Source organism: Cygnus atratus, chromosome 9 (assembly GCF_013377495.2).
Source record: "Cygnus atratus isolate AKBS03 ecotype Queensland, Australia chromosome 9, CAtr_DNAZoo_HiC_assembly, whole genome shotgun sequence".
In the NCBI taxonomy this organism is placed as follows: Eukaryota; Metazoa; Chordata; class Aves; order Anseriformes; family Anatidae; genus Cygnus; species Cygnus atratus.
Genome location: NC_066370.1, coordinates 24359639 through 24430100, shown reverse-complemented (window position 1 = coordinate 24430100; position 70462 = coordinate 24359639). Strand labels below are relative to the sequence as shown.

General features: G+C 40.1%; 4 protein-coding genes and 1 non-coding gene across 12 annotated transcripts in view; 2 read left to right on the top strand and 3 right to left on the bottom strand.

Annotated features, from left to right (window-relative positions):
- Window positions 1–22259, top strand: part of SMC4 (structural maintenance of chromosomes 4) — a 37591-nt gene extending 15332 nt beyond the window's left edge. For all 6 annotated transcript variants that reach the window (XM_035557131.2, XM_035557132.2, XM_035557130.2 and 3 more), the window contains exons 6-24: window positions 4237–4401; window positions 5436–5563; window positions 6057–6197; window positions 7018–7168; window positions 8399–8563; window positions 8784–9017; window positions 9592–9777; window positions 10634–10795; window positions 11454–11679; window positions 11778–11857; window positions 12929–13081; window positions 13229–13355; window positions 14805–14994; window positions 15324–15468; window positions 16143–16316; window positions 17513–17695; window positions 18806–19038; window positions 19712–19895; window positions 21272–22259. In XM_035557131.2, the coding sequence (XP_035413024.1) occupies window positions 4237–4401; window positions 5436–5563; window positions 6057–6197; window positions 7018–7168; window positions 8399–8563; window positions 8784–9017; window positions 9592–9777; window positions 10634–10795; window positions 11454–11679; window positions 11778–11857; window positions 12929–13081; window positions 13229–13355; window positions 14805–14994; window positions 15324–15468; window positions 16143–16316; window positions 17513–17695; window positions 18806–19038; window positions 19712–19895; window positions 21272–21445 (3201 nt within the window). In that variant the 3' untranslated portion in view covers window positions 21446–22259. The remainder of the gene's footprint in view (window positions 1–4236; window positions 4402–5435; window positions 5564–6056; window positions 6198–7017; window positions 7169–8398; window positions 8564–8783; window positions 9018–9591; window positions 9778–10633; window positions 10796–11453; window positions 11680–11777; window positions 11858–12928; window positions 13082–13228; window positions 13356–14804; window positions 14995–15323; window positions 15469–16142; window positions 16317–17512; window positions 17696–18805; window positions 19039–19711; window positions 19896–21271) is intronic.
- Window positions 22260–23170: 911 nt separating this feature from the next.
- Window positions 23171–29238, bottom strand: TRIM59 (tripartite motif containing 59). 3 transcript variants are annotated; one of them, XR_007708637.1, is made up of 3 exons: window positions 28677–28922; window positions 27495–27629; window positions 23171–26478 (listed from the first exon to the last, which is right to left on the bottom strand). XR_007708637.1 is itself a non-coding variant. In XM_035557136.2 (3 exons), the coding sequence occupies exon 3, from the start codon at window positions 26473–26475 to the stop codon at window positions 25240–25242; it is 1236 nt and encodes a 411-aa protein (XP_035413029.1). In that variant the 5' UTR covers window positions 26476–26478; window positions 27495–27629; window positions 29177–29238; the 3' UTR covers window positions 23171–25239. The 3 variants fall into 3 exon arrangements, 2 of the variants coding, with proteins under 2 accessions (XP_035413029.1, XP_035413030.1); XM_035557136.2 differs by lacking the exon at window positions 28677–28922 and adding an exon at window positions 29177–29238; XM_035557137.2 differs by having other exon boundaries at window positions 28642–28726.
- A 1457-nt stretch (window positions 29239–30695) lies between these two features.
- Window positions 30696–32247, top strand: LOC118253105 (uncharacterized). Its single transcript, XM_035557140.1, has 2 exons — window positions 30696–30808; window positions 31216–32247. The coding sequence occupies exon 2, from the start codon at window positions 31327–31329 to the stop codon at window positions 32245–32247; it is 921 nt and encodes a 306-aa protein (XP_035413033.1). The 5' UTR covers window positions 30696–30808; window positions 31216–31326.
- Window positions 32248–38341: 6094 nt separating this feature from the next.
- Window positions 38342–63666, bottom strand: KPNA4 (karyopherin subunit alpha 4). The gene is made up of 17 exons (XM_035557170.2): window positions 63322–63666; window positions 55962–56006; window positions 55097–55186; window positions 54981–55010; window positions 54841–54893; window positions 53050–53145; window positions 52844–52929; window positions 50140–50226; window positions 49089–49258; window positions 48946–48990; window positions 47448–47579; window positions 47085–47213; window positions 45362–45466; window positions 43694–43765; window positions 42823–42985; window positions 42065–42159; window positions 38342–40257 (listed from the first exon to the last, which is right to left on the bottom strand). The coding sequence occupies exons 1-17, from the start codon at window positions 63388–63390 to the stop codon at window positions 40159–40161; spliced, it is 1566 nt and encodes a 521-aa protein (XP_035413063.1). The 5' UTR covers window positions 63391–63666; the 3' UTR covers window positions 38342–40158.
- LOC118253132 (small Cajal body-specific RNA 7) lies at window positions 46429–46742 on the bottom strand. Its single transcript, XR_004780342.1, has one exon. It is a non-coding gene; the product is annotated as a small Cajal body-specific RNA 7 (non-coding RNA).
- Window positions 63667–70462: the final 6796 nt, after the last annotated feature.

Sequence of the window (70462 nt, the reverse complement as noted above, 5' to 3'; positions counted from 1 at the left end):
CTTCTACTGAAATGCACAGAACTCAAAATAGACAGACCCCTGACTTGGCAGCCTGATAACTCTAAATAGCGATAGATCACAGTGATTTTGGCACCTCTTCTGGCAGTTCAGCAGACATCTTCATGGTACCCACCCACCGTGTCCTCGTGGGCTTGAACTTGACAGGCAGAGCAAGTCCAGACTCTCCTGTCTAGGGTATTTACTGGAGCTTCTCCACCCTGTGCTGACCCCCTCAGTGTCCTTACCTAAGGCGTTGGTTTCAAATGGTTAATTTGAAACTCTTACGTTGGTTTTTGAAGGCTTTTACAGTTTACTTGCCTTAAAGTTTTTTCTCTGTAATATTACAATACAAATTTGCACTTAGTATCTTAAACATCGTGGCAGTGAAATAATTCGGCTGTGCAAAGGAAGGCAGAATCTTCTATTTCAAAATTCCTTGAAGTTATTCCTTGTGATTTTGACTAGAGGAAATGGCTTTCAAGTGAGAAAGGTTCTTGCTTTTTTAAATATATATAATTTGGTAGCCATCTGTCAAGTGAGTTTTCTGATTGTTTGCTACAGCTGTCAGAAATTTTTTACACTGATTGACTTGTGTTCTCCATCAAAATGCACCAATAATTGTTTTCTGATAACTAATCTGAGACGTTCTATGGAAACTGTTCTTTATGTTTATTAGGCAGTGTTTGAGTTGACCACTTCTGGCACTAGTAATGTGCCAGCATCCCAATAATTTCAGTCTGTCACAATGCAGAAACTGAGAAATTTAGTTTGTACTTCCATTTAGAAATTTTGCACTGAATGTGCAGCCTTCTCAAAATGTCAATTGGATATTTGGTGGGTTTTCATACATATTTGTATATATGTATTTCATGTGTATATATGTTTCATTATATATTTCGTATATACACATACACAAAAAGGATGTTTTGTCCTCTGTTAGCTGTTTGTCAGCGTCACCAATTTCTTAATGTTAACATCCATTTTGATTGTCATCTCAAACAGAGGATGAACTTTTTTTGCACGTTGCTCCCTCTTCCCTCGTGAATTCATGCCTGCAAGTGAGAGGAAGGTAGCTGAGGCAAATAGGTAATGTGTATTTCCTGGTGGTCAGTTTTGAGACTTCTCAAGTGTAGGTGTGACAGCTACATTATGAAAACACGCTTGGGCGTGCTTTTCAACAAATGTCTGCCTGCTGTCTTCTTAGTTTCACTTTCAGAAATGCTGTCCGTGTTTTGTAAGATCATCTACTAGATAAATGAACGGCGATATATTTTTGATACAGTGCAGATAATAGTGGATCAAGTGTTTAAAAAATTAGAGAACAGTTAAATTGACTGTATCAAGTTTTAACAGAATGCAAAGCTGCAAAAGATTTTCTCCTGTTGCTCATTGTCATGACTACTTGCAAGAGGAGCAGGTACAACTTTTTCAGTCTCCTTTATCAATGCTAATAACTGGATACCTTTTGATTTCTTAGCGTGCTAACTATAGGGATAGCCTAAACTGATTTCTTAACAGAAAACTTGGTGAGTAATTTAAATATTAAATAATACTTCATAGTCTTAGGGTTCAGTTATGTAAGTAGTCCAATTGTTTTCACTTTTACCCTTCATAAGAATTTAAAAATGTAAGTACCTAGTACTATCTGCAAGTCTTTACATAGATCTGAAGACTATGTAATTCTAAACTTGTTTCCTTTTTTAAGGCAGAGGAGTTGCATGTAAAATTGGCACTACTCAGCCCAACAAGTTCAGTTTGTGTTTATCATCTTCTCACCAGTACCCAATTCACTTCAACTTCTCAAAATTTTGTTGTATCGATTGCCTAAACTTTACTCACGAGTAAGGTTGTATTCCTTGTTATGTGGTGATGTATTTATTCACCATGTAGACCACCAAACCTCTGATTTCTTAATTTATGAGATTATAGACTCAGATACAGTAGGGTTAAGCTTCATTACTAATGTGCTATATCATTAAGCATATTGTACTGTATTCAGTTATATCTAGTGAGCTGTGGAGAACCCTCACAGCTACGTTATCTTTCTTAGATAGTCATGATGTAAAGAGGGTTAATTATACTTACTAAAAGCCATGTTATGAAAAAATGTTGCTTTACGTTACTTGCTTGTCCACTTAGAGTAAATTACAATTGCTCTGCTTGTGTTAAATCCAGCATCATTTTGTGGTTTGTGCCCAGTTTAAAAAAAGAGGAGGGGGGAATAGAAGAGGAAAGCAAGTGCGAAGTCAAACTGCAGCACCTACCTTGAGGGTGTATAACATGGAAGATGGATTTTCAGTGACAATTTTTTCTTGGATGTAAACAGAGGAATCAATTACAATGCAAGAAGAAACAAAATGGAGATTTATGTGACAATTCTGCGAAAATCTGGGAGGTTACAATGAGTGCCCTATCCACGAGCAACATGGCACTGACACGTGGTTTTGGTAGAGAAATCATACTTATGTTGCAAGGAAACAAACGTAGTTGGAGTTGTACATAATGCAGCTGCAATTATTAGGAAACTAATTGTTTGCCTTTTTAATACACATAAGAAGTAAAAATTGAGATTTTTGTGACTTGGCAAACCTATTCACACTTCTTATGAACAGTAATTTTCAAAAAATAATAGCTTAGGTGGGTTTAACTTCTAGAATTTTAAAATAAATTAAAAAAATAACACCTTGGCTTCTGTGTTTTAGCTTAACATGGGAATTTCTTATGTGTATGGAATTACTAGTTCTCATTTTTAAAATTTGCAAAACTTCACTTTTTCCCTTCTACTCAGCCAAATGATATTTACTGGTTGGAAGAAAAACAGGGCCACTAGGTGTCATTGTGCACTGAGTAAGTGGAACAAAGTTACTCTGGCAAAAAAAAACTAGTGCATTCGTTAGTCAACATCCAGGAGTACCCTGTCCTCAGCTCTCTTAGCTGCTTACAGCTCTGATTCATGATGCTGGCCTAGAAATCCTAGCCGTTGTCGACTTCTGTCAAAGCAGTCCCTTCTGGTTTTCCAGCAGTCTTGTTAATCACTCCATCTTCTGTGTGTTCTTGAGAATTTTGTCCTTATCCATACTTTGTAGAGACTTGGCTTCAGCTCAAGCAGCAAACAGTGACAACTAAATTCTCGAGTGCGTTTTCAGTCTGTGGACGTTGACTTACAGGCCTTTTTTACATACATAGATTGGATGCTAGAATATAAATCTTGTTTTTAAATCTTAACAGTTCTAAAACTAAATTAAAATCATATTAGAACTTTGTTATTTCACGGGTTTAAGTACATCACAAAGGCCGATACAATCCTGCAATATTGTGTATCTGTTTAACATAGAAGGTGTCTCTTGTATGCCTCTCTCTCCAAATTTTTGAGGAGTGAGTAGTTTGTACTTGGTCTTCTCTTTATTTAACTTTTGCAGCTTCCGTCATATCTATTCTTGCTTTATACATAACTTTAATATACGTATATTCAAATTCATGTCTTTACCTTCTGATATATGGCAGGCTATTTACAAAATATAATCCGTACTTTGAAGATTTCATGCTGCTCTGTCCTAAGCATAAAATACTTATAGCGGATTTTTTTTTAATTAGCTAATGCTAACATCAGTAAAATAAGCCATCATTGTCTCAGTTTAATCTTTGTCAAATCTTATTTTGTAAAAATCAAATTACTGTTACTGTTCAGCTTAATAATGTAAAGCTAATGCTGTATATACAGGAAAATGAAATAAACGAAGTCTAATACCTAAAGTGTTTTTTTTTCTAACCATCAAGTCTCAGTTATATGAATTACAGGTCCAGTTCATCCATGAGACATGATTTTGTGGACCTTCTGTTTTCTAGAGGGAACTTTCGGGGACTTCAATCCTGATTAACGACTATTGGGTGCTACATGACCTAGAGGGCATGCTTTATTCTCTTCTTCTTTTTTTAGGTTGGGGGAAAACATTTTGAATATTTAGAGCAATGAAGCAAAATTTAGACCTGACTGTGGGCTTCAAAAGAGATGCTGTTTTTCACGCACATCATCATGCACTGCTTGGAGGAAATCTGTTCATTTTGATCTTTCCCACGTGTTGCGACTATGATCAGTCAGTTCTGACTATTTTGTTCTTTCATAATGTTAGGATGTGGCCGTATACGTGCGTTCCAAAGGCATTTGTGTGTTTTCAGAATGCTAACTCTTTCCCTCGGAAAAAAGAGTTAAGAAAATATTAAACTTTCTTTTCCAAGGGGGAAGTTGAACAGATTTCAATGATGAGACCGAAAGGCCAGACTGAACATGATGAAGGCATGCTTGAATACTTGGAAGACTTGATAGGGTCTGCACGACTGAAAGAACCTATCCAAACTCTGTGTCGCAGAGTAGAGGTTTTAAATGAACAGAGAGGAGAAAAGGTGAGTCTCATAAAGTTTGGTTTGAATTATAAGTTGAAGATATAAACCTGCAGTGTTTCATTATTAGATCTTTTAGAGAAGAAGTTAACATAAAGACTTGTTGGGTAAAGATTTGGCACTCTTTACAACAGTAGAAGTACCGTGAAACTTAACTCTATTGCATTTGATATTTCTGTCGCTAATAAAAGTGGGCAGTCAATGTCAGTTGCCTTTCTTTAAACACTTACAAAGCCGTTGGCTTCTGATTCCCAAAGGTTTGCATGAGTTGGAACACAAGATTTTACCTGCTGAACATCTCTGATCACATCTGCATGTGTTAAATGCTTCTGCTCAGTGACTGAATAGCAAAACAGATTGGCATTAGCTGAATACATACAGATATAGCCCTGCCTGAGTTGTATTGCAAAATAGCAAGTAGGAGAAGTAGGAGGGAAACAGCACTGCCACCATGATGCACACCCAACTGCACGAGGAAACTTACAGAAAATTAGTCGGGACTTGAGCTGCACAGATCTGTTGCAGAAATTGCTTTCATAGCATCCTACTTATGCATTTAGTTCTAAAAGTAGTAAAATATCAAAGTTCATTCTTATTTCACTTGATGTATCCTTGGTAAATCCTAATATGTTGTAGACTTCTTTCTTTTAAGCTGGAAAGGAAAACAAAAGACGTAGTCACGGGATTTAACTTGAAAGGGGCTAGTGAAAATAGGTACAGACTGTCTGTGTAACTCCTTTTTATTGCTCACCTACTTTGCCTTGGTTTGCCTGAACTGTTCCTAGCATCTGTAGGATTCCTTTTTAGTTTTAAACCACTGTTTGAATTGCCCTAAAATACAGTCTCTGCTCAGGAAATAGTGATCTCTTATTTCAGAAGGTTTGCAGTAATAAATAGACTTGCAGAGTTACTTGTGGGACGGCATCTCTCCAGAGGTGTTATCTGTGTGTTATAAAGGGTCCGGAGCTTATTTTTCTCACGGTTTGTTCTTCTGTCTCCTAGCATTAAAATCAGCTTTAACTGTCTGTTTTCTCTAGTTAAATAGAATTAAAATGGTGGAAAAAGAAAAGGATGCTTTAGAAGCGGACAAGAATAAAGCCATTGAATTTCTTTCTTTGGAAAATAAAATGTTTAAAGAAAAGAATCATATCTGTCAATACTACATGTAAGTACTTTTCTGAAGTTTAGATCTGGCTTTAATGTGGTAGTGGTGGAGTTAAACTCTGCGTCCATATCTGTAATAAGAAATTTTTAGTTTTTCTTGACAGACATATCAGCTATTCAAAGTTAGTTGAATGGTATGTGGCTAGTGATTTTTAGCTTCAAGTGACAAAGTTAATTCTCAAATAATGATAGATCATTTTCATTAAAAACTTAAAAACAGAAGAAAACCTGCTTGCCAGCTTCTTACAAACAACGCTAGTTTGGCAGATTAACCTCTTACAGCTTTATACTTAAAATTAGAAAGTAGATAATTTAAAGATTATTTTTATCTGAAATGTCAATATTGTTTTGAATTAAATTGGCAGTGTTAATGGATATTAGGATATAATATTTGACAATCATTTTATTATCCGTCAGATTGTTGGAAATATATATTCATTAAGAATGTTGATTTTATCGAAAAATGATGTTTTTGTAATACTTTTTTTTTCTAGCTATGACCTACAGAAACGAATAAATGATTTGGAAATGCAGAAAGAAAAAACACAGGAAGAAACAAAAGATATTAATGAGAAGAGCAGCAAACTTGCAGATGAAATGAAAGCCAAGAATAAAGCTGTAAAAGAACTTGACAAGTAAGTATTTTAGGTATGGATTCATAAGCTAGGAGTACTGTGTTTTATATGCTCTGCATATATATGGTGTTAGAATTACCAGGATTTTCAGAAAAAAATCAGATTTTCCCAAGAGTTGGACTCAACGATCCTTGTGGGTCCCTTGAGTCACTTATAGTATACATAAAGATTTTCTGGCATGTATCAAGTGGTATTTTACACAGAAATAAACTTTAATATTTTAATTGGATTGATTTGGTCCGACACTTTGCTTCTCTTAGAGAAATCTGTGTAATATCCACAGTTAACAATAGGAAAATATCTGTTTTTTTATGGACATAGAAGTACATACTTCTTTTTTCATGCTAACTGTACAGAAAAATAATTGGAATTTTGTTTCAGTTTTTTATATACATATCTATAATGCTTAGGTACATGAATGGTAGGTATTTTTCTCTGATTTCCATATGAAACTCTAGTCTTTGAATTGAATTTCCCTACAATGGATTTATCTGGGTACTATTCTTCAATCTGACTACAGTATGAACCTTCTCATCCTCTGAGACCATAGTAATTTGAGAGACGTGAATCACAAATATTATTGTAGAAAAAGATAAAGTTTCTGAAAATGTGTTTAATATTGCTTTTACTAGTTGATCTTTGCTGATTAAACAACATTTACCTGGGGAAAACACTGTGAACACAGTATATGTTAGATACTGTTTTTCGCAAAAACTGACTTAGTATTGTTTTAAATCCTGTGTGCTCACCAAGCCAAGCTCTATTGAAATTATTTTTTTTAAGATACAGAGTAGATAATTCTTTCTTCTTTCCCTTCTAGGAAACTCAAAAAAATTACAGCGTTTGTGGAGGAAAATAAAGCAAAATTTACGGAGTTGGACTTGCAGGATGTTAAAGTAAGGGAAAAATTAAAACATGCTAAAAGCAAGACTAAAAAATTGGAAAAGCAACTTCAAAAGGACAAAGAAAAGGTAGCGTGAGCTACAACTTGTTTTACTTAAAGAAATGTAATTGGTTGCTGTAGATAAGAACATCTTTGTGAAGCTGGGTAAAGGTAAACAAAAAGGACACCAATTCTACTTCATGCAGCAAAGAAAACTTAAAAATGTTTTAAATTTTTCAGCCAGATATTTTCTGTCATTTGGCAGCTGGGGTTTTTGTTTGCAAAACTGTGATGTATTTTTTTTATCCCTTAAATAACTGTTCCTTGCACATATTACTATGGGAGACTGGCCAGCAGTACCAGGCTGTTTCCTGCCTACAGGCAAAGTCAGAAGCTTTCCTGTTGCTTCTCAATTCTGTTGAGTGGTCTCATGTCTTGAAAAGCATCTTTTTGCTATATTTGTTGAGATTACAGGGATATTTCTTGTTCTCAAAGTTTTTACCCTTTTAAACATTTTTTCTGCTCTTTCCTTAGTTAATTACATGAACTTAATGGATATATTTTATCAAGTTGGCTGCTACCATTTGTTTTAGATCTCAAGTCACTCACTGAATCAAAAAATAGCCTTTTGAAAGTAGGTATGAAAGAATTAAGCCTTATTGTGGCTCAAATACTTTTGTTCTTATACGTGAAGCTACAGCTTGGCTCTACAAGTGAACAAGCCTTGCAAGTAAAATCCAGGCCTCTTGCTAGAGCCACGATGCATCTAATCTTTAAAAAAAAAAAAAAAGTGATCTTCATTAATGTGGTACTGCCACACCATACAGGCTGATTAAATTCAAAAGTCTTTGGGTTCTCTTAATTATATTCTTGCCCAGTGTGCCTCTGAAACGTTGAGAGAAGCTTGTCAGTACCTTTAAGGAATCTTCTTTTGAACCTACTCTGCTGTCCAAAAGAAGATAAGATGCCTTGTAACTAGATACAGAATATAGAAGCCTCCAGTATGCTAAAGACGAAATGATAACTGCAAGATGCATGCTGATTACTGGAGCATAAGGCAATCCGCAGGATATGTATTCTCTCTCTATATATATATTATTATATATATATTATATATATGTATATATATACATGGTTCTTCATCACGTCCTGATGCCATTTTCCCTTTCCATTCAGTAGATAGAAATACCAGGCAGAGTCAGCCTATTGGGCCTCACACTTTGGCTTCCACATAGAAATTGAAAGGCGAGGTTTAAAGATAAGGTGAAAGTGTTTTGTTTCAGTGGGAGAGAAAGATAACAATCTTTTCCTTCTGTAGGTAGAAGAACTGAAAAATGCATCCTCTAATAGTGAAAAAAGTGTCAGCGATGCGACATCTAAGAAAGAGCTTCTTGAAAAGGCAAAAGACGAAGAAGAAGAAAAACTCAAGCAGGTTATGAATAGCCTTCAGAAAGAAACAAAAGGAATTCAGCAAGAAAAAGAGGTTTGAACTGTTTTGATTTCGTATGCTCACTGTATTACCCAAGTTTGTTAATAAATTCAGGTAGACTTGATCTTCTATTTAACTAACAGTTTTCATATCTGTTTTCTGCTACTAAAAAGAACGTGCCTATTTTCTCATCTTTTTTTTTTCATATAGCATGATTGGCATAATAAATTCCACAGTTGTCTGTTTCGACTGAATGTAACGTTCGTTTTTGCAGGCCAAAGAGAAGGAGCTTATGGAGTTTAATAAAACGGTGAATGAAGCACGTTCAAAGATGGACGTAGCACAGTCAGAGCTTGATATCTACCTCAGCCGTCACAACACTGCTGTGTCTCACTTAAATAAGGCAAAGGAGGCTCTGACGTCTGTTTCTGAAACTCTTAAAGAAAGGAAAGCTGCTATCAAAGACATATCTGCAAAATTACCCAAAGCTGAACAGGAATTAAAGGAGGTGAGACCTAACTTTCTCATACGTTATTTCTTTGAGTTATAATTAAATGCTGTGATATACAAACCAAAGTCCTACTGTTTGTTTTAGCAGTTATCATGGTGAAAATAAATTAAAAACTTCCTCCAATAAAATAGCATTAAAAAATATGTTTGGATACTCAGTTAACAACTGAAGTTAAGTCTCTGCTTTCAAATGTTTTTTTGCATTAAGAAAATGGTAACATTAAGTACGGGAAATTAAATTCTGTGCATCTCAGCAAGGAAATCAGTTTAAATATAATAATTAGACATGGTGAGGTAAATAAATGGCTATGTTTCGGAGCCATTTGAATTTCACTTCTTGCTCCACTCTCATTCCCCACAGGAAAAAATCCCGATACCTTATTCTAAGCCCAATTCATAAGCTATTGTACCATATCAAAATATACTAAATCTCAGCCATTAGCCATTCTTCTGGTTTTGCTACCTCTCCTTGTCAATAGCTGGTTTCATTGCTTACACAGTCATGAATCTAAATGTCCTTGAATTCAGTAGGTTTTCTGATGCTAAGACAACGTCTTTCTTTTAACCGTTAGAAAGAGAATAGGCTTGAGAAGCTGGGAAGAGATGAAACAGAAGTGAAGGATCTTGTTCGAAATCTGCGTCAAAAAGTAGAAGAAGCCAAAAGTTCTTTAGCACAAAATCGCAGTCGAGGAAAAGTGCTCGAGGCTCTGCTTCAGCAGAAGAAGTCTGGAAATATTCGTGGAATATACGGAAGACTGGTAATTTTTAAAAGGCCATTATAGATTTATTCGTAAAATTTATGGCGACAGAGTATTTTTTGTGTAAATAAGTAAAAGGTAGAATTCCTCAATTCTCTTATTAATTTGGACAGAGTTGCGAATCCTGTGGGCTTGGTATAAATTAAAAAAAACAAACTTCACTATCCTTGGGACTAAGGAAAGGCAGTGGCTATGAGAAAGCTTATGTTCAAGCCAAGTATACTAACAAAGTCATGTAACCTCCCTGTGCTTTGGTCCTGCCTGTGCTTCTGTGTTTGGGCTGTGATTGACAGCTGGGGTGAATCTGATTCCTTTGATAATTAGGATCACCTATACCATAGAAGTGGAGTGGTGTTTTTATCTTCTGGTACCGCAGAAGGTAGAATTAGTTGGTAACCATCCATTTGGTAAATGCCATGTCCGACCTAGCTGACCGATGGTAGAACCATATGCAGAATATGTGAAATGATTTTGTTAGGCCAGGCTGCCTCACTAAAATACTGGCATATAAAATTTACCTTTTTCTACAGACAGTAAATACGTGCTAACACATTGCTTTGCCAGACTTACCAGTTTTGAAGCTCTAAATATATGAATTTATCTTCTATCATGGAAACAAGTACATGAGAAATATAAAAGTAGCAGTGTGCAGGAGAGGTCAGGTGTGATACTAATTTGCAAATTTTAACTAAGGTTTAAGTTCTTTGACAAAAAAAAAAAACAGTTTTATAATTTGTTTTCATCTCATTTCATTTTATGTAAAGTTTTGGTCTTATCTCTCAATACCAAGACAAAACTTTGATGCCAAGCTAATCAGAGTACTTCTGCTTCTCCCCTACCACCTCTCAATTATTAGGGAGACTTGGGAGCTATCGATGAGAAGTATGATGTTGCTATTTCGTCATCTTGTAGTGCCTTAGATTACATTGTTGTCGATACAATCGATATTGCACAGGAATGTGTGGAATTCTTAAAGAAAACCGGAATTGGAGTTGCCACGTTTATAGCCTTGGACAAAGTAAGTATTGGTACTCTGGCAAAACAAATTATGTTGCTGATTTACCCCAAGGTGCACAGTGTTAATACTATATATTGCAGGTATATTATGTATTAATATCTATATGTATAAATATGACTTATATTGATGTATTACACTGCGTATGTATTAATACATGTAAAGGTAGAATATAAAACATTTTAATAGGATGTTGGTACCGTAGAATATTCTACTAGCAATCAATAAAGTTTAATTACAGAGAATTACAAAGCTTTTTGGATACCTGCATGTGTATAACAAATATTTGGTGTGTCCTTTAGTCTATTATTTTTATTTATGTATTTTATATATATATATATATATGTAATTTTTATATTAATTTTTTCTTAAATTAGCAAACTTAATAATCCTAGTAATATAGTAACTGTAAACTATGAAACTTAAGCAACAAGTTTGGCAAGCAAAGGGACAAAAGAATTATCAGTGAGTTTTTAATTATGCTGCAAGTAAGTAGAGATCTCTAAGGAAGGAAGGTTTACAGTTAATTACCATTCTGAGAAGTATTGTTACACTTAACTAGAGAATGATTACATTTGCTTTAAATCCTTAACGTACCTTACAATAATGAAATGACTTCGTAATTTATTCTCTCACTTGTTTATTTACTTTTTTGATGTAGATGGCTGTATGGGAAAAAAATCTTAAAAAAATTCCAACCCCTGAAAATGCTCCTCGGTTGTTTGATATGGTGAAAATAGAAGACAAGACCTTTCGCGTGGCTTTTTACTTCGCATTACGTGATACCCTAGTAGTTAATACCTTGGAAGACGCTTCCAGAATAGCCTTCCAAAAAGATAAAAGGTGGAGGGTTGTAACGTTGAAAGGGGAAGTCATTGAGCAATCAGGTATTTAAGTGCAAACTTACGCTTAGATATTCAGCGCTTCATAGGTGATATCTATGCAAAATTAGTACGCTAACTTCTTTTCCTCTTTGTTACTTTAGGAACAATGACTGGTGGTGGAAATAAAGTAATAAAGGGCAGAATGGGCTCCTCGGTTGTAATTGATGTTTCAGAAGAAGAGGTTAGTGCATAATCTTAATTAAAAGTGGAATTTCTTCAAAGTTCCTTATGTTTTGGTAGTTCGTACACATATGCCCTATGTCCTTTTAAATCCGTGTGAGTAGTTAACAAGATGCAAGACACACTCATAGTGAGTTATAAAGCTGAAGCACACTTACCCACACTTGTTCACACTCCTACCATTGTATGCCTCTTTAATTTTTAGTCCCATCATGCAGCCTTTTAATAGCTTGGAAATTAATTGAAGGTAAGTGTGAGAATGTGGAAGAGACAGACCATAAGGAACAGTTGCAGTGCAGAGCTCAGCAGCACAAAAGACAGATTTGGTCCATTGCTTTGTAACGTTATAAGATTTCTCAGGAAGTGGCAGAATTCTTCTTCAATTTTTTTATGACAAGGATATTTTTGAAAAAAATCAAAATACAGCTTGCCTTCTGAATTTATTCTGAACAAGGGTTGAATATCTGCTTACCTCTGAGGACACAGAAACAGTAGTTTGCTGAAGTATATTCATGTCTGTGCCTATCAGGCAGTTCTTTATATGTAGAAAAAGGAAATGGGCTGAGATCTGAAATGTACCACTACTCCTTCTACTCTTGAAGGTGAATTTCAAGACTTGGTCTCCTAGTCAGTGACTACATGCAGAAGCCTGTCTTCCTAACACCAGCTTACCACAACATCCAACGAGCACCAAATCTTACCAATTAAAGAACAATAGAAATTGCATCTAGCTTCTGCTTGTATCTTTTTTGGATTCTACCTTCATTACTGACTTAAGCTTTCCAAGCTTAATCTCTTTTTATTTCCGTGAAGCAATTTTCTGTTACAAGCTATTTTGACAGGGATCCTACAGCTTTTTTTTCCTTATGCTTGCTCCTCTTTATTTCACTTCTCACTGATCTTCTCAGCAGTTGGCCTCTGTGTTCTGTCCAGCTACAGCAAATTCTCAAGTTTTTACTTCACTTTCATCTCATGCTTTAAGAAATCATAGACTGTCTAGCACACGAATGAGAACATGCTGTGTTTTGTGGTGGTGACACGAGGCAAGTGATCACATCTCATTTTTGTGTAGATCAGTAGAATGGAATCTCAACTGCAGAAGGATTCCAAAAGAGCAGAACAGTGTGAAGAAGAGAAATTGCAACTCGAAGAAGACATACCAAAACTACGCCACAATGTTCGGGAAATGAGAAATACTTTAGAAAAGTATACAGCAAGTATCCAGGTGAACAAGCTTCTTATTGAGGCACTATCTGGCTTCTCCATGCATGTGCGGGAGACCAGTTTCTAAGCCTCAAGTTAATACAGGCCTTGTCACTATCAAAGATCTTTTTTAAAGCATGAAGTTCTAACACAGCTGTGTTTTCTGTAGAATTATTCTGAACAAGAGGTTCTTCTAAAAGGCCAAGTTAAGGAACTTGAAGCAAACATAATTGCTACAGCTCCGGACAAAAACAAACAGAAGGAACTGGAAAAAATCATTGATGGTTACAAAAAAGGTACTTGTTGTGGAGAAAGGGATTATAAATAAAAAATGTAGTTATGATCAGTTACTAATAAAGGAGCAAATGCTACGGCTTTGTTCTTCCAGATTATTGGTGCTGTACAGCATCTTGGTTTGGAACCTCTTCTAAGGGCTGGGAGTGGGGTTGGAAAGCACTTCTTCTAGAAATGAGAGTCCAAACCTTTTTCTTGCAATTGTTTGTGTTTTGGTCAAGCTGAAGTAAACATAAATTTTAGTATGTTTCGATTATTTGATTAGATTTTTTTTAATTGGCTTTATTACATGTAGGAATGCAGAGATTCTTTTAGTTTCCTTAGGAGTAAGAATTGTTAATGTGGATAGTAATGACATTAAAGTCAAGTAAAGCCATTTGCCATGCTCTGATTGGACTATTATATGATTCTATGAAATAAATACTGTGCATTTTGTTGAAGGTATGCTGTACCCCAGGGTTTTTGTGAAATTGAATTTGCTTTCAAAACTTCAATAATAATTCCCCTGAAGAAATTAGTAGCTTAGGAAAGTAAACCTTGACTGCTTGGTTGTATTTCTTACTTGGGGAATAATATGAACACAATAAAAACACAGTTCCCTTCCCCCACAGTTCTGCTCTCATAGCATTTTAAGAAAGAGAATACGAATTATTGGATACCCTCCATGCCTCTTTTCAACGATATAATGTCAGGAGTGTAGGAATGCTTTACTTTTTCAGTTACGCTAAAGTTTGAGGTTATAAATATCTTCTCAGATATTTCTGCCATATGATGGAGAGAGACAAACCTGTGCAGTCCCCTGGAGAGGTGACTGCCCGCTGCCTTTGAAGGCTCTCTGCTTTTCCTCTTCTGTCCCCAAAAGGAAATTATAAATCTGTAGCAAACTTACTGTAAGACTTTTATTTTGTTTTCCCCTTAAAATACCATGGTGCCAGGTATCTTGATTTTTGAAAGCTGTTCAACTCACCAGGATGGTTTTGTTGAGTTGCAAGTATAAGCTGAACAAGGAAACGATTCTACCTTGAAGGTGGAGTAGGCTATCGTACTATTTGGCATGAATCTAACTAAGTGATCATACCAGCTACTGAACAGTAGTGACTAGTTCTTACAATTTTGCCCCTCGGAGCATTTTCCAATTAAAGGAATGCAAAGAATGAGCTTGGAACATGTTGCTGCTTCTGTATTATACATGTATTTAAGTAGTATATAAACATTATAGTGATGTTTTACACCAAAAATGCTTTGGTGGTGTAACAGTTGTCAGAAGGATGTGGGTAGTGTTTTTTGTTGCCACATTAAAAAAAAACATTTCTTGCAGTACAAAGAAATACGTACATTTCTCAAGACGTTAACACAGCAGAGCTTTTTGTCACATGAATCTTGATGTATTGCAACAGCCTGGTGCTCCTAGAGACAGCATAATGACATTAACCCCATTTTGTTTGTGACAGATTATGAGCGTGTTGCTGAAAAAGCTGGTAAAATGGAAAGCGAAGTTAAAAGATTACATAAGCTCATAATTGATACCAATAATCAAAAACTTAAAGTACACCAAGACAAACTTGATAAGATCAACAAAGAAATAGATGAACATACTTCAGCTATTACTAAAGCCCAAGTGGCAATCAAGAGCGCACAAAGGTATGGTAGACATCGATGTGTTCAATTTTAAAGCCTAGCAATTTTGTATAGCCACAAGTCACGTCTGGTTACCGTTAAATCTTCATCTTCACGGGGGAGATTTGTCAGGCCAGAGGAGATGTGTCTTCACTTCGTTATGGCTAGAGGAAAACTGAGGGGAGGAGGTCATAAGCTCTTTCTCTAAACTGACTTACCTCAAACTGAGACTATTTATAACATGTTGGGTTATCAGCAGCGAGCGAACAAGCTTTCTAAGATCGTGTTTCTGGATTATGTTATATCGTATTTGCACTCGTGTAAAGTATACAAACACCTTGGTATCCATTCAGAAACCTGAAAAAATCTGAAGAGGCTGTTCTTCGCACTGAGAAGGAAATTGGAGATAATGAGAAAGAAATTAAAGACTTAACAGAAGAGTTGACTGTGCTAGAAGACAAAGCCACTGAGGTTATGAATGAGCGCAGGCAAGCTGAAGTAAGCATAATGTTTATTTGGTGTGTTTCTTCATAGAGAATACACTCTGAAATAAATTGTAGATAGTATTTGTTGTGCCGAAGGTGTCCTAATTGCTGATGTCTGTTAAACTTCATCCTGAGACATTCCAGGACGGCCTAGCCATATGGAAATGGGTTGGTTCCATTAGCTGATAGCTTCATTTAAAAAGCAATTTGAACTTCAGACTTGATGACACTGTCCTAAAATGCCTTTTTTCTAAGTTACTCTACTACTCATTCTCCAAAAATTCATATGGGAATTAAACAGCAAAGAATGTTCTTTTCTCTGTCCAACAATATATTGTGTGCATTCTTACAAAATTGATCGTTAATGAAAAATAATCATTAATGAAAGGTGATCTTTAAATAAAAAATAAATAAAAAATAAAACAGTCCTAGTAAATGGTCTGATCTTCAGGTAAGGATTTGTTTTATCCAGATCTAGATTAAAAACGTAATCTGTGGCATATTTTCACAAGTGGTGTTCCAGAATTCAGGGATCAGGTCAACCTAATTACAAGAGTGTATTTGGTTACATCAATACTTAAGACTGTGGAGAGTAAGCTCTGTGAATAATATAGTGAAAACAAACCTGAGAAACTGGTAATGCTTCACAGGCAACTGATTAATGCATTTCTTTTGTCATTTCTGTAGGAAGCACTGCCAGCAGTTCAGGAGGAGCATCGCAGTTTACTCCAGCAGATAAGTGCTATTCAAGAGGATGAACATGCACTTCAAAGGGAAGCTCTCAGTGTAAGACTTAAAATTGAACAAATTGATGGTCATATTTCTACACACCAATCAAAGGTTAAATACTGGCAAAAAGAGGTAAGGAAATTGTTTAGTTCATAGAACTTGATCTATGAGATCCCAAAAGACTAATATGTTACCATGTAGTAGAAAACAGATAATTTAGGCAAAAAATGATATTTAGCTCATGATTTATTGGTGTTTGAGCTATAAAAGCCAACTCTAAAAAAGATAATATGCATGAAATGGTTCAGCTTCTGACTTTTTTTTACATAAGAAAGAATGGTAGGCTACCTGTAACTGACGTAACACTAAGACTAATTAAGAGCATTGAAGGAAAATTGAGGAGTGTGACGCTGATAACTAAAAGGCAGGTTATATATAACCATATTCAGTGCTGTATCCACTGAAATGCTCTTTAGAACACACTAAGACCTTTCCCTTGAAAACATCTCACCAGAAACTTGCAGCCCATTTGGTGCAGCAAATTCACTCCCTAGCTGTAGATATGTGGGCCAATAGGAATTCAGTGGGGCCAGGGAGAAACTCTGCTAGTCAGAGGTCACTGCCTGAACCAGCTCGTAAGTTAATTCAGAGCCAGTAGGAACAAGGAATTATGAACTCGAGGTGCTACAACAGCTAGCTTCTTGGATTTGGGGTTGGAGCAGGACTGCTGACAGCCCGCACTCAGTGTGAACACAGAGGTCGCCTTTTTACAGGCCTTGTTGCTTGCCACTCAAAGCCCATTATGTCCGTTTTGACTGTTTCAGTTCTTAGAACAAACCAGTTTTGAGCATTGTCTGATTCTTGGTGTGTTAATTTCATCAAAAACATCTCTGATCAGCTTCGGGGTAGGGTTTTAAATTTTTCTGGAAGCAATTCTGCACAGAATCCTGACTTTTTTGGCCCATAGGCTAGTTGAGTGTAGAGAGTCAACAAGAGACTATGGTAGGGGTGGCTTTGTTTTGTTTTTCCTGATTTCTGGAAAGAGCAAAGATCAGGCATGTGCACAGGGAGATGCGTTCAGGAAAAACAGGTCAGTTAGTTGGAATTTTGGAGATCATAAAGATACATTGTCATTGTAGTATGTCTTTCCTACTCCAAATTTAAATCTGATTATTAAAAATAAATCTTCATTTTAAAGAGAATTAAGTGAAAAAACTTGGAATGTTTGGAAGGTTCACTATATACTAATACAGAAAATGTTATAGAAACATGTTCATGTGATAACTGATGTGATCTTTAAAGTTTTCTTGTAACTTTTTGAATTTTAGATATCAAAATTATCACTGCACGTCATAGAAGATAAGCCACCTGAAGAACTTCCAGTGCTCAGTCAAGAAGAGCTTGAGGCTATCAAGGATCCAGATATTATCACCAATCAGATAGCTCTCCTGGAAGCGCAGTGTCATGAAATGAAACCAAACCTCAGTGCTATTGCAGAATTCAGGAAGAAGGTAAGCTGAATTACTATCGTGTAGTGGTAGGATTCGCCTTTTTGATACTGCACTGCCTGTCAGCACAATAGCATGGTACACCCCTCCGCTAGGGCAAGGCTCTGTACGTGGCTTTATGTTTTCCACTGCGTAAATCTTGATATTAATATAATTATTAATTGGCGAAGTACAGAGGTAGCTTTCCAATCGTGCATTTTTCTTCAGGTGACTGCTCAAATGGATCTTGCGCTTGAATTACATGCAAAAATACACTCTAGCTAAGTGACAAGAGAAAACACCTATAAGCATACAAGGAAAATGTGGTCCTGTTCTTCATTTCCCTTGTGTTGCACCTGAAAACTAAAATGGAACACTTGATTTTTTTTTCCCTTTTCTCCTCTGCATGCCGTGCTGTTGCTAGCATGCGGGATATTTGTTAGCTCATATTTAGCTACTTGTGCAGGTTGCATCTAGGAGCTTACAGACTGCTTGTATATTTGATGCCATAGATGCTAGGTGAAGACAAGTCTCTTATGTGAAAGTTTGTTTATTTAGAGTCAACTAGTTTTGACTGGAGAGATGCACACTGTACTAAGATTTTTTTCTACTCATGTACTCACTTCAAGCTGCTGGACCGTTCAACAGATTATTTTTTTTAAATGAGGATTTTCTATCTGCTCTCCAGAGCCATCTCACAAAAATATAAAGATCCTTATCATTGCTGGCAATAAATATAAAGACAAAATAAGTTATTTTTAAAAGCAGAGCCAGAAGGATTTTAATGTTCCTGCAGAATGTTTGAGAGATGATCTACACCAGCTACACATAGTTTTTACGAGCAGAGAGTTTGTGAGCTATAAGGTTACCTGAAGCACAGAGCTACTAAAATAGACACTCGTTTAATGAGGACTTCAAGTTAATTAAATGACTGTAGGAGTCCGTTTTAGAAGTGAACAAATAAAAAAGGGAGGGTTTGTTCTTGTCTATTTTTTTGTTTCAAAGCTGTTAGTCGTTCAGGGGAAAATGAGTTTTCAAATAATATTAAAAAAGAAAAAAAAGCTTAAAATCTCAAATAGAGACAGTTTCTTTAACTGCACTTTTGTTTGTTTTGTGTTTCTTTTTTTTCTACAGGAAGAGTTATACTTGAAACGTGTGGCTGAATTGGATGAAATTACCAACGAGAGAGACAAATTTAGACAAGCTTTTGAAGATCTTAGAAAACAAAGGCTAAATGAATTTATGGCAGGATTCAATGTAATAACGAATAAACTGAAGGAAAACTACCAGATGCTTACTTTGGGAGGAGATGCTGAATTGGAACTTGTAGACAGTCTGGATCCCTTCTCCGAGGGAATCATGTTTAGGTTTGTCAAAATACTTGATATTGCTGTAATTCTTTTGCTTTATTGCTTTTTTGACTTTCTTTTAAAGTAAATTTTCTGTGGTCATCAGCAAACCAAGGTAGTCTTACTTAGCAAATACTGGGAGATGCTGACAGAAGCCAAAACCTTTTAGCATTGAAAAATGAAGAGATTCGTTTCGCTTGGAGAAATAAGTAACTAGCAGCAGTTAGAAAGCTTTGACTTCAAAGTAATTTCCCAGATTTCTTAATTCCCGAGTCATTTAACTCTGCCTAGGAAATCATGTCAGTCATATGGGTAAGCGGGGATTGTTCTGTCATAAATGGTCCTAAGAGTACGTTCATTACTTAATAGAATAGCACTTTTGAAAGATAATTAAATAGCAATTCTTAAGTGTTAGGCCTCCCCCAGAGAACAGCTGAGTGCTACAACAGCTCGAGTTCAGACACCAGCTGACCGCCCAGCTGTGTGAGCACCCTGAGAGCTACCCCTGGTGAACAGCTCAGTGCCTCCCGGTCGTGGAGGACTGAGTATCAAGCAGCTCATCCGTGGTTTGTCTGGCTTCTTTAGATGCCTGTGTCTTCCAAGAACTCCCTCCTGTCTTGACTCGCTTTTCACACAGCACGTTTATTTTGATCGTGAACAGAAATAATGCACAAACTCTAACTTGTTTCAGTGTTCGGCCTCCAAAGAAAAGTTGGAAGAAGATCTTTAACTTATCAGGAGGAGAGAAGACTCTAAGTTCACTGGCTCTCGTTTTTGCGCTTCATCATTACAAGCCAACACCGCTTTATTTTATGGATGAGATTGATGCAGCACTTGACTTCAAAAATGTGTCTATTGTAGCATTTTACATATATGTAAGTATTTAACTACTATAGCCTATTTTTTCCTAAGATTTTTTCTTCTCTGCTCATAAAGACAAAGTGGTATCACAGTTACAAAGAAGAGTTAACAATTCTGAATGGTGCACTATTTCCAAATCACTGTGCAGAAACTATGTACTAAGCAGATTTCCAGAAAGGTACTTAGATTGTAGCTCTCTGCATATTTTTTTCTAAGCTGCTAAGTTTGTTGCTGTCTCGAAATGAGGCTACTAACAGGATATACAGGTTGTCTTCCCTCTGACTGTAGTTTCAGAAGCTGTCTAAAGAGTGCTGGAGCTTGCTGGTGGTGCTGTATTCCAGCCTATCCTTGCGTTACTCCTTCCTCTTTAAAAAACACTTTCACTGATCAGCTCTAGTCGGCGGAGATGCCCTTAGTGTAGGTGTTCACGTACCCAAGCTCATGGCTTCACTCTGAGGTGCAGCCGAGGTTCCTTGGTTTTATGCTTCCATTTCCTTAACACGAGCTGTTTCCCTCAGGCTTCAGTGAGGAGGCTCCGTTGATCTGTGTCTTAGTGCCTTTTCTTTCAGGCCCTTAAAAGTTCTGTCATGGCCATATTTAAGCTGAGCAAACATTTACATGGCTGCATTCCTGATTGCTGATTTAAACTTAAAATTTTCAGAATTATCCAAAGTATAACCACTGGTTTTAGGAACAGCCTAGAAGTGCCAAAGATTATGACTTAGCTACTTAAAATCAGGAAAGCAATTCAACGATACCTATCTGCAACTGTTATTTTAAACTCTGCTTCAACAACGCATTACTGTCACACTTGTGAATTTACACTGTTACTCCTGGGTTCCTAAAGAAAAATGGTGGTTTTATTTTTAAAGCACTAACAAATCTAGGTATTTTACCTGTTTGTGCCTTAGTGTCCCAGTACTACAAGCCTTCAAGGCTTGTCCTCTTTATCAAAGGGTGTGTGGAGATAGGTTTGTTTTGCTTTGCGTTCCTAAAACAGCCCTTGTTAGAGCCGTTCAGGTAAGTTAGCAACCCCCACCTTCAGTAAGCCTGGTGGAGTTCACATTAAAACTGTGATGAACTGCATGTCTGCAAAGCTTTATGTACGTTTATATTTAAACGAACTCACTTGAACAGGTCATGTAAAAGAGGAAAACAGGGGAAGCTCATGCTCGAGTCAACTGCAGTGCTTTGTGCTGAAAGCCAAGCAAGCTAAGAGTGTGTTGTGAGGTTTTTAGCAGTCATCAGCCGTAGACCTGTTAACGATACCGTGACTGATCGGCGTATTTATCGCCAAGCATCCACAGCTCCTAAAACCTGCATACAGACACCATGCAAGAACATAGCTGTCTGAAATCCTGTGAGCTAATACAAATAACTTATTTTTCAGGAACAAACAAAAAATGCACAATTTATCATCATCTCCCTGCGAAACAACATGTTTGAGATTGCAGACAGACTGATTGGAATATACAAGACTCACAATACCACAAAAGGCGTGGCAACCAACCCAAAAGTCATTGCATCTAAAGGACTGGCCGAACCTCGGCAGTGTTGTACGTAATATAAAAGTAGCATGAATGAAAACAAGAACGAAATACTTCCCAGTGTCTATTTACATTCTTGTTGCTGCTCACTGTGTCTTTTCTAATAAACCTTTGTATATTGAGATTTTTTTTTCCTTTAGTTTTAAGGCTTCTATTTGAGCTTGTTAATAAAACTAGTCTCTAAATAAATTCCTTTATCATTATTATCCAGTCTATGGGGGTCTTAACTATATGAATTGATTAGAAAAAGCAGAGCTTTCTCTAATTACACACCTAGCTGCATTCTAATATTCCATGGGCAAGCTTTATGTCAATGCTTGGGTTCTGCATGAAGTTATAAAGGCCTGGTTTTGGTTTTTTGGTTTTACTGTAAGTGAATTGCTTTTACATGCCATCAAAGAAAGAGCATGCTTATTTATTAATCCCGCAGTAACCCACCTGTTGCTCTTATCATCGTTTCACAAAGGGCTGAACGATTCCTGCTGAGGAGGCAAGGTTGTTCAAATCCTCACCCTCCTCCTGTCGCTCGCCCAGCTGTTACAGGAAGTTTTCCATACTTGGTGTCAGCACTTCAGTTCACATGGTGTGCTTTGAGTCAGAGTTTTTTGTACTTTAAGTACTGGAGCTGTATGTTTTACTCCACAAGTCAGGCCAGTATCTGGCGCTTTTTCACTAATAACTGATCCCTGAACTAGACGTGGCTCATACGTTGGGATGAGATGCTTCACTGCTGCGTGTCAGAATCTCCTTTGGTCAGAAAATAATTGTACGTTACGTGCTACTTAAAGTCACTGCTGTTAGTCAGCAGGGCTTAGCCAAATATTTGTTATCACCTTAAAAAAAAATAATTAACTACTGATGTGCTTATAAAATGGCTGTTAGTAGAAAAGCTTGCTAAGCACAGTTCTAGAACAGCAGCTTGTTTTTTCTGTGCTTAGTCCTTGTTTACATTTCCAGCTCTTTGCCATTTTCATACTAAGCGCAGTTAACAAACCTGAGTTAGTTTATCCTGGGTTTTGTTGTCATGTCCTCAATAGGGGAGTGGCGCACCCAGTGAAATACTGCGTGAAATCACAGCGCAGCGACAGTGAAGCGCACAACAGCAGAAGACAAAAATACAAGGCATTTCCTACCCATCCTAACGCCAGCCATGCATGCTGTGCAGTTTTGAGGTTTTTCTCCCCATCTCAAGCTGACTCTAGAACACCTTGAAGTACAGCTCGAGGCTCAATTTATGGTTTCAGTTGGTTTTTAGTTCTCACTGTCTACTCCCATACCAAGTAGCAGTCACTTAGTCTTCCCCAGGGTGAATTGGTTTTGGCCACAGCAGTAATTGCTGCGTGACGCCCCTGCCCTTACCTCAGCCCTCAAGCTCCTCTGCCGAATTTTGGCCCCGTCCTTCAGAGAAGGGGTGGGGAGCTGACACCCAGCCGAAGCGAATCCACCACGCCATCGGGCAGAAGTGAAAGGGGCCCAAGCTGGACAATGCAAAACAACACGAAATCTGCATCAAGCAACTAAAGGGCTTGCTGCGTCAGAGACCCTTCACCACGTCTGCACTACAAAAAATGGGGCAAGTGGAAGAAAAGGAAGCAGACCCAGCACTGCCGGATACCCACGTTCTTGCTCCAGCGACAGTTGCTGCTCCTGTCGCGTGGCTCCAGCTCAGCCCCATGCTCCAGCTCTGTTTAGGATTAAAGGGAGACTCTGTACAGTAAAGAAATCAAGGTGTTAGCCATCCCTAATGTAAGAATACATTTTATTTGTATGTGCATTTATTAAAATAGATAGTACATAAGTACAAGTACTAAATGTTTCAATCAGTGATAAAGGCATCTTATAAATTCGTGTTGTCTGGAAAAATAAAATTTCATTATAAACTTTTCATAAGATTTTTAAAAGTTAGGAAAATAAAGGACAGGCAGGTAAGTCAAAAAAGAAGCCTCGTGGTAGTAGGCATACAGTTAGCACCAGGATTTCAGAGACTTACATGCCAAATGCCAGCCTTCTAGCAGGGCTTTAGAGACAAACAACCAGCCCGATTCCAAAGTGTTACTGGGAAATCAATGTGCCGCTTTATCCAGTCCCAGGATATACCTACACACTATTTCAAAGCCTGACCAGTGGTATCACTGGGATTTGACTCTGTAACGCTAAAAGGCACGTCCAAATTACAGAAACAGGCAAAGGCCCACTCCCCTGGAGCACTGCTTGTTCACACCTTTCAGTCCAATCCACACAACAGAAACCCCCAAGCTGCAGAAGGGTGCTGCACAACAGCCCTTCGGTTACACTTCACATTTTAGCAATGCAGCAACAGCAGGACATCAGTATTCGTCAGACTTCACTTAGGCTTAAGGAACACACCAGCATCACATCGGGGGCCTGAGCTGGCTCTCACCTCTCGCTGCAGTCAGTGGCAGCGGTTGCTGTTTCGCAGGAGCCCCCACCGGTGTCTGCTGGTAGCAACACACAAGTTTGGGTTTGCGCACGGGTTTTAACGTGTCACGTAGCGAAAGGCTACCCACAGAACTAAATCACTATTTAAACAACTCGTATCTTTTTAAATAATAATAAATCAAGCACCCAAGGAATGCTGCTATCCTAAAACGCACTATTATGTTTATGAAGTCAAAATTAGACATATATAGAGCCCATTTTTGGTTTTTATAAATCGTTAGTTCATTGTAAACTCCTCTGTGTTCTGCTGTTCTAACGGCAGCGCTTAAAGGCTGTTTGATTACAGCTGACTCGGTAACAACTGAAGGTCAAGGGCTGCTGCCATTGTGAATTTTTCTGAGCACAGCTTAGTACCTCTTCAAAAGAAGTAAAGCATGGTACTGATTATTTGATTGCAGAACAAAATGCTGTCATTTTTTCTCCTAGGTCAAGGTAAAGACCTCCATTATTTGTGCTGAAAGCCTGAAAATTTACTCATTTTCAAGTTGTTTAAGGGCTCTTGACATTTGAAATCCTTACACCACCGATTTCATAGGGAATTTTGCTACTTTCTGCAATATGTATCTATTTTCACCACATATTAATTCTTTCAGCAAAAATTCAAGGCTCTTTTTAGGAAGTGGTGCAAATTCCCCGTTAGCCTAAATAAATACCTGATTTGTGCGTAGGTGGCACTAAAACCTGCATGCAATACTTTACCACAAGTCCTGCAGATACTGCTCTGTAAACTGGAGATAACTATTTAAAAGAGATTTAAAAAATACAGATTATAAAAAAGGATGAAATCATGGCACTAGTAACCAGGAACATACAAAATGAAAACGAGGTCCATTAATATATGACTTAAAGACTACAGATCAGGTATGTCAGTTAAATTACCTTTAGAAAGAGGTCAATAAAACACTAAATGCAAGCTTTACGTACACCAGAGCTTGTAACCGACTGACTTGTCTAGGACCAGCCACTTTGCAGCCTGAGGTGCTTTTTTTAAACTTTTAATGTTGTGGTGTTTTTATTAGAAACATAATTAGATTATGTTATCATTAAAAAAACGTAGAGGGTTGAGGAGTTTTTACAATCAGGGGGCTGCCTATAGCTTCCTCACAGACATTACTTCTGCCTAGCTTCCAGTTTTACCAACCACCTACCTACTTGCTGTGCGAGCAGATGAACACATCTTTTTGGTTATAAATCTTCTCATTTAACTAAGAGTTAAATGATGAAACCTATACAGAAAAAGGAAGAATATGGAAAAGAAAGAAAAAGCGTATAGTTTTAACAACCCAGCTATTAAGTAGAAACGTCGATTAAAAATAAATCTTGGGGATTCCTGCAGTAAGTTCTAATTTAATCATTGAAATAGCCAAAGAGGAACAATCATCCCTAAAAACCTCACCAGTAGATTAAATTTACGGCACAGCACATCCACTATAGTCTGCAACTGAGCACAAAAACCTTGATAAATAGATAGCAAGAATTCTGAAATGTAAGTGGGAACAGTTTCAATTCCAAATGACCACACCAGTTTGGGAAATGCAAACAGAGCTATGGCTACTGTTACAAAAAGAAGCATGACTGTTAGAGGATTTACAGCCTGGAGGAGTTCTTTAGATTTTCCTCTTTCTTTTTCCTTGCTTTTGCTCTGTAATTTCCTTTTTGGAATCAGTTTTATTTTTGGAGTAAGGATCTTGTTGATCTGACCAATTTCGGTTTTAGACCACACATCCTTCAACAGGTGCCCAACCCTGGGGTAAATCTCAACAGGTTTAACATCCGGTAGCTGCTTCTCTTTCAAAGCCTTTATCCGTTGATATACACCATCCACCTTCTCCAGAAAAACAAGTGGGGACTCTTCTTTCTGAATAGACGTGTTCAGTGACATTAATTCAAGCTGTTCTTCCCTCATTTTTTTTAAATTCTCAATGAGAGGATCATACTCTTCCAAAACCTGTCTGTTGATTTCATCCAGTGCAGAGAGCAGAGCTTGTTTTTTATGCTCCAACGTATCGCTAAGTTTCTTAAAGTACAGAACCACTACTTTTTTATCATCTTGAACAACGCTTTCACACTGGGATTTCTGTTCTTTCAGCTTTTCAATAAGCAAATATACATCAACCCAGTGTTTGTCAGTCAGTTGCTCAAGAATTTTTCCAGAAGACTGCTTCTCTTTTATGTAGGCACTGTAAAGGTCATCTATGGGATGCCCGTTGTGTTTTCCTATTGTAAGGCAATGGCCACACACCATTTTTTTATCCAAAAGACAGTAAACGTTCAGCGGCTGCCTATAATGTTCACTGCAAGTTGCAACATCAGAATGATCTTCCTGACGGTATTTCTCAATAATAGACTTCAGTGCAAAGTTGATAGGCAGCGATTCAGTGCCAGAGTCAGGAATCTCAACAACGCTCCTACAGTTTGGACACTTCAGAAGAATTCTCAAGGGTCTCCAAATGGAAAAGTTGCCTGACAGATCAAGAACACCTTCCAGACAATTTCTACAGAATGTATGGGAACAAGGCAGAACACGGGGATCTGTAAACAGGCTGTAGCAGATGGAACACGTTAACTCTTCCTCAAAGTGATGCATGTCCTACAAAAGAAAAAGAGAAAACCATCTGAACTCTTCTTACAATCATTTAAAGTTGTCTCATTAACCTAAAGGCCTCAATGTGAAATTTAATAACCAATAGCCTAACCTACACTGGCATTTTCATTGCCAAGGGGAAAAAAGACGAAAAACTGTAAGTGATCGATGGTTTCAAGAGCTAAGCTAATGATCTTCACAAAAATGAACACTGTCTACTGACATATTTCCAACTTCTGCCTTAAAAAGACAGAAAAAGCAACTAATCTAATACACTGGCTACATAAGGTTTTTTTTTATTATTATTAATTACTGTAGGAAATACATTTAAATGTATATATTGATAAAGTTATTGTGAATCTTAGGAAAGTTACTTCAACTTAACTAAATTTTTAGGTTTTGCTCATGGATAGAAAAAAAACACTAATCCTTAGCAAGTACCCTCATTCATTATTTTCTCCCATAGATGCGTAAATAATACAAATTAAAAAACCCTCTATGTCTAACACCACTTCTTCCCGTCCCCCCCCCTTAAATGTAGGGCTGTAAGTTCCCTTCAAACAAAATGTTCCAGGAGGGAAATTTTCTTTACAAAGCGTAAGTGTCTACATTATTTGATCTACGTAAAAGGCAAGATAAAATTAATCTTCAAAAAATGGTTTTAATTGCAAAGTACCTGCCTGCTACCAGAAAAACGAAGGAGCCAATTTCAGGCTTTCCTTAGCACTATCACGAACCACCTCCAGGCTCTGAAAAGCAAGCAGCTGCTGGCGGGGCAGCGCGCAGCCCTAACGGAGGCACGCATCGCAGCACGGCTGCTGGAGCTGAGGCAGGAGCGAGTCCAAGTCAGGCCAGCCCCGAGGCCTGCGCGGCTCCGCTGCCCGTCGGGCCCCCCCTTCCTCCCCTTCCAGGCCGCCTGGGTGGGAGCTGCCGCGCTCTGCAGCGCTGCTGCCCGCAGCCCCTCTGGCCGGGCAGAGACCAGGCTTCTCCTGCCCGGTTATTCAGAAGTTTAAAACCATTACCCTGATTGCCAGCGGTGATCCTCGCTGTTGGTGCCCTGTATTGTTTCCGTTCGTTCCAGATGATTACTCAGCAGCTGTGCTGGGGAAGCAGAAGGTAGAAGTGCCTATCACCGGCAGCAGCGTGGAGAAAATAGCCTGCACGTGAACAACAGGGGAAATAAGTTAGTAGATGGTTATCAGATACAAAGCTGCTGGGAATGCCAAGGAAAAAAGATGAAGATGACCTAACACCAGAGTTATGCAAAGAACAAGAAAAAAAGTTTCCCGGTGAAAGAAAGAAAAGGCAGGAAGCTCATAAACGTTTTCCTGTACCAAGCAGATATTTTCCTTAAATATTCCAAACAACTCTGGTAGCAAATACACACGTGTACATAGGTACTTATACTAGGAGAGTCATTCAGTGTAAGCAAATCACAAACCAGAAGATATTACAAAAATTCAAAGAGTAATTGTGCCAGTAACACACCAGGTTTCAGAAATCTCCTAACAATAGAAGGCCTACTTTGTGGCACTTTATCCTCTTCTAATGAGCGATACAATAGATGAGATGAAAGCATATAATGCAGCATACCTGCTACGGCTATGTTTTAAAAATGACTAGTCTGATGTTCTTAGTACAGACTTCATGGGTATTTTTTTCCGCAGCACAGCTTTCATTTAAGCAGGTCAAAGTAACAGAGCTGTGTTCACTGACAGCACTGCATTCCTGACCTAGAGAGCCAGACACCCTTCATCTCGTTAATTATGCAAGCCATTGTTTAGAAACAGTTCTATCTGGAATCCAGCCTATCCAGCGGTTAGGTGGATAAGTAAGTAACCACTTTACAATAACAATCAGCTGTAACAAGCTGACAGACCCCCTTTGGCTCCGGAGGGTTTTAAAAGATGAGTTTGGCAGCAGGTTACAGCCGAGCCAAGCAAGGGAAGCGTTGCAGTGGAAGGCGAGGCAGAGCTGGGTGCTGCCGGGCTCCCTGCACTCTGGCAGGGAGGGGAAGGGACCACGGGCCTCGCCGCGCCCTGCTGCGCTTCAGCCAAGCCAGCCTCAGAAACCCCCGAGCTGCAGGGGGCCGTGAAGTCCTCCTGTACCACCAGCACAGAAGCCCAAATAAGAAGCGAAGCGACACACGGCCAGCGTCTCCCCACTTACAGGCTGTTATCACAGGAAAGGGTGACAGAACTCACTCTCCGGGAAATAAAAGGCCCGGTTGACCTGTTGAGCCGTCCGGACAAACGGCATCACCGTGCAGCTCCCAGCCCCGGGGACTGACCACGGGCCAGGCACCAGCAGCCACCCGCAGCAGCCACGGCTCGGGGCTTTCTTCCCGGCCCTGCCGAGCGGTGTTCGCGTCACCCACGCCACAAACACCCCACGCCCCGTCACAGCACTTCCCAGCCGTGGCCGTTCTGCTCTTCGTCCCCGTTCCTACTGCAGGAACTACAACTCCAGCCCGCGTTTCTACGCCTTTCAGCTCACGGGGAGGGGGGGAGTAAGAAGGGGGTGCGTGCAGCCGACGAGCCCCCTCCTTTACGTTACTCCCCTCGGTTACCACACGAACCCCCCGCTGCCCTGCCCTGCTCCTCCGCCGGGCGCCCCCTCCTCGCCCACCGCTCGCCTCAGTGCCGGGGACACCGCTCAGAGCCCCCCGGTCCCCTCAGAGCCCCCCCCGGTCCCCGCCGCTCACCGCCGCCGGCCCGGCCCCGCCGCTCCCCTCAGCGCCCCGAACCGCGCATGCGCCCGGGCGGCGGCGCCCAACGGCCCCGGGCCGCGCCGTTCGAATGGCAACGGGCGGGAACGGCCCCTAACGGCCGGTAACGGGGCCGTAACGGTCCGTAACGGCCCCCCCGCTGCGTGTGGGGGGCCTCCGGGCAGAGGGGGAGCGGGCCCCGGGGCGGCTGACAGGGACTCAGCTCCCCTGCGGGCTGGGACGGCTCCTCAGAGGCTTTGGGGCTGGACGCAATGGTGCAAACCGTAGGGGTAGGGCCAGGAGGTAATTTGTGATTAAGAAATCATCTGGAGTTAAAATATATATAAGTGTATACATACTATGTACTTGACTGAATTTTCAAGGTTGAGGGAAAGAGACACGTGTATGGCAAAACACAGGAGAAGGGCTAATCAAGAACAACACACCTGAGGTCTTCATCATCAGTAATGTGGCATTCATGCAGGCAAACGTGAGGCAAACATGAGGCATTCATGAAAAGGGAAACACCTCGGCATACAGCCGTGTTTTCCTTGTCCACACCTTTGCGTCAGTGTTGCAATCGGTGCTTTACAAAAGCCCTTTGTCTTCACAGTATGGGATAAATTCACCCTGAAGCTGGAAACTAAGAGAGAGAAGTCTTCTGACATCTGCTTCAGGGGGACCAGGAACAGACCTTCGGCAAGTACTAATCAGAGAAATACAAAATAAACAAATAAATAACAATATAAAAAGGAGGTAAGTATTAAGGTTCAGTTTAATGTTAGGCTTGTTTACCTACCTTGGCTCCTAAAGGCAGTGAAGGTACTTTAAGTGAAACAAAACTGCCACTGCCATACTTTAAAAATGAGCAGTCATAATGAAGACTGTAGAGTTTGTCTTCTCCTTGAGCAAAACCAGAGATTGCAGTAGAAAGTGAAAGGATTAGGATTACTGTTACTGACAGTGTTTTACTGCCATCTGTTACACTGGTAAAGTACCCAATGTGTAGACTTTTCATACTCCAGAATATTCCATGCTTATTTACAATCCATTGAACTACACTAAACCAAAACTGTAAAGGTGTTACTTTTACAGTGCATCTGAAAAAGGAATTCCTTTAATGTTGTAATGTAAATCATAATACATCATTATTCAAAAGTTACCTAAACATCTGTCTTAAAACTGGCATTTAGAGGACCTTACATAAATATCTGGGAAACATCTGGAATTATGTTTGGAATAATAGAAATATCACACTATAATGAATTAACCATCACACTTTAGCAGATAGGCATGCAGTTTATAATTTCTACTGTAATTGGTCTTTGTGGGGGGAAATTCATTATGATAATACGAGCCTTAAATTCATTTCAATATTAGTTACACCACTTCAGTATCAAATATCCAACAGTTTTAACTTCTTTGTATCCTATCGTGTAGAATTATTCACTATTTTCACCTTGAGTAGTGCTTTCTGTCACTGTAGCACTTTCTATCACTATCTACTTGCAGAAGTATAAAGGCTGTCATCCATGTGCAACAAGCTCAAAAGGAAAAAGGCTCTAAGGAAGTATACATTTTCAAGTTCTTATATTGTTTCATGGTGTTTGTTACAAAAACTCTTGGCTGGTGATTATTTCTGCTACCTAAATCTAATTAGTTTCTAATCCATGTTCCTTGTGGTCACGCCTTTGCCTGCTCTGGCTTTCCACACAGTCCCCACAGAAGGTAGGTTGGTCTTATTTTTGCATTCCAACAGCAAATGTGGAAGGATTAAAAATATACCCCTTTTATTCCCCTCTCGGTGACAGAGGGGAAAAAATACACAAATATTTTAGTGACACTCAGCTAATTTGGATGACCTAATACGAATATCATGTGCGATTTGACGTGTTACCTGGCAGCTCCAGTTGCTTCTGAGTATGCCTGATACAGGGCCCGGGCTTAGAGCACCACTGGGCATATATCACGAGGGTTTTCTCTCAAGGCACAGCACTTGCTCTCAGCAGGACTAACTGCTTTTCTCTCTTTTTCAGCACCGTGCTTTTCCTGGAGTTGTTGACCCAGCAAGGCCTGCCTGTTCCACCACCCAGACCGGCTGAGGCAGGGCCGCCCACGGGCCCAGTGCTGAGGACCAGGACGCGGCCATGCTCCCCCCTTCCGAGCCGCCGTCCTGCTCCATGGAAGCGGCGATGTGTCCCGTGTACCTGCACACCAAGAAAGGCAAAAGGCGAAGGGGCAGCTTGGAGGCAGCTGTAGTCCAGAGCTTAGCCCTGGGGGTGACGTGCACGACTGCAGCCTACCCCAGCTGGGTTGTGGTCAGAGTCGACTCGCTCCATTTTGTGCTGGGCATTATCTGTGTCCTTAATCACACAGAGCCCTCTTCCAACTGCCACTTCGTGGGCCGTGCAGGACTCGCCTTTATGAGCTTGACAGCTCTCTGCTGCCTGCTGGCCCTCCTCAGCAGCTGCGGGGCCATGCTGCTCGACATCCTGGGGCTGAAGCTGGGCAGGGTGACTGCCCCTTTCCTGCATGGCCTCGTTGTCCTGTTCACTGCCATGGCAGTGCTCTCGTCCTGTGGTCTCTGGGCATTGACGAGGCACGGCCTCCGCACCGCAGAGCGCCCACAGCTCTTAGGCCACTCCTCGGTCTTTGGCTCAAGCTTCTACTTCTGTATCCTTGCTTGTGCCCTAGCAGTCATTGCAACTGGCTGGAGCTACACCGCCTGGGCACACGCTGATCTTTCTGTGACCCTCTGCCTCACCAGCACCAGTCGGCAGCAGACACACCGGGTCCCTGTGGATGAGCACGACAGCGCTAACAACATACACTGCTTTGAGACTGGCCTACCCCTGGCCGCATGCGTTGCCTTCCTCCAGAGGGAAACTGAGTCCCAAGCAGAACCAGGTCTGCCCTCCAAGCAAGGAGGAGCTGAACCCCCAGCAGAGGAAGGTGCCCACCTCACCCACGGGGAAACCAGCCTCCAGCTAGAGGAAGGTTTGACTCCCAAACAAGAAAATACATGCCCAGATGGCACCGAGGATCCCCATCCTACAAAAGAAAACTGACTCCAGAATGGAAGAGGGTTTTTCCCCCAAAACAGCAAAGACAACATGGGAGAAAGAAATTTCCATTTAATAGAGGAAAAGGCTAAATGACACAGGCAAGAGCTCCTCTCTTCATGGAGGTACTGACTACATTGCCTGCTGAGACCTGCCCACTCAACTATCCAGACACTACGCAGTAAAATATTTATCCAAACCTTATGCGTCAGAATTTTTCAGTAAAATTCTTGCTTTTCCATGAGAGGGACTTAAGATGCTGTAAAACAAAGCCCTCCTTAAAAAATAAATAAATAGTGGTTTGGAGAAACATTAGGTCATTCCTTACTTGAAAACAGGAGTAAAATGTCTTAAAATCTTCCAAAAGAAGGCATCCTTCCCAGAAGAGATGCAGTACTGCAAAGTGAGATGAAGAAAAAAAGTCAAAATACTTAATTCTAAAATAAGAAAATTTAATTATAAAATTTCCAAAATATGAGATATGGTTCTTCAAATAATTAGTTCAGTTTAGGTTTGCCTTAGATTTGTGGAACTGAAGCAGTGAAGGTTAAAACAGCAGGGATTTTGTTACGCTGGCTTTATTTCCATATGGGGGCAATTTTGCATATTGGTATTATACAGTAGGATTGTATTTCATATGTTTGTTTTGCAAATAAGTGTTTTTCTTATTGTTCAAACATGGTATATTTTTTCTCAAACTGTGTTGCTTCATTTCATATTCCATTTGACTGCTCCGTACATCCCAAAGTAGAATTGTTGCTAACAGCATTCCTTTGGTTCCTTCACATGCCCAGACCTTCCCCAGGAAGGGATCAAAGAGGATGCCACAAGACTGCAGGTGCACAGTACATTTTTTCCTATCATGCTTGGCATGAGATAAAATATGATCAATCCAGAGCTGGTGCTAGTTGTTGCTTTCCTACTTTACCACGTAAATACATCTGACAGCATTAGTTTCATAGGGATTTGGGGGTAAACTGCAAGAACTGCCACCCGCAGGTCCCCCTTTACTTTTTACCACCTTACAGTCTCATCCTTTCAAGGCAGAAAACCGTCTTAGTTGAAATCACCAGGTTTTAGAAGTTGATTATTTAGTCAAAAATCATTCTTCAAATCCTGGTCTTCCCCTCAGTTACAGGTGGACAGATCCCTGACAATAGCGCTCATTTTGCCTGCTCATGGTACCAGGGACAGGACCTGCAGGTTCTGCTGGACTTGCCCCCTGCCTCCACCTCCCCTAGCAGTTTCAGAACGTAGGCCAGTCTGCGCCTATCACACAGTTATTAGGATTCCATAATGCTCCCGCAGCTCTGTGGGCTTGCTAAGTACCTAGCTAAAAACTAAACCAGAAAACCGTTTCTCAGAGGACTGATGTACTGGCTGGAGGATTACACCACATCATCATGCCAGATGGGTCATTACTGAACCAGCTGATGTGGGTTTGTCAAGATAATGATAGCTCATTTCACAGAAAGTCAGAGATGAACCTCCACACAGAATGGGAGCACTCACTAACTGACCACTGAGAGATCTGTAATCTACTCTCTATTACAGAAATATCTTAAATATTTTATTTACTATTTGAACAAGAAAAATACTAAGCCAGATACACAAATCTTTACATCCAAAAGTTTCTTCTGCCCTTCTCTCTGATGTACAAAGGAGGCTGCAACCACGCGGATGTTCTGTTGCTAGCATTACATTAACTGCATCACAGTGCAAATCTTTGCAAATTAAATTTAGGGAACAAGTTGTATCTTTGAGCAGAATTCTGCATCTGACAAATTGCTATGAACAATTGGCCACTGCTCTATCTGCACAGCTGACAGTCTGCAACGTGGCCACTGTGAAAGCATTAACCTGAGACAGCCCCCTTCTAACCGTGTTAGTAGGATCTGCTGCAGTAACAACCTGCTAGAGAACGTTTCTGCGATCTAAATTGGATGAAATTGGAAATTGTAACAAAGTTTTGAAGATGAGTAGCTAGTAAAAAAAAAATAGGTATCCCACAAGTCCACAAACATAAAATAGGCATAGCAACACGGATAGCATTTGTCTCAGCACAAATCAAGTCATCTGGAATATACTTTTTTAGGGGGCAAACCACTGAAGTCTGTATTTCTGTATTTACACAATTCTAAAAGGTGTTCATGGGGCAAAATGCACACAAACAGCAGTTGAAAGATGAAAACGGTAAAAACAAGTGATATAGTTGGAGAAAATGCAACACTCGGCAAGGAAACGCTTCTTCAGGCCTAGGGTAAAACCAAGCTGCAACCTGAGGCTTTGGTTCCACCACAGAAGTCTAATTGCTGGCTACCACGCTTCTGGTTTGCTACAAGTCAGTACTGTCAAAAGTAGAACACCAGGTATGAACTGCGTGGTCTGAGTGAAGGGGTCCAAAGCTGTCAGAGTGACAGATTCCAAACAGTTTAAATGAGAAAGAAGCGAACTGGGCATGCAGCTATGGAAAAAAAAGTTTGTAAGGAGGGGAGTAACCACACACAACAGATGGAGCAAAAGTTTACTGTCACGGTATTGCTTGGACAAGAGTTTTAAAGCTTTGTACCGTGAGAGCCATGCACAGAACTTGATTGGTAACAGACAGTCACTGCAAAAAACCCCTTGCAGCTGATGAAGCACTCAGACTTTGGCCTTGATTTCAATGCCAAACCAACTACTAGAGTTACATGGGCTCCTCTTTCCATGCAGAAAAGATAACCACGGCTCCTGGGCTAGCGAAGTCTGTAGCTGTCCATGGTATTGGAGTGTTTCCCCACTCCCCTGCCCCAAGCTCACGAAGGTCTACGTTTCGATTTCATGTTTCTTGAAAGAAGATTCTCCATCTCCTCAATGGAGATGCTGAAATGTTTCCTATGCTGAAACGCCTCACACAATCAGGGACTATTCCACATCCGGTAGTGGGAGAGAAAGAAACAGGGTCAGCTTCTCTTGAGCTATTTGTTCAGATTAAATTTAATATTCTTCCCTTCACAGAACTCTTCCTCCTGGCTAAGTCAGCTAAGTCCAGTCCTAAAACCCCAGGAGAACTATTTGGTCTTTGGAGTAAATATTCACCTCTGTGGTGACAGACGAGAACATGTTGCTACTTTACTAAGGGACCTACGCTAAGTCCACTGCAACAGCAGGAAACACCTCCTCGTAATCCACAGTGCCCGAGAGTCCAAACGGCACGGACACGCAACCTGGAAGTCATTTTGTTTCTGGGGTACAGGCATTACATAAGATTGAATAAAAAAATTATAATTCCCCCTGTACTACTTCTCACCCTGAAAGTCTTAAGGAACAAGTTACAGAAGCAGCAGCCCAACCAAGGGAGCTTTTGGCAATAATTTACAAAATAACTGATGATCAGAATAGAATATAATTAGTTTATAGCCAGTTTATTCTTATGTACTTAAATAAAAATTCTCAAGATGGAACAACATTTAATGTTAAAAACTACCAAAGAATGACATTCTTTCTACTGTGATCTAGCATTGCCAATACAAAACCTGCCTCCAGACCACATGCTTTTCCATCAAATTGCAAAGCTTCTGTAATGGATTTACCAATAGATTGCATTTAGAGCTTCCCACACCTCTCATTTTCTAGTAATAGTAACTAACGTTGTTTTATAGACACTTAGAAGTCTATCAAAGGTATTTTCCTTCAAGCTATTAAAACTGTCATACGTAGAGTTCTCTTTACCTTTGGAGCACACACCAAAGAAGCAGAATAAATACAGGAACTCCATTTCACAGGATTTACAAGTAAGAATGGAATTTCTTTATGGAAATTAAGTTTCCAGTCACTATTCTGTAGGTACTGAAGCAATGTTAACTCTTTCAATGAAGCCTGTGCCTTCCAAGTTCCACTCTGGCAGTAGCTAAAACTTGCTACTACTAGGAGTTTGTAAACTTTACACATTTTCTGCTACTAAGTTTCCTTTCATAAAGTCTATTTGATCCAGATGCATGACTTCTGTAATTGTTTCCAGCATTGTGACCAGCATTCCTGCCAGTAATTTGGTGACACGCAGAGTTGAGGAAACATTTATAGTTAAAAGTGGCAAAGAGTCTGCAAGTATTAATATGAAGACATTCTTAATTTTAAAACAGCTGAAGCAATTCCGTAAGTTATGCAATAAACTGTGTGATAGGAGTTGTTAACAAATACATGCAGATTTCTTTACTGTCAGTTACAAAAAGGCACCCCCCTCTTTGTTCCTGGCACATTCGCTGTTTTCAGGAGGGTTTTGAAATTGTGCGAAAGCAGACTGCTCGTTAGAGAGAAGCGATCAGGGTCTCTTGCTCAGGACCAAGTTACCTTAGCTGCCAGTTAATTTTGCTTGACATCCTTTTACATTGCTTGGTAGCTTAACACACTACCCAGAAGTTGTTTTAAAATAGCAAGACCAGCCCATTCCACTACCCAAACAGCGGAAATAGACAACTTACTGGGAACACTCGTGATCCACCCAATGATACAGCTGTACGAAGGAAAGATGAAAGGTATTTCTCTGCTCAAGCTCCATGTCTCCAGTGAACGGCTCTCCTATGCTGAAACGCCTCACACAATCAGGGACTATTCCACATCCGGTAGTGGGAGAGAAAGAAACAGGGTCAGCTTCTCTTGAGCTATTTGTTCAGATTAAATTTAATATTCTTCCCTTCACAGAACTCTTCCTCCTGGCTAAGTCAGCTAAGTCCAGTCCTAAAACCCCAGGAGAACTATTTGGTCTTTGGAGTAAATATTCTACCTGGAATCATTTATACTAGGGATTAACTTTTGACCTTTTAACGTTTCAGGGTCTTTTTTTTTCCTCCTCTCCAGCTCTCTACTATCTTAAGTTCAACGTAAAAGCCAGTTTTCTACTTCAAAATACTGACAAGGCAGATTAGTGTACAACCTCACCTCTGCACGTTTGGTTATTTATATTAGAACTGAACAGTGACTAAGAAGTTATCAACTGCACGATTACAGACTCTAATTATCACAGAGCAGCATTCTGCTAACGGACAGCTTGAGAAGCATACCCAAGAAAAGAAAAAGTTCCTTCTGAGTTCCTTCTGCAGATGAAGCATTTCCACCACTCAGTAAAGTCAGAAGCTAAAACGTATCCAACATTGCATGAAAGCAGAAAATTAACCTGGGACTCGTATCACAGCAATGCCAAGTTGTACCCTTAAGTAACTCTGCCTTGCTTTTTAAGTCTTTGTCATCCTGACCAGGCTCCTAAAAGTGAACCACCTTAAGGTGAAGTTATTCCTTGTTTGTATCCCAAACATCCCATGCAACTCCCCTTTCCCCAGGAATTTAATTACCTTACACAGTAACTTTTGGGGAAAAAATGGCATTACAATTTCATTTCAGTTTTGCTGCTGAAGAACTCTGTACGCTGCCCCCTTGTGGATGCAGGGATTTTGAAACTTCCAATAATTTGGTGTATTAACAAGTCCAGCATCTGCTGTGAAGCAGGTGACAAGAATTTCCTGCTTTTTAAAAAAAAAAAAAGCAAACCACTATGACAGCACTATGTAAGAAAGGACAGGCTGTAGGTAGCACAGCATTGGGTTAAAGTAAACCTATTTAAGTATGTAACATCTGAGGAAGCGTCAGGTGGAGGCATTTACTGCTCTATGACCTTGCCACAGTGCTGGTTGATTTCTCCCCCTCCAGTTTCAAACACACAAATTGCTACAAACATCTGTTTTTCTCTTACTCCAAGAACAAGGGTCTCTAACAATGCAGCAATTTTCTCCAGTACATCCTTCATAGGCAATTTAGTGTGAGGTTAGTAAAAAGAGTAATTTTACTTAGAGTGCATCAGCTTCTTTAAAAAAAGTCACTATACCAAGTTAACCCTTCGAGGAAGTAAAATGGTTACTTTGATTTTACTATGTAATTAGGTAAAGTAGCAATCTATACCAAAAAATATTTCCGTCAAGCCTATGTAACACACTGCACTACACTATGCTTGGCATGTAAAAAACAAAGATTTGGAAATTGTAACAGCAACACAACATTCTTCACATAATCTTCAGCACCTTTTCACGAAAACTGGAGCATATATACAAAAAGACACACCGCACACAACACCGTTGCAAGTTTTAATGTTTATTTCCCCAAGACAGCCTAGCCTGCACTCTACTTGGATAAATTTCACAAGCTAGTTTCCGCTGCTTCTAGTTTTAAACTTTAACCATGTTTCTGATGACAAGGAATGCTGCAAAAATACTCTAGTCCAACAAAGAGTTATGATCACAAAATAATCTTTATCCATTCTACAGTGTTTCAGAATTACCAGTTGATTTTAAAACACAAGGTAGATATAGATGCTAATGGTGGCTAATCTGGTATGTTTTATTATAGCAAACTGTTGTTCATGCAACACTTGTGCTCAAAGGGGAAGGCACAGCATTTCCTACAATGAGCCACCTTATAAAGAGTTCATTTTGTACAAATTTGTAATGTCACCTTTAATTTAGTGTGCAGAACCTCAAAACTGAGGCATTACTCCAATTATAAAAACACTTGCATCCCTTTTGTGCAAGTTTTAAAAATACAAAGTTCTCTCTAAAGTGGCTCAAAATAGATTGTTCATGGCTGCCTACATCTAAGATAAAAAGAGTCTAAAACAATTGGATTAGGCATATTAAAGGTGTTCAAACCATGACTTGATTTGTACATCTATTCACACCTCTTTTCGGTCTTTATTCGGCAGTACATATGCACCAAATTCCATTTTTAGAAGTTTCCATATCATTTTCATAGAAAACAAAGTTTGAAAACAAGTAACATTGAAACACAGCACGGTATTCTACCACAACGGAAACATTTGGTTACAGGACTCAACAAAATCTAAAAATGAACTATGCTGTAGATTACCACATGCAAAGGTCTTCATGTTATCTTTGAAAATGAAAAGGATGAGATTTTATTAACCACATTTTACTGCTTTCTACTATTATGGTAACTTGTGTACTGCAACACAGTCTATTTGAAGGGAAATGTATGATTTTTTTCATGCAAAAATCTACAAATTAGTTTTGATGATATGGAAAGCTTTTCATAACATCAAACATTCATCTGGTGCAAATGCACAGGGAAGCCTTCCTGAAATTCTGACTTTACAAATAACTAATAAGCCATACAGGAAAGAACTTAAAAATAACTAAAAGAAAAATAAGAGGGGAAAAAAACAACAAAAAAAGAAACACAGGCTGCAGGAGTAAACCAGAGTCTGCTGCTAAACCGGTCTTTGTTTTTGTGTCCAGTGTAAGTTAACACTTATGAACTCATTTTGATGATTTACTAGGTTTATTATCAGCCCCCTGAAGGCGAATCAAGCTTGCATGCGTTCACATACAGCATCACAACCATACTCTCGTACACACGCCACTCCAGGACTAGGAGTCTGCTTCATGACTGAAGAGCCCCAGATTTGAAACATGAGCCTGGCTCCACAGCATCGAGTCCAGACATTCATTCAATGTTGTCCATTCACACGGTGCTTCATAGCAAGGCCTGGGCTCATTCTCCTTGGACTTATATGGGCATCCTATTCTCTTATGCTTACAAGGCTTGATGATGATAGCACTGCATTTCCCCCCAATTGCTCTAGTAAGTCATTGTTCCTTCTCAGGCACTGAAGATCTTTGACCTGTAGCCCTTTTTCTTTGAACAATCTAAATAAGCATTCAGTGTGAAGTTTTTCATTACATTTTGCCACTCATTCTCACTCGCACCCACTCGCCATCTTGACTTCATTTGGGCTTTTCTGTGATTCCAAATGAAATCTTCACATTTTCTTTCCCGATTTAATGCAGCAGCGGATCCCATGAGCCAAGATTGATGGATCAAACCTTTTTTTTTATTCAGTGCTGCATTGTACCTAACTTCCAAAATACCACTCTAAAACTGGAACCCTTCTGCTGGTACATTGGCAGATGAATTGAAACCAAATGTTCCGCCTTGTATTGCTTCTGGTACAAGGCTAGGATCTTCATCAATCTGTTGAAAGAACAAGAACACCGTAAGAATGAACAGAAACACAAAAGCCTCACTAAAAAGAGACAGACAATCTTAAAGAACTTTTCTCCCTTCAATTGATCTCCTTCATTGCATAAATTCTTGTTGATCTTTCTCAACTTAGTAAGAGTACTATTATGACACAGTAAGTTAGCCTGAAATGGTTTAGATTTTATTTAGTAGACAGGCTACGTAGCACCCAGTAGTCTCACTTATGAAGTTTTCACTCTTCGCAAGCATTCTGTCAAACATCATACTTATTGCCAGTTTATAAAGTGTCACTGTTCTTAGAAGCAACCAATATCACTAAATCAAGTAAGGAATAAGCTGAAACTGCAGTTTCAATTTAAATAGGTAGTATACAGGTTACCAAATTGGTAGCATATTAAATTCCAAGTCCCGTGGTATACACAAAATCTGAGTTCCTAAAAGGGACCTCTGTATTACTGTTTGTATAGAAATGGGACACTAACAAAAAACAACACCTCCACTTGCAAACATGCCCTACCGAGTTTTACCATTTCTGCAGTAATCTGTTCCTGAAAGCTGTTCAGCCAACAAGAAAACCCTCGTTTCATGATGCAGACCGACATTATTGTATTCCCTTTCTATGCAGTCAGCTTATTTTATGATTTAAAGCGCATACAAATCTAAAACCCTCTTTTGATTTGTATTACACGTTTACTATTATATGTTTAAGCTGAAAACAACATTCTTGATCAGCCCATCTTTATTTTCACTTGACATACCCTTACTTTCACTTGACACCTACCTCTGCAATTACTATTCAGAATCTTTTTTTCTTAAGAAGCAGAATCTCAGACTTGGTACTCAAGTCAGCAGGGAGCTTATCAGATGTGAAAACCAAGCTTAGTCAGAAGCTGGCAGTTCAGCGAACTATTTGAAGGCTAGTCTTTCGTTCCCTCAGGATGCAGCTTAAATTGCCTATCAGAACTTTCGATAGGTCATCACGAAGAATGGAAGATATGCAACAGGTTACACAAGGGGCTCATTCGTCACTGACTCTGATGAAGTTTTAAGCAACTAGTTCATGCTATTGACACCAACTAATCCAATGCTATGACACTTCAGGATGCCAGTGGACAACTCAATGCTTTTCTCATCCAGACTAAAAACAGGCAAGCTTTTCAGAACCCATGGTTATAAGCACAAGATCTATGCAAGTAACCCAAACAGTGAGGGCAAACCTTCAGCATAATAAAGTTGTCCCACTTAAGGCCAGAGTAATTCATATTCATCGGTTATGGTGGTAATATCCAGCAGGCTGTTTACATGAAAACTCATCCTATTTCCACTATCTATGCAACTGCACCAGTCAGGAACACAGATCAGGACAAGGCTTTTTATTTATTTAAACAGATGTCCTTCAAAATCCTAAAAGCCTCTCATCATTGCCTATAATCAACTATTCAGAAAGGCTGTGGCATCCAGTTAAAAATTCCATGAGCTTAATAGCCCATTTTAGATTTTTATTCAATCATATTTAGAATTAGTTTTATATTCTGTCAGTACTGGTCTGATGGAATTTTAATAAAGAATGCTAGCTACAGTTTCAATGAATGCCCTGAAATAAGTCTGTAATTTTGCATACATATGTGCAGCACTGTTGTAAGTGCTCATCAGTGAATTGGGTAGAAAAAAATTCTGAAAAAAGAACAGGCGCTTTTCTATAAAGCAGTCTTTAGAGCTGTTGTCGCCCTTTTGAACCATGTCTATGAAAACAACCAAACGATTACAAAAACAGATTTCAGAGCTATAACATACTTACATCATCCGAAGAGAAAAACTGATCAATGATCTCATAAGCCAGTTTGTAGATGTCTTCATTTTCATGATTTTGTAGCTGTTCGATTTTCTCCAGGCCTACAGGAAACACACAAAAGACAGTCAAGTTAAAATACTGAGTTCAGACAAAAAACCATCCCTCTCTGTAAGGCCTCATCATACAAAATCATTAAAAACAAACCTAGGCATAAAGCGAATCTCAGTAAGATGCTATTAAAACCCGCTTGACATGCTTAAGCATAAAAGCTTCTTAGAGATTCAGCAAAGTCTATCAGAGGTAGAGGAATACACACTACAACAAAAAAGTACATCCAGTCATACTACAACAAAAAAAAGCCGTAAGGTCAATTCCAGCAATGATTGTTTTCTCTTCTCCCCCTATGAGTGGTTGGGGAAATCTTTGGAGATAAGGGGGCAGTAAGTACTTACTGCCGGGGGCAGTAAGTACTAGGTCACACTTCCTTTTCCTAGAAACATCTTTTCAACACCTGGTGTGGTTGCCATGACCTGTGACATTCCAAATCCACATGTTTTTGGAAGCAGCAATGCACACCATTTACTGATCTGTAGCTCGATTACACAGCAAGTAACTCCAGCATGATGTAAGTTATTGGCAGACAGGTGCAGAGCACACAAGAATAATTTGCTTAAAACACCTGCGCCAATACACACAAAGGCAAGTGGCAGGAGGCTAAACAATCAATTTCTGCAGAACAGTATAAAAACAATTAAGCACCATACCTCCACATTCTTCTATAAGATTGGCTATGGTTTCTGCTTCATCTTCAGCCATTTTTAATATATTACTTAGTCCATCCAGAACCACTTGCACTACTTGTGCATCTTTCACTGTTAGCAAATTGCAAAAGGGAGGAATTACATTTTGTTGAATTAAGTATGCCACCTAGGGGGGAAAAAAAAAACAACAAGTAGTGATCTCAGGAGTGTGACAAACAATGCGCCGGAAGCACACAAGCAGACAAATTTAATGAAATCAAAGCACTCAGTTACCAAACAGGATAAGACTAGTTTGTAGCAGTCACTTTCAGATTTTTTTTTTTATAGCACGAAAAGGTAACATCTATGAATTACGTTATTTGGGTATATTATATTATATATTATTATAGCAATATATATACGTATATTATAGCAATATATGTGTATACTGCTTAAACAAGTAGTAGATACTGTGAGTTTTTCAGTATTAGAAAAGTTTCAACCTCATCTTTGAAAGACACACACCCTCGATGTAATATTCTGGGTTAACAGGGAACTAGTGTATTTCTACTCAGTGGCTGCCATCATTATAATTATGACATTCTTTACCAAACAGGAAAAAAAATGGAAAAAAGGTACTAGTGCCGAATGACCAAGATTCTTATCAGAGCCTGAACGCAATTATTCATACCTACTAGGCCCCATCCCAACAGAAGTGTCTCCACCCAAATCCCCACTGACATGCCTGATCTCAGTTCATTCCAAAAAGAGAAACTAAATTCACTCCTAAATCCCTTGTGGAAGAAGGGGAAAAAATTACTGAACTGGAGAGTAATCTACACATTCATAATGCTGGCACAGAAGTCTAAGGACCTTTTCTTAAGGTTTGACTCACTTGGTCTTTTCTTCCGCTGATTGTTAAGTTGCTTATTGCCCAAGCAGCTTCTTTCTGGGTACCAAAGTCACCCTAAAATTACAACAGTAAATAGAAGTAAACATTCCAGTTCTTATGTGACATAGTATTTTAGTAAAAGCTTCAACTCCCCACGGTAACACCATATCAATTTTTATTAAGGAGGGAAGTTAACTAACAGATCCCGTAGATGTTTGAGTCTACTTGCAGCGTGTTCGTCCCATCCCTGCCACCATGTTTTTATTGATCTTCCACGGGAAATTTGTTTGTAGCACAGTGAAGAAAAAACATAGCACTCCCCTCTCTCACATTCCTTATCAACAGCTGTCATATATTACAGGGAGCGATAAGTGGCAAGTGTCCATTTTGATAAACATACCCTACGTACTATATTAGTACATACTATAACTGTCTGCTTCTGAAGTTAGTCAAGTTTTCTAACTTTTTAAAAAAAGAAGTGTCCCATATGCTTTTCTCAGTGACCAGTAAGTTAGCATTTACGAATGCTAACAAGAAAAGACAAGTATTTCTTCAGTCTTAACCCCAGCCTTTATTCACGTGCAAGACATTCCATCTTTGTCTTGGCTGAAAACATCATAAGATTGGTATTTCCAGCTTCCTTCCACACTTCAGGAAAGAAAAATCAAGTCATGGGCAAAGCAAAAAGTAGGAAACTTGAAAGATAATAACGTGGTACTGTTTCCATTCAAAAGCATGCTTTTAGCTCCCTTCTTTCTCATACGGCAGATCCTTGGAAACACAAAGCAGTTTGGATACTAGTGTTTTAAAAGACACCAAGGTTCTACATTTGAAATCCAAAACAGGTATTTGAAGCCCAGAAAGATGACTGATTAGCATTCAAACCCTGGTACTCAACAAGCAGTGAGAAACTAGAAAAGCATGAGAAAAGCATTCAGAAGTGTTTGATAGCATCTACGTGAATTCACTATTTAATAAAAAGGGCAATAAAAGCTTCATCTCCGCAAGCTTATGTACCACTGAAAAGCAGTGTACATCTACACAGGCATACAGCATGTTGCCATTTCCGCAAATAAACAACTGAACACCACCCACAGTTATTTCCTACACCCATCTACTTTTTGTTGATAGGTTTACTTCTTAAAAAAAACGGACGGGACATTCCCATTCCATGATCTACTATTACAGTATCATTACTTGGACTACTCTCAGACTTGATAAATGTCGCAAATGAACAGGTTAATAAATGCAACTGTTGAGCATGTCTTTAGGTTCCCAGATAAGGCAGGGGAAACACAAAGGAGAATTAAGTCCTTAAACTCTGGCAAAATATTGGGAACTACCTTACTGTTCCACATCCATACCTCTTTGTGTTACATTTGGGCACAGAATTCTGCTCCCAGTCTTTACAAAGATAAAAAAAATTAAACAAGACTAAGAAAGAACCAAGAAGGATTGATCTGCTTCTTTCCCCTAATACATTCAACATGCTGTTTGTGAAAGGTCATCCAAAACAGTAATGTACATCTTGCAACATATGAAAATGCTAAGGGTAGAAATTATCATTATCACCCCCCCCATTTCACAGTACTATGTAAAACAAAGCAATGAATTCAGTGTCATTTTCCCCACTTAAGGAAATGAACAGTTAAATCCTTCTTGTTATCTAACCTTATCTAGAAGATGTATTATCATTGGAACAAGGTTTGCATCTATTACTGCCTGAACTTGCTGCTGATTCCCTGCAGTGATGTTAGATAGGAACCACACTGCTTCCTGCAAAATAAAAAGATTTGAGAAATCATTAATTCGGATACTATTGTATACTGTATTTTATTTCCACCAGCAAGTTTTTACATTCATATTTTTTGGATCTGCAATTCATGCAATACTCAAACATAATTAAGAAATGATTGTACGTATCTGAATTCCTAATGCAAACTAGACTTACAGGAAACAAAGATGACAGTCTCGCCTTGGGAAATACTGCAAGACTCTTCAGTCTTTAACTGTAAACAAGTTACAACCCCAAATCCACAGACTAAGTAGAAAAAGTATTTAACAAGGCTACACATGAGCATTTCTAACTGATTCTGTTACTGAGGACGGTACAGCAGTTCTCAGCTGATGGTCAGAAAAGCTCCAAAATACAAACCAGCACATTTTCCAAACAAGTGGTAAAAGATGTATTCTAACTGCTCCACAACATTTCTCATTTGTGTCAGTCATTAAGAAAATGCACTACCTATCATTTAAATGCTTGTTTTTTTCAGGAATGCTGTAAAGTTGAAGGAGCTTTCTATTAGCCCAAGACGCCCCTTCAACAACACAAATGGAGGTGTCTAGGAAAACGTTTAAGGCAAGTTTTTCCCTCCCTTGCGAGTATGCCCTCCCAGTCCTCACATTTAAATGGTGAACTAAGCTAAAGACTATGTATGAATTCCTATGTTAAACAAGGAACAAGAGCCCTTCCCTGCCCACCCACCTCCTAATGTGAAGCCTATACTTTAGTCAAAAAATAATAAACACAGTTTCACATAAAATTTGTCAGTGTATTCAGACTATCTCCTTGTTTTAATCTTACAGTTGATATACTTCGTTGCCAGAAGCTTCCCACCACTCTTGGTTCCCCTCTCCTCTCAACTTAACCAGGATGAGAACTTTGTGGACAATTATTTCTCTCAAGATGAGATTGAGAAATTCACACATTCCCATACTTGAAAATTCAACTGAGTCTCTTGGATCAGATCACAGGATCACTTCTATTAATGAACCTGTTAGAGATTTAAGATGCCTAGGCCTGTCTTGGTGAGCTTGTTTTGGGCTTTAATCATCAGCAATGTTGGAAAACAGGACCCCAGAATTTAACAACATGCCTCAGATGCACTCCGGAATCAGCACTTCATTATCAGTGCCCCCATTTAAAGCCTCTTCTATACACACATGCACACACACACACTCACTTCCCCACCCACCCACCCCATTTAAATGCTATTTATCACACACTCGCCATTCAAAGAGACATCCAATTATCTCTATTTCATCACTTCCAAGAGAGTCAGTTTAATTAAAATGATGTTTCACGTATCAAGAATTCTAACTTTTAAGTCAACAGCCAGAATTACAAGATAAAGCTTGAATTTTTATGAAATTAAACTAGAAGAATCAGAAAACAACCTTTCTTGTCAAGTACAAGTTTGCAGCTCCTCAGAGATTTTCCTACAGATCTCAAATTCAAGAAAAAAAATATCACCACCCTATCTGATCTTGACATAAGCTGGTATTTTGTAATTAGTTATTCAAATCTCCACCCCACTACATTAAGTGGGTTTCAAGAGAGCTAAGCTGAATATAAAGGAGTTACCAATCGGGTCCAAATTCTGCAGTGACATACCTTATTAATTTTTTCTTTGGGATGTGTCAGAAGTGCTGGAAAATGTGAAAGAGCTTCACAATTCAGAACTACTTGTGTCTGTTCATCGGTACCAGTGACAATGTTTCCTACAGCTCTCAGTGCAGCAGTCTGAAACAGAACACATTCACTTCATTCACACAAAAATCTTTTAAATGGAAAGAACGAAGATTTTTCTAACTGAGCACATTCTATACGTTCAAATGGTTAAAAAAAATTATACAAATGCCACATCACACAGGAAAAGGTACTTTTTACACCTTAACACAGTCTATAAATAGAAACCAGCTACTTTCTCTAGTATTACATTTTGAGTAACACTTCCTTCAAGTTATCCGAACTTACTTGCACTTTAACTTCTTGATGACTGAGAAGAGGAACCAAATGAGGGACTATTCCAGAGTCTATCACCATCTGGATCTGTTCGTTGCCAGCATCCGTTAGATATGAAAGTGCCCAGACTGTATCTACCAATATCTAACATAAAAAAACATTTATTTGTAATTAGCACAGGAGTATCAGTCTTACAAAAAATATATTTAAACCAGAACTAATGAAATACAGCAGATTCATATCCATAACCTACTTTGCTCCACAAACTTCATATCTTTCACTCTAAATAATTCAGAACTAGACCTGCTATTTGACCTGTTCTAGCTCCTGAGAATACAGAGACTAAAAACAGCTGAACAACAGCCAAATCGCTGATTACAGCTAAAATTGTAAAGGATATAAACACCATCCAAACAAAAAAAAAAATCAAACATCTGCCCTTTTCATGAAGTACTGTTGGACAACATGAGATATGAAAGATGGTCCCCTGGAAATAAGAGAAAGCCCTAGGAAATAAACTAGGGGCATTCAGCATTCTAAAGCAAATGCTCCACACGTCATGTAAGATCAAGTTATTTTTCTTGGCATCATGCCAAAATGTTTAAGAAAAAAAGCTAAGAAGTTTCTTGAAGTCTGGTACAGCAGCAACTTAGAATTTCTTTTGCTTAAGTATTCACACAGAGAAGCAAATTTCAGCAACAGTAGCTCTGGATATTTCAAGTGACAGCTTACAAAAAATGACTGAGCTAACAACTTCTAACTGATCCACAAATACAACGATCTCAAGATACTTGTATAAGCTTCATTTTCACCTGTTTATATACACAGAATTAGCGTATAGTACATTAGCTAAAGTTCACATTTTAATTATATTTAAACATTTTGGTAAAGCACTGCTGCTATAACTTAAACAACTGAACTACAACTTCAGCATAGCAAAGATAAAAACTTAAATAGTTCTGACTTAGGTCAGCTTCTTGCCGAAACAAATCTCATAATTTTAGTGAAGTCATTTACTTCAATATTAAAATAACCTAATGACCATACTTAATGTCTCAGGTGTATTAACAACACCTAATACTAGCTAACATTTAATATTTTATATATGCAGATACCCATTTTTTTCTTCTTGTTCACACAGATTTTTCATTACAGCCACAAGTTTAAGTGCTAGTCAAAAATCCATGTACATCTATTCATAAATGCTCGCAGAAAAACAAGTGAAATCGCAATCTGATTTCATATCGGGATGAACTTAGAAAAACAGAGAAAAGCTGGGAGAAATGTAGGGAAAGCACATTCAAGTAAGTACTTGTAAAAATATAGAGAGAAATATAAGGGAAAATTTTAACTGTTGCTTAAAAACAGAGATATCAAAATAAGCTTACCATAATGTGAAGGAACCTATTTATCTTTTTAAAGAAGAAAGTTACTCAAGTATGGCAAGCTTTATGATTCACGTAAAAAACTACACCAGAACACAAAACTGTCTCCAAGTGGCATTACTTACATTTACATCTGTGTGGTGAATTAAAACACAGAGAGCTGGAAGGATCTGAGGAGGAAGAGAACCATTAGACAGTTATTTTTAAGGCATTCAGACACTCAGCTTCACTTCAGTTACACTGACTGAGCAGTGAGTAATTCAGTCACCTCCTGAATGGTTTCCATCGGCGGCGGAGGATCTTTGTGACGGCACAAGTTGACCATGACCCAAGTAACATTTCTTAAGAAAGTTATGGGAATAGATGGGCTGATAAAGGACAGCAGTGGTTTCACTACTCCAAGACTAATAACGTAATCTCTACACTGGGGTCCATCACCTGTTTAAGATACCAAAGCAGTATGAAGACAAAGATCATCACATTCCATTCACAAGAAGAATCACCTCAAAATTATCCTCTTAAATTAAGAACAGGCTGCAAATCCCTAAAGATAACCTGAAGACACTGAGCTGTAAAGCATAATGTATGCACAAGTCCAACACCTTGTTGTTTGGGAGACTAAACTGCATCACCTGGTTCTGCATACATCCAACAAAATAATATCTAAAGAACTATTAATAATGGCTACTTAGTAAATAATACTGGATCCACTCTTCAGCATCCATGCTTATGAAAGAGTCAGTCTACTGTAACTTTTGTGTATTTAAAACTCTGATTATTTGCAATGCATACAAAGTTCAAGAATACGAGCTTCAGAACTATGTAGATATACATATCTAGATCTATCAATTACACACTTTTATAAAGCCTCCAGCCTCCTGTCCAGTTGCTTCATTTTGAACCACTCATTAAAAACAACTAAATTCTTAACAGAAAAGTGTTAAAGTTTGCACAAAAAAAAACAAACAGAAGACCAAGTGATCACAACTCATCTAGAATTGTATACAATGTATGTGAGCTGAGGCCAAATTTCAGAACCCAAAGCAAGTTTTCATTCTAACAATCTGCATGCCTGTTTGCCAATAATTTGTTTTCCTGCACCTGCAATGAAAATGTGGAGGCATGTTTTTGTGTGTATACCTTAGTGCATGATAGAGAAAACAGGAAGACAGGAAGAAGTCAAGAACAGGGCAACTGCCAGCAACAACTGCTTTTTATCTTACAGTGGTACACCTCCAAGTTCTAACACAAAATCCTAGTTAGTTTATTCATTCAATTTCAAAAGGAACTTAGTTTTTAGTGGCAGGAGTAACACAAACCTATGATATTTCCTAAAGCCCACACAGCTTGTTCGCAAACATTTTGATGAGGTGAATGCAGCAGTCTCAGAAAAAGTGGCACAGCATCTGAAAAATACAAACAGAAGTCCATGCAATTGTTAAGAAATATATCTCTCAAAAGACAAAATAGTTGACATACTTAAATAAAATTTCAGACTACATGAGAAATTTCTCCCTTTGTTGAGTATTGGTCAGAACTTTAACCTCCCAGATGATACTGAAATAAGTCACTGTGTATTTTTCCTCTCGTATTTCCAGACTCTACACTCAGCATCTTTTGACAATCCTTATGAAAGTATATGTACTGCAACAGTGGCTGTTTCTGTGAAGGTAGCCATCTTGGTCTAATATGGATACCCCATCCTCAACTTTAAGTCTCATTTTAGACCACTAAGTTCCGACTGTATTCAATTTAAGAGTTGTAATCCAACACACTGGGACAACCTAGCAGATCTCTGCAGAACAGATGATTTCAAATGCTGCCATTACATGACAAAAAAGGGAGTCAGTTGATTGAACAGTAACAAGGTTCCAAATGATAACACCCAAACTCCCCAAACTCATCAAGGCAGCTACATTTCTACCTCATGCTGGGGTCAGACAGAAGAATCCTCCTAATGTTTAAAACTAAAGCTGAACCAATATTTAAAGCACATTCTGTGTGCACCACACCACAGTTAAGTAACTAGTCTCTTTTCTTTAACCCTAGCACTAAAGATGTTTGCTTACATTAATGACAAAGTTTAATCTGAAACAAACACCCATTTACTTTAGATCACATGAAATTTTAAGAGACGCTGGTATTTTGTAGTAAAACTTTCAACGTAGAACTTTTTTGAAAAAAAAATCATCACAAGAGAATTCATATTTTCTACTAAAGAGGTATTTTACAACGCCTACAAGCAAGAGAAAAGAGTCGTCCCCAACAACTATTAAGTGCTTTCAGAAAAATGACAGACCATTTTTTTTTAATTAAAGCAATCGTTACAAGAAATAAAACATACTTTCATACGTTTTAAATATTAGGTCAGCTAATATAGAGCACACACACAGACCTAGCTAAAAATCAAAGATCATCACAAAGATAATTACTGTAATTGGCACTCATCTTCAATCCATCAACAAGCTAGGTTTAAAAAGAGAAGTGTTCTAAGTCATCAAGAGGTGTGGAGCAATATATACTAATTAGGTTTCCTAAAGAAAATTCTAGATGCAACTGCAAATTACAAGTATTAGCAATGATACATACTGTGATAAAGCCTGGATTTGACCCTTAAAGTTAACAGGCTCTTAACAGAGTTTGTAAAAGCAAGGGTAACCAATCTTGCCAACTATGCAGTCTTAAAGCACACATTCATTTAAAAGAAGTCCTTAGACTGACGTCACCTGCCTTAACTTCCTTCAAATTTGCTATTGATAATTAACCTATTTTTCCAATTAAGAACTGATGAAACCCACCCAGCCATCTAACAAACAAGATGGTGCTGGTGCTAAGAACTTCCTTATGAGAGAGGTATATACCTCTTACTTTAAAATATAAAGCCAGACAACACACAGGTTGTGAGAAGCCTGTAACTGCTTAGCACTAACAGTGAAAAAGAGACAATCTACCTCAATCACTCAGGTTAAACAGTCAGTCATGGAAGATGTGGAAGAAACTGGTATTTCATCACTTAAACCACAACACACGTTTTAGAGTTACTTAACGAAAGAAACATTGGTATTTCATCACTTAAACCACAATACACATTTTAGAGTTACTTACTACTTCGAACAGAAGTTCCAAGTAGTCAATATATAATGGCGGTGTTGGGGAAAAAAACCAAAATTAGGTATAATTCTGGGTCTTTTCATTGTTGGAAGCATAGCATGTTTAACAGTATCAGCAGCACAAACTGCAATACAACACTAATTCCAACCATTAAAGATAATGGTATCTCACGTAGTGCAATTCTTGTGGATTTCTTCTTTGGATTTTAGACAAAGCTTTGTTTAAATGCTTGTTTGATTCTTCCATGGGTCTCAAGGAAGAAGCTCTCATCACACTTCTGTTTTGCGCCCCCCCCCCCCCCCCCCCTTTTTTTTTTCAGATCACTTAGGCCACGTTAAAAGTACAGAAGATAGCTTGCAGTACCTGGCAATTCAGATTTCAAGTACAATTCCACCCCAAACTTCAGATTCCTCAAAACATGAAGGCCAGTGTAGTGTTTTTGCTTCAACTTGATTTTGGAAGAGAGCTGGATGAGATTCTTTTTTTTTTTTTTTTTTTGATTTTTTAATATTTGAAAACTGAAAACCAGCAGAGATAACTCTGCTACAAGTGTGAGTTCCCAGAAGAGATTACTCACCATCATGAAACCCAACTGAATTTAAAAATCTGAGAAAATGAAGAACAAAAGCAGGTGTGCACTTCAATTGATGCTGCTTGCCAGAGAAGAAGTAGAACTTCTGGCAGGAGACTTCATGGGCAGGTCCTTCAGCGACGGGCCTGTGATTGACAACTCAATTTCAACCATCCTAGCTATCTCATGAAAGGACCAAGCCTATCACATGGATTGGTGAACATGCTCGAGATACAGAGAAACAGGAGTGTGGATGCTCTTTACAGTATCATTCAGATCTTTTTATTTTTGTGGAAGCTACAGTGCATGCTTTATCAATGATCAAATACTGTTGGACTTACTAGATTGAACTACGGCCTGTGTTTGTTCAGAGGTTCCAGATGCAATGTTTGTCAGAGCCCATGCAGCTTCAAACTGTAAAGAGGGACTACAAAATAAGAAAAAAAAATATTGCAACATGAGTTTTCAACCAGAACTCACAGGCACTTTAGCTAAATTCTGAGAATCCTCACAACAACATAATATTCCGAGTTGCAGAAATACTCACTTGTCATCTCTTTCAAGACAGTGCACTAAAATAGGTAATATTCCGGATTTTATTAGATCATCAATTGGTGGATTGCGATCACTGGAAAGCAGCTTTCTGTTTAGGAAAAGAAACCACAAAACTTAGACAAATCATACAACAAGAAGTGAGGACTAGAAAGGATCTCAGGAGGTTGTTTAGTGCAGCCTTCTGTTCGAAGTGCAGCTATTGCTAACGCTTAATCAGGTCAGTCATGGCTTCAGGTAGGTCAGTTTTGGAAACCTCCATGCAGGGAGGTTCAACAACATCCCTGGACAAACTGTTCCAGTGTTGCACTGGAACATCTTCTGGCAGAGAATTTTCTTACCTAGTATCTACCTCAATCTCAAAGATGAAACAGGATTGTTTTCAATAGTAAGGGAAAATAACTAAGCCCCAAAATTGAAATTACTGAATTACTGGAAAAAATGAAGTTACTACATTCATTGCCTTTTTCAATGACCATGTTCTCTCCGGTAATAAACTTCAGAATTAGTCAGTCAGTAAAATATAGATCACCAGAGTAACTCAGTTACACCCTCCTGCAGCTTCTCCCTCCCTCACCCACGAAAGGAGATAAGACAATCCTGGCTGCTTTGACAGGAACAGCAGAAGCTTGTTTCTTCTTCTTGCTCAGTGACAAAACAGTCACAGTGCAGACTATTCACAAACCACCTGCTCAAACAGGTAGAGAATTCTTATTACAAGAGTCAATTAAAACTTCAGGTTTTGGGAGTGTGGTTTTTAAAAATTTATTTAAAAAAAAGCATTTCTAATCAGTTTTCTATTCCTGTTATTCCAGCTGTTTGTTTTGGGGGGTTAGACGTGGGCAAGATTTGTCCTTCCTGCTCCAACTTCAGACTAAAGGGTGGTACAGATTAATTAAGGCTGAAAAGCATTTGTTTTCCTCTAAAAATACTTAAGGCCACTCCAACAACTGTGCTGACTTAACACTTTAATTTTTTAAAATTGAAAACTAATTTGAAGTTAAGACATTCACATGGATATTCCCATTTCCTTTTAAAACAGGCTTACTCCACTATATTTCAGCCTAACTTGCCTTAGAACAGCTCTATTTACTACAGTGTTGTTCTACACGATACTACCCTGAGATGATAAAGCTTTTTGAGGACGGCAAGTTGCCTAATGGAAACAGGCACAGAAACTGCTCTTTCCCTTATCTGTTTTAAATACATTAACTCCCAAACATCAAACTGACTTCCAGATACAAAAGAGATGTCAGGTGAAACAGAAGTCTTTCCTTGCACATCCCCCAGCCACACCGGGTAAAAATGCAAAGCTGTAGCTCTCTGCTACAATGACAAAGCAGGAGGTTCATGAAACAGCAGTTAAATACTGAATTTATGCAAGCAAAATTTATACAAGTATTTTAGGACGCTTCAACACATGCAATTACAAAGAATTCCTCTTAAAACAAGAGGTAGTTTTAGTGGCGTAATCCATGACAGAACTAGCAAAAAGGATTTTGCCAGTTCTTTCTGTATTTAAACGTAAAGACTTTGTAGCCCTGCTAGCTATATTTTACTGTACTATGGAGTACTGAACAAAAATGAATCCTAGTATTTATTAGTACATAACAAAAGTTTTGACTGCTTCAAAGAACCAGGTATTTTATTTGAAGTTCTATTTATCATTGATTTTAATTTTTTAATCAGTAAACAACACACTTTTTCCAATTAAGCTGGAATACATTGTTTGAATTCAAGCACATGGTAAAGAATGAAAACAGCATATTTGAGAAGAGCGTCTTACCTTGCAGCCTGCACAGCACTTAACTGTATACCCTGGTTGTCACTTGAAGCATTCTGGAAGACAGAATTTAGACCTTTCAGAATTTATCACCGTGATATGTATGATGTTCAGACAATTTCTTTTTTTTTTTTTTTTTTTACCTGTACTATTGCTTCCAAAGAAGTGTTTTGCTAGAAAATAAATAAAACACCAGTTAGAAATCAGAAATCTCTGAAGTAAAAGTAAAGACGTGGTTTCAAGTTAAGTTAATTCTTACCACTCTAAAGTCACCATCTATATCAGAATCTTCACAGATATCCTCATGAGGTACATTTCTCCTCTTCAGAAGATGCTCATCTCTTTTGTTCTTAAAGAGAAGGGGGGGGGTGTTAAGAATGGAAGAGAAGCTTCTTTTTTAAACCAGCATCCTAGACATTCTTTCACCGCTACTGTTAAAAGTTCCAATGTTCAGGAAGTTGGAAAAAGCAATAGAGGGAAGCGTGTTTTGGAAATCGCTTTTGCTTAGAAAAATTCTCCAACTTTATCTACAGCATTAACTGTACTTTTGTCGGAAGTTTCATATTCACGTATCCATCAGTGACACTACAACTTATTTGTCAGTATTTATAACAAGACAAGGCCATTCCCAGAAGCTACTTTTCTGTTCATCCCATAAGTAATTCAAGTTATGACTACATTTCTCAGGAATTATATTTCCAATGACTACTCTAAACAGTGCTGAACTACAGTTTTGGGAAAGAAAACAACTTTGTCTCCAGACATAACACCTGGTTTTGAAAGGAAAAAAGGTAAGCCTTTTAAAATCTTTAAAGTTACAATCCTTAGAAATAAAATCCTTGCTGCAAAAGCAAGAATTATTCTCCCCAGTAGATTACAAATACAATTCTGTTTTTCTGGACAGAAACTGTGAAATACAAAGCTTCTAGTACGGGGTATGGTAAGTCTAGAGCTTCCTTCTAAACCAAAGCACCTCTACAGAATTAGCAGAGACAATTAGTTTAACAATGGTGTTCCTGGTGACCTGCAGCGGAACACACAACAGGTTTTGTTTTAATTTTTATTTTTTAAAGAGCCAACATAGCCAAATAGCATTTTGTCGAAACAATACTAGTTCATCTCACCTTCCTCAACTCCACAACGACTTCATTCCTTTGTCTTCTCATAGTCTGAAAAGAATCAAAACCAAAGTACGTTATGTTCTGAATCTATTTCAAGTGATTAAGCTTTTGCACAACTATTTCCAAGTTCGTGCACTTTAAACAGTACTTATACACAAGAATTCATTTTCACTATAGAAGTAGCAATCAAACAGGAAGTTGAAATAATTATTTTTGTCTGTATTATTGCATAATAAAACAGTCTCTCCTAGGTCTGTGTTGAAAAAAGAAAGTATACTGAATGGGAGAATAAACAACTGTCTTAAAGGGCAATGTTGAAAGGAGTTGTATATAAAACAGAACAGCACCGAAAGTATTACAAGCACCATGGCAAAGTAACAAAGCACACTAAGTTTGCCTGGTATTCATGACCCTTTCTTGATTCAAGAAACTATAAACTATACTGAAAAAGCAGGCTGAAGTTCAGATTGCGCAGGTAATCCTTCGTATAAACAAAGTACAGCTGCTAAAGCAACAACTGACAATAATTAATTCTTCAGAATAAGCAGACCCAGACAACAGCACGGCCTTTTCCACACGATGCCACCAGGCTCCTCGTACCGGCGTACCCGTGAGCGTCCTCTCCCACACGAGACATGGCAGGTTGTACCGGAGCTCTGCCTCACCCCAAGGCCAGGCTCCGCACCACCACTTGACTCTCCCAGATACTGCAGCAAATCCACAGATTTCAGCTGTGCACATTCACTAATGTACGAAACAGAACTAGCTTGGTGCCTTGGGGAATAGGTTCCTAAACAAGTTCAAATTAAGAGACCTAATAAGCACAGTTGAACTATGAAAATATTATTTAGAAATGAAAGCCACATAAAACCCTTGGTACTGTAAGAACAAATCTGTTTGGTTTTCTACAGTCCCCCATTTACAGTACCCAGAAGAAGATGGAATTGTACATATACAAATTGGTTTACTAGTGCTTGTGTTACCACAGTCTAAACAGAAAAAGAAAAATCACTTGATCTAGTCTATAGTGATTTTATTCCATACTTCAAGCTCTACAGTGAATGAGTAGAATTAAAACAACTGCGTTTTTACTGAGCCACTGGCAATTCCAGAGCATAAGGGACTGCATTAACGCAGGATGCGAGGAAGAGGAGCAGCTAGGATGGCTTCTGGATGGTGGCAAGAAACAGCTCTGAAGGTAAGGTTTATGGCTCAAGTTTCAGGATCATAATTATTTTTATTGAAAGGAATGTGCATTTTATCAGAATCAAAACTTGGATTCTGAGCAAGATACTTTACCATCTCGAAGGATGGAATTAAAGGAAAAGGGAGCAAGAAAGCATGGGAGTAGAAAAGCAGGCACGGTTCCCCACTGCTGTGGAGGTAGAGCCCTTCATCATCCTTCATTTGAGGACCAAAATGCAGTTCATCATGACAAAAACAGGCTAACGACAGTGGTGAGGAACACCCACACCCAACAGCTTCCCGTGATATAAAAGGCAAGGCACATGCCTACCTAATGCAGCTGCAGCACCTGGAACCACCGGGGCAGAGGCACAACAACCAAGTACACACTGCCTGTCCCACACTGAAAAGCACCAAAGCAAGTAGCCAGAAAATATGTGCATCTTCAGAGAATTATTAGGTCAATCAAAACTAGAATTAATAGTGGAGTCCGACGCTGCTTAGATTCACTGCTAGGACTTGCTCTCCACAGCAGATAAGCTTTTCAGATATTTCTTAGAATTCTTCAGATGACGGTGAGAATCTCAAAAGTGCAATCTCTAAAGAGGGGAAAGAGCGTACTTGATAATAAGTCTTTATGAATCCAGCTCTGCACCGCTGTAATACTTCTCTTACAAGTACAGAAATGAAGCTTTAACATTTCGTAGTGGCTCCAACTCACGCCTATACTGACACAAAACGCAGAGAAGTTCCTTCAGCACCTATCTCCCCGCACGTGCCCTTGTTAAACGCACACTGCAGGCCGCTGGCACCGCCACAGGGCAGCCCACGGCCCAGCGCTGCGCAGCACGTCATGAAGCACACATCACTTGGGCACGGGAAAGTCCCTGCCTGCAGCGCAGGCACCGCAGGATGCCGTGCCCACGGGAGCCGCGTGCAACTCGAGCCCAGCAAAGCGTGACCCCGGGATCCCAGTGAAGATGAGCGGTGGCTCCGAAGACCAGAGGTGAAGGCGTGAAGCTCTCGGTCGTTTATCCGCGCACAAAGTGCTGCTGCCCTTCCAGAGAACCTGATGGCGGTCACACTCCTGGATGCCACCAGCCACGCAGGGGCTTTGGGAAGGCGCTGCGACATTACAGCCACGCATCCTGCTGGAGGCTCCTGCTCTCAACCTCTGCCGTAGCGTTCAGTGTAATTTCTCCAGAGCCTACTGACCTGGCACGCTCAAGTAGAAAATAAAATGAGGAAAACTCTTTCTCAAAAAGACTGCAGAATTGTACCAAGCCCCCGTGACCTCACACAAGTGAGAATGACCAAACACCTTTACGGCCATAACAGTTACGGCAACCTAATGAATTAGCATACATAAAGATGGATCGCAAGAAGACATTCTTCTTGCCAGACTTCAATGGCAACGTTACCGTTCAAGCCCTTCAGCTGATCACCCAAATCCCGTGTTAGCTGTGGGATCCTGACACGTTCCAGTGTTTTTCACAGCAGCACCTGATTCAGAAGCATTCCACCCTCAGGAACAGCTCAGACCCGCCAGCCCTTTCCCAGGATACTGGCACCTACCTGGAGCTTGTTCTCAGCTGACGTGCCCTGACCCCTCTTCTACTTCTCTCTGTATCCCTGCTCCTCAAAAACCCAACCCTACCACGCGCACGGTCTGTCTCCATCCTTTTTGGGGCGACGCTACTATGAAGTATTTCACCTGAGCAGCTGTTTGTGCATCTTCAACAAGAAAAAGGTTTGACAGCACACACAAAACTATCAGTCAAACTTCACCTACGCCCCCCATTCCAGCAAACGCTTTGCCAAAGGCACTGCTCCTATAGCAGGACTGCACAGGCACGAGTTGCTGTAGGGCAGAGCTGCTTCAGCCATCTCCCTCCCTAGAAAGCTGCGCTAGCACCAGGCTGGTCTGCGACCCCGCTGACAGACGCCACGGGGGAGTGGGGGAAAGGGGGGCACTCCTCCAGCACCTTCGGCGGGCTGTACGGCACTTTGAAGCTTTTGTCAAAGGCACCACTTGCTACGGCCCTGTGCCCGACTACTGTACAGTTCGAGAAGGCTGGTCTGTAAGCCAGGCTGCCCAGCACTGCGACTACGAAACCCGGTCTCATTCTTCACAGAAATAAATTGCACTCAACTGCAAAACTAGGGAATTACTCCTCAGAGGTGTCTGCAAGCTCACATCTGGATTTGGTAAAACTCCAGAAAAGTGAGTTAGGCCCTCCCCTATCTATTATTTCCCTCCTATACTAACTTGTGTCATTTGCAGACCACAGCAATAAGTCTGCTCTCAAGACCACAGATTAAAACCCCACAGAATTTTAATGCCCACGGTCTCTACAAGGCGCCACCTGAAAAACACATCTCAGCAACTCCGCCTGCTCTGGAGTTGTAACAGGGACTCTCTGTTACAAAAAAAAAAAAAAAAAAGAAAATTAATGACTTGGTGCATGCTGTCACTCTAGTTTTTCCCGGAGAAGTATGACTTTTTAAACAAAGTGTGTAAGCTTCATCACAGAACCGCAAGTCAGCATAACGGAACCTATTTTTAACTAGCTCAGAGTGAAATTCCTGCTCTCCTTCAGTTCCTTCCTATTGGAATTGCAACCAAAGTATTCTGTGTGGGACACAGAAAAGGTTGAAAAGCTTCTAACCACCTGGGAGCCAGTATCTCTCATGACATTACCTTCCTTTCAATCCTCTAAAGCTTCCTTGGTGTTTCCAAATCCATCGCCAGTATTACAAGCCCAGTGAACTCCAGCGGCAACCCTTAAAAGTCCTGCCACAGCTAATCTTCAAGCATCCAGACTCAATAGCTGCTCCAACATTGGTTTTGAAGTACCCTGCGTCACAACGCTAGCCTCATTTTGCATCACGCGTTTCTCAGTTACAGAGCAGAAAGCTGTTTGACACTTCTCCTGTGCTGGCACTATTAAAGCAATTCTTAACTTCTCACCCAACCACACAGGCAAGCGAGGGAAGAAAAGGGCAGCATAAAGTCACCAGTTTCTTCCAGTCTTTCCAAAGGAATAATACGTAAAAAATACAGCTTTGATTTCATTTCAGAAAACCTAAACGTCAGTTAAACTTGAATGCTGCAGTAAGCAACTAAAGAAACTAAAATTTCTAATCACCTGCTAAAACAAAAACAGCAAAAAATTCTTCTCCACCGTTCCCCAGGAGCGAGGTTATTTATACTTGAGACCCCAGCATGCAGCAGCAGCAAACAGAATTACACAGGAACAGCTCATTCACAAAACTCTTTCTACTGCAGATGCAGTGACCAACTTGCACTTTTTCGTTGTAGAAAAGAGAAAGATCTAGTATTTGATTCCAAGGTCTATGGTACTACAATGAGAAAAATGTTAGAAAATAAGATCTCTTATCACAAAAACAGAAAACAGCTCATCCATTCTTATTCAAGGGAAAAAAAAAAAAGGCCAAGTAAAACCTGTTTCTCATGGAAGAGGAAAGATGAAAAAAGTAAAGTTACCTTAGCTAGCTCTCCTAGTAAACGAGCATTTGCATAATTTATTATAAGACAACAAATAAGCACTCTTTTCAGTATGATTTTGGTTTTTTTTGATGTTTACAAGTGACCATTCCTGCAGTTCTCTAAGGCCGGCTCCTTCTCACGATGGAAGTGCAATTTCTTTTCCCCGCCCACAGCTCTGACTTAAATCTTGGAAGAGCTTAGCAGCATCCTGCACCCCCTAACTGGGACTCGTACATAGAGATACTGCCCTGTCAGCTACAAATTACTGCTCTCCTGCCACAGACTCCTCAGATACTGAGCATAATAACCTTTTAAATCCTTAATCAGTACTATAAATATGAAAAAAGAACAAGCAAACGGTTTGTGTTTCTCTATTCCCAATGTTGTCACCAATCTGTCATCTCAAAACACATGGCAGCAATTGCTCACAAGGTGACATGTCCGTGCACGCATGTTTACCCAACGCTTAATTGTATGAAGGAATTGCACTAAACGCTACGTAAAACACGTGTTTTTGTTCTTTTTTTCAAGGCCAGACTTTGTATTTTTAGAAGCACGTTGATATGGACTGGAAAATGAAAATCCAACTTTAACTCAGTAAGCATTCAAAAAGCTAAATAAATGCTTAGCATTTCTGAAGCTAAAATACTGAAAATCCCCTTTCTGTCTTTTATAAGATACACAATAACCTTTCTGGGAAGGGAAGACCTGGAAGCTAAGCACAACGTGACAGCAACTGCTAAGCATTTAACCATAAATGGGCTGATCTGAGCGATGTGTAAGCATATATATGTTATTTTATAAGTCTGTAATTTGCAACATGCCAGCCCTCACAGCCTCTAGAATCACCTGTGAATTTGGCATTCCCGATACCTAATACTGGGATAATTCAGTTTTTCTGATATGCCAAATGGAGGCAAATTGTCATAGAACAGAAGGATCACCAGTGCTGAACAGAAGTAACTAATGGCCAAAAGCACAACCTCAGCAGAGGTTAAACGGGGGAAGAGCGAAGGAGGCAAGACGAAGGGAAGAGATAAAGATCAAACGCTGGCTTCCTATGCGAAGTAAATAAGCCATCCTTCTGCTAGAAGCAGCGCAGGATCGCTGGCGCTGGGAGCCAGCTGAATATACTCATTAGCAACTGTTGCTGCCATAGGATACTTGGCTGGGAGCAGACATCACCCACACCTCACCCGCTAACGACACATGTGGCGCGGAAGCAGTTAACGAGCAATAGCCATAAGCCTGAGCCATTGTATGAAAAATAACCATCCCGGCTAGTTATTTTAAGTAGCAAGCGTATGCTCCAAGAGTTGCTGGGTAGATGTCAGCATCTAAAATTTAACACGGCCTACCAGGGCTTCTGTCACGGTGCAGAAGGCCGCTTAAATGCTTCAGCAAATTCAGAACAATACTGAAGAGGCTACCTGCTTCCTGAGGCACAAGTGCCCAACTGTTTTTTTTTTGTTTGTTTTATTTTTTTTGTATGTGTGTGCCCACCTTGAACGTTCCCACTTCAGCTGATTTACCTCAAACCTCAGTACGTAGGCACCACAGGGTAGAACACACCGATGAGCTGCAACCTGTATTTTCCCATTACTTTCATTTTTAATGTGCTAGCACGTGCTTTACTGTGCACCCTTCTAAACTCTCCCTGCTTTTAGAGTTATCTATTTGATGATAACAAGACAGTTTATACAAAAACAAATGAACATCTTAGCAAACAGTTGCTAACAAAGCTAACAACGCTATCAGTAAACATTGAAGCAATTATTCTCACTTCCAACTTTTTTGGCATCACCGAGCGTTGTATATAACTGAATAATACATTGTTTGATCAAAGCTATAAACTGAGGCATTACTGATGCCTGGATTACCCAAGTGGGAAACGTGGCAGATGTCTTCATGAATGACAGCAACTCAAACGCTGCCCTTATTTAAAAAAATACCGCACTCTGTACGTCACGTTTAAGGCTAGGATACGGTGTCACGCTAACCACGGGGACACGCAGCGAGGCCGGAGGAAAGCAGAAACGGGAAGGCCAAGGCCCGCTGCTGGCTCACAACCTCACCACGCGCAGGTTTCCCCAAAAAGGGCTGCTGGGCGAGGCGTGGCGCCGGGTTTTACCCCGTGAACATCTGCTAGGGCAGCCCTAACTCCCTGCTCCCCTCTGCTTCACGGCCGGGCCGCGGGGCTGCTTCCTCCAACGCGTGCGCAGCAGCGCGGCCGCCCAGAAGTTCACAGGCCGGGCAGCACAGCCTGCAGCCGCCTCCGCCGCCACCCAACCGGGCGCTACAACACCGCCGCTCGCCCTGTTCAGAGGGAAATGAAGCGGGTCGGGGTGGTTATTTCTGCGATAAAGAGGGGATAACAGGGAATTTACGGAGGCTCGCAGCGCCCCGGGGGAGGCCCGGCGGGGCTGGCGGCGGGCCCTGCCCCTCGCTGAGGCGCCGTGTGGCGGCGGGGAGCGCAGCGGGGCCGGGCCGGGCCTCCCGCAGCCGCCGCTGCCCCTCACGGCGGGGCCCAACGGCCGCGGCCGAACCCGGAGCGCGGCCTCCGCCTTCCTCCTTCCCCCCCCCCCCATCTTCTCCTCCTCCTCCTCCTCCTCCTGCCAGGCGGATGCAGGCAGGGGCAGGCCGGGCCGGGCCACCCGCGGGCCCTACCTCCAGGTCGCGGCCTTTGTTCTTGAAGTTCTTGAGGCGCTGGTTGTCCAGCTTCTCCTGCTCCGCCATGGCGGCGGCGGGCGGGGGGGGGGGGGGAGCGCGGCTCCTCCGCCTCCTCCTCCGCCTCCTCCGCCGCCTGCCGGACCCGAACCCGCCGGGATGGGTTCCTCTCCGCTTCCCCTTCCTTTCTCGATCCTTTCTTTTCCCCTCTCCGCTCCCTTCCCGCTGAGGCGAGGCCGCCGCCGCCGCCGGGCCTGCTCCGGGCGCCGCTGCCGCCGGGGCCGGGCGGAACGGGCCGGGAGGGCGCTGAGGGGAGGAGGGGGGGGGGAGGGGGAGGGGCAGCCTCGCTCTGGGCCGCCCGGCCGCGCCCGCCCATTGGCTGCGGAGCGCGCGCCCGCCGGCCAATGGGAGGAGGGGGAGGAGGAGGGGAGGGGGAGCGGCGCCGCCGCCGCGCGGTGCCGTGACGCGCGCGGTGACGGGGAGAGGGGGGGTGGAGGGAGGGGGCGCTGTGAGGTGCCGAGGGCCCGGCCCGTCGCCATCTTGGGTGGCGGCTGAGGCGGGGCGGGCGGTACCAAGCCGTGCCATACCCGGCCCTACCGGGCCGTACCGGGCCGTACCAGGCTGTACCGGGCCGTATCGAGCAGTACCGGGCCGTGCTGTGCCGGGCCGTGCCGCCCCGCCCTCCCCGGCCGCTGCCCCCACCGAAAGCCCCCCGCCGGCTCTGCGCCCGCCGCCCCCAGCGGGTGCTCCCTGAGGGGAGCGCGGCCCCGCGCTCCGCGCCGCTGCTCGAGCGCCAGTTAAAAACAAGAAAAACACAGTCCAAAAAAAACCACGGTTTTGATCAAAACCTTCCACTCGGGGCCTGGCGGTGCGGGGCGGCCTCTGGAGACGCGGGTAAGCGCCCCTGCAGAGCCAACAACCTCCACACGCAGCGGGGCTTTGCAATGTTCTCACCTACACCACACAGCAGCTGTGCTCCAACTCCCCAACAAAATTTAGGGGGAATATTTCTGATGGGGATGAGCAGCATTGAGAGCAAAATTATTTTTCCGTAAGATCATATTTCACAGCACTTCGTAGCCTCATGACATGATAAAAAGAGGCCAAATTGGCTTATTTATGTCCAATATAGGTAGCTGTCAGCTTTTGGATGGCTACCTCAGAATTTTTTACAGGCCCACATCTTACCATCTGATGATGACAGTCAGGTTTTGTGGCAGTGGATTTTGGCCAGTAGTAACTGCTGTAAGTCACTGTCAGGTGATGTAGGTGGACACTCTTTTCATACTAATTATGAGCTATCAGGACATAGGTTTCTGGGGTTTGAGTATGGTCATCAGCGTTACATGTTTGTTAACTCCCTGCTTCCTTCCAGGATGCTTTGTAACAAGAAATGTTACTTAGGTGTTACTCAAACTGCCATGAGTTGCAAAAAGCCATTCCTGAATTTGTATTGAACGTATCAGCAAAGGAAATGATACCAGGAAAATTCCGTAGAGGTGCGTTGTTTGTACACAGCTTGAGACATTTTGTTTACACCAAATAATGTGGTTCTCAGACTATGTCCCTGTCTTCATTTTGGTAAATCCTAATATATATATATATATATGTATATATTTGTCAGGAACTCAGAGCTGATAAACTATGGCCTCTTAACAGTGGCTCTTTCAGAAAGAAGAATCTCCCAGTTCCACAGCTTTTCTGTGATGCAGCTGATTAGACTACAGAAAACATCTAAAAGATAGAAATCAATGATGTTCAGGGAAAAAAAAAAAAAGGATATAAAAAAAAGTATTTTCTTCACAAAACATCTAGTATTTTTTCTTCTCAAGGCTCACTTGGTAATGCATGTGACATCTGAACTCAATTTTAATTTCAGAGTAAAATATGCTCAGAGCAGGACCTGTTACCTCCAGTCTCCCAGAACATTAGAAAAAAAGCTGCTAGCCAAACTGTTTAAGCTAACCTGGTTCATGTTGTTTCAAAGGAGATGAAGAGTACTGAAACGAATAGATTCACTTGTAGACCAGAGGAGATAGTAAATTCTTTTCTCCTAACATAATTTAATTCTATACATAAGTAGAAACGCTCCCTGGAATTTGTAGTCCCGATCATGCCTGCGTGTAGTTTGTACTCCTAGTGACGAGAAAAGTAAGTCAGGAGTTGTGGGGACTCTTCTCTGTTAAGCCCTCTATGTTGATAAACCTCGTGTCATCAGTGGACTTTACAGTTGTTGAGAAAAGTCAAAGCTATGATAGGAGATGTAGTCTCTGAAGTGTGTAAACTAAGTCACTTAGAGATATATGAATATCAGAGAAGAGAACTTGATATATGTTTTATGTTCAAGAAGACACAAAGATGGTAACTACTCGGACTATGGGCTACCAGGGAGTGTTTTATCTTTGGGAGATTTTTCAGTGGATGAGGCTCCACTGACAGGCAGAGAGAATTCCAATCAAGACTGAAAGTGACAGAAGTCCGAGTCACCACAGGCACATAAATATAGTAACAATGTCACGGCAATATGGGTAGGGTAAATTAGGCTTAATTAGACCTGATGTCATTCTATATAGGCATAACTAGTTGTCTCCCAATATGTAAACCATCTTGTTCAAAGCTGGCTTTGGTACAGCAACCCCTACGTGTTGCAGTCTGGATAGACAAGAAAGACATTTTCTTGACATGGCTATTTGCATTTTTAAAAGTAATGCTGTTTATCCATTTGATAATGATTCAGGAGACTACTTAGAGAAAAAAAAAAAAGGAAAAAAAAAAAAAAGAACATCTACTTAGCTAGTTCTCATTCATTTTTTGATAGCACAGCTGGCTTAAGAAAACAGGATGTTTTAATGGTATAACCATGCCAATACCATACCTCATTGTTTCCAAATTAATGTATTTCAAATTGATGCTGTCATTTCAGAAGGAAGTCTTTACTAAAGAAACAAGAAAAATATTAACATAGGTAAAAAGTAGAAATGTGTGAAGTCCGGGAAACAAGAAATTCCATCAGCCTGTTCAATTTTATAACAATTGAACAGAACTGACAGAGTGTCTCATTAGTTTTAGGTTCTGCATTTACTGTTTTAAGGAAATGATTAACAGGTAAAATATATTGCGTTACCGAATCGGAAATCTCTTATATTTGCTGTGGCTTTTGTTACACCAAGTAATCCTGTGTTTACATCTGAATGGCTTGAATTAGCTGAAGTGAAACTCCCTAGATTTAATTTTCAGGCATATCTTAAAACAGCCACCTCCTTTTGTGATGAAAGATTGTCGTATGTTTCACAGGGACATGCAAAATCCTGCATCTTCTTCATTCTCTGTCATCTTTGGAATTGCCCCTTCCAAACATACCTATTGTAGTCACATTGTTGGTGTGATGGAAGTAGTATTACACTGGTAACCATGCCCTAATACTTTTTGCCGAACCACAGCTTTTTTACATAATAAGAGTATCTTGAAAGGAATACCTAAAAATAAAAAAGGTTTAACTAATAAATATTACAAATAATGTGAAAATTCAGGGTGGAACACTGTGAATCTCTAATTCTGACTGGCTGATCTGTTTGTGCAGCTAAAGTTCAGCTCCTCCCGAGAAAATTATGCACAGATAGACGGAAATACAAGACTTTTAAAAAGTGGAATAGCTCTAGAGCTTTGTCTGAAATTATCACTTAAAATATTGAAAAGTTGCTGTTAGAGAACAGCATGAAGTCATTGGTCTCAAAATTAAAACAAGGACACACCTATCAATAATATACTGGTTAGTTCTAACATCACTTCTTTTGAGAAACAATTTTAGTGTCCCTGAGAAAGATTTCTGCAGAGTGATTTTTAAATTTTTGTGGTCCAAAAGTTTTCTTTGAGAATCAGTATCTTAAGGCAAAGGAAATTCCTGACCATGCCTTAAGATCACAAGTAGTCAGGCTGTGAAGGTGGGGAATATACAGTGTCTAAGTAGTTTGTGGAAGGGAAAGAAAAAATTTTTTGCCCCATCGCTGCTCCTGTCATAGTTACCCTTTCCTTGTCTTCACTAACCCAAACATATTGAGTTATTGCTCATCCCACTTCTGCCACCTCCCTCTGTCACCACGCTTAGCAATAGCTGATGATGTAGCATGAGGTTTGGAAAAGATGGAAGTGGAAAGCCAGCACATTCTCTAGCGACCAAAACTGACTCAATGCCCTAACTAGTAACGATGACCTTTTAGTGAAGTCATCTCTCTCTTAACCTTCCCCCGTGTTCTTGGAAAAAGATTGACAGAGACAAGGACTGAGCAATAGTCGTGTCCTTTCATGAGTAACCATTTGAAAATAACTGAGAACCACCAAGCTGGTGTTCCTTGTAGGATCTTCCTTCAAATTGACACCTGTCATAAAATCCCATTGCTGCATCACCAGATCTAACATACCCTTCTGGCGTGAGGCGTTTTCTTACTGTGCATCCTCGCATGTCGTGTAAGAACAGGCTCTGCTCTTATGAAATTATGTTCGTTTGGAGGAAGACTGTCCTTCATCAGCCTTTGATCTGCGCTTCTGATCTGGTATCATCTGAAGAAAAATTCACGGTCTGACTTAAGTGAAGACATAATCGGAGATTAATCAAGTGCATTTTGTTTAACTGTAGTCTAATTAATCTGTTTAGCTCTCAGAGGAACAATTACCAAGTTATTTTTTATTGGTTTGATTTTACCTCAGATGTGCAGTGCAAATCTCCCAGCACATGGAGGAATAGTTCTGAAGGCGAGTTCCCTTCTGAATTCTTGATCTTGTGGCATTGGTCTATCTTGTAACAAAACAAAACAACAACAAAACACAGGTATTTTCATTCTAAATTAGTTTGTCTACAAGGATATGGTTTGGTTTAATGTAGATACCTACAACATAATAAATTATGCACATAATGCAAATTCTCTTGGTATGCTGATGTTAAAACATCACATGATATTACAACCCAAAGCTGTAATCTTTTTCATGTTTTTGCATATTCCTCAGATTGGAAAATAATACTAATGCAAATATAAAGTTGTGAATTAGGTTTTTCTCCTCTTCCAGTCCTTCAAGCATTAACAGGAAAGATGCTGAGAGCTGGCTTAACCTCTTATTAGTGAGTGGCTCCTGGCACCTGAACATAAAGTTAGGGTAGCTTGAGGTAGTTACAATTTGTGCAGGATTTGAGCTCTCTGGGACTGTATAGGTGGTAGAAAGGAGATTCCACTTGACGAGGAAGAATTTTTCTCCAATAGGAATTCCTTGTAAGCAAACAATTTGGTCACTTTTCAGAGCTCCTGACACAGAGGGTTTGCTGCTTGCGCGTGGTATGAAAATTCTGCCTTGCCAAGCACCTACAACATGGAGAGGCCATGCTGATTTATAGCAGTGATCCCTTGGACCCTCAGGCGAAGGCAGAATATGTGGGTTGGAGATGGCTTTTAGCCACCAGCTGTCCCTTACCCCGGTTGTCACTTCCGTGCTGTGCCTCCTACGGGGTGTAAAGCAGAATTGGTTCTTCAGCGTTCCAGGTCATGCTGCGAGCCTCCCCTGCTCTCAGATGTTCACGTACCTAGGTAACTTTGCTGAGCCAGGCCCAGCTTCGGGTCTCCCAAGGAATGGTGTTTTGTTTGCTGGGTGGCACAGCGGGCAGCTGGGCCCTCCTGCACGTTCCCACTTCCAACATCCTTTCCTTGGGGCTGGGACCATGAGCAAGTGCAAGCTTCCCAGCATCATCTGGGAGCTCCATTTCACAGAAAATACAAGGAGGAGTACTCACTATTTTGAAGCCGCTTTGTTCTCAGTCTGGCGTAGTAATCATACTTTAGAAAGCTAGTCTCCCTTTATTTTTTATTTTTATTTTTTAGTTCTTCTTTTCTTCAGCTAATAAACTTTGTTATACAGGTTACTGAGCTTTGTATATGCATACATAGATGCATCAGAAATAGTTTACATTTACAAACTTGTAACGTTTATAATTTTGAACTTTGCACTTGATTATACAATTAGAAAATGTGTGATTATCAAGTTATTATATTGAAAATCTCTTTCGAGTAATAATAGTGATTGATCTGAAATCTTTTACTAATGTATTTTGCCCTAAGCATTCGATAAAGTAACATGAATTACTGAAAATGGCATCTCATAGCCAGCAAACTGTCTCCCTAGGATGAGAAACAAAGTATTATGTGAAGCTGAGAAGATTTGTTTCACAAATAAAAATGTTTATTAATCCTGGGGTTTATCTGCCTTTCCAAACTCGAAACGGAATAGCTAGTATTAACAAAAAAGTAGATCACTGGACTGCTGGTGGGATATTTTATGACAATCTTTCATCTGGTGTGCAAACGCAGCTAGTTGTTTTCATTTTACACACATCATCCCCAAGCCTGGAATCCAGCCGCGCTTGCTGGGCGTTGGAACAGCCATATCACATAATACCTAAACTTAGCCTGGGATCAGCTGTGAATATTGCGCCAGATGAAAAAGGCTTAAAAAAGCTGTCACGCAGAAACAGTAAATACACAGAACTGAGCATCATAGAACAGGGACTTTGTTATAAAAGGGACATTATTACAAAAAGCAACTGCCTAAGATTGAACAGGACCAATTCAAGTAAGGCACCATGGATTTCTCGGGCTCCATGAAGCAGCTCAAGTTCTTTTGCTGCTTTTTTTCTTTTTCACCTTTCCCCAAAGTAGCTCTGTAGCTCCTTAGCATCAAAAGCCTTTTCTAGAAAGAACTTGAGGTGCTGACAGACATTTTCTGCTGAATGAGAGGGCAGCTGGAGGCGTAAGGACCCCAGAAGCAAGTCAGCATGGAGCCCTTAGCATCAGCTCATGCAAACCCCGCACCACGCAGCAATAGGCTGTGAGCAGCACTGCTGTGCTTGCATTTCAGACCTCCCCAGTGAAGGAACAGCAACCACAGGCTGATTTCAGGGGAACTAATCCAAAGTCACGCTGTTGCAAAAGACAGGACAATTTTTATGGTTAAATCTAGGAAAAAGAGATGATTTCTACTCTCTGAATGCGACTTTTGCATTTAGTCTTTTATGTCATTGTGTTAGAATCATGCCATTAAGCAGCAGCTGTGTCTAGGATCTCCCCTTTTAGTAGTGTTTGATTTTATTTGAGCCTCTATA

Excerpts from the sequence above, each read along its gene's own strand:
- TRIM59 (XM_035557136.2), bottom strand. The coding sequence starts at position 26,475 with ATGCATCACTTTGAGGAAGAGTTAACGTGTTCCATCTGCTACAGCCTG.
- LOC118253105 (XM_035557140.1), top strand. The coding sequence starts at position 31,327 with ATGCTCCCCCCTTCCGAGCCGCCGTCCTGCTCCATGGAAGCGGCGATG.
- KPNA4 (XM_035557170.2), bottom strand. The coding sequence starts at position 63,390 with ATGGCGGAGCAGGAGAAGCTGGACAACCAGCGCCTCAAGAACTTCAAG. Across the intron at positions 47,214-47,447 it reads ATCAAGAAGTTAAAGTGCAA|ACTGCTGCACTGAGAGCTGT; the intron begins GTAAGTTCGGAT and ends GTTCTGTTTCAG. Across the intron at positions 42,160-42,822 it reads TCTTATAGAAGAATGTGGAG|GCCTGGAGAAAATCGAACAG; the intron begins GTATGGTGCTTA and ends TGTTTCCTGTAG.